The sequence below is a fragment of the Prionailurus bengalensis genome, chromosome A2 (assembly GCF_016509475.1).
Source record: "Prionailurus bengalensis isolate Pbe53 chromosome A2, Fcat_Pben_1.1_paternal_pri, whole genome shotgun sequence".
Lineage (NCBI taxonomy): Eukaryota > Metazoa > Chordata > Mammalia > Carnivora > Felidae > Prionailurus > Prionailurus bengalensis.
The window spans coordinates 4,773,147-4,844,384 of NC_057348.1; the positions used below are offsets into that span (position 1 = coordinate 4,773,147).

Sequence of the window (71,238 nt, forward strand, 5' to 3'; positions counted from 1 at the left end):
GACAAGGATACTTAGGCCGCATAATCGTTACCAATACCCAAGGTATACAGATGGAATTCGACAACAGTGACAGTAATTACAGCTGACATTTATTAATGCTTACTGTTCCCAGGCACTAATTGCTTTGCAAAGACTCCAGCAGGAAGCTACTATTTTATTTTAATTCTCATTTTACAGGCAAAGAAACGAAGGCCGAGGGAGGTTAGCCCAAGATCACACAGCTAATAACAGAGTGGTTGACAGTGTGAGTTGTAGAACCAGGCTTCCTGGAGCCCTAGTCACTTCCAAGTGACCTCATAGAATACAGAAAAGTTGGGGTTGAATAGTGTCCCCCCCCCCCATTCATATGTGGAAGCCCTACCTGCTCAGGACCTCAGAATGTGACTGTATTTGGAGATAGGGTCTTTACAGAGGTAATTGTGTTAAAAGGAGGTCATTAGGCTTGGCCCTAATCTAGAATGACTGGCATCCTTGTGAAAAGGGGAAATTTGGAGATAGACACACACACACAGGGAGAATGCCATGTGATGGTGAGGAGGCATGTCAATAAACCAAGGCCTGGGACAGACCCCTCCCTTGCAGCCTCAGAGAGACCCAGTCCTGACCACACTTCGATTTTGGACTTTTGGTCTCCGGAACCGTGAGAGAATAAATATTTTGTTTAAGACACCCAGTTTGTGCTACTTTGTTGTGATAGCCTTAGCCAACTGATACAGATGGTTACAGGATTCCGTTGCATTTAAGAGACACTTAATGCACAGTGCCAGGCTCTTGATAAGCACTCGATACATTTCACACCAACTCACACATGGAATTCTACAGTGACATATGGGTGTGTGACAAAGAAACAATGGAATGCCTGAGTGGCTCAGTCCATTAAGCGTCCAACTCTTGATTTCGGCTCAGGTCATGAGCTCATGGTTCATGAAATAGACCCCTTCATCGGGCTCTGTGCTGACAGTGTGGAGCCTGCTTGGGATTCTCTCTATCCCTCCTCTGCTAGTGCTCTCTCATCTCTCTCTCTCTTTCAAAAATAAATAAACTTAAAAAGAAAACAACAAAGGAGAGGGGGTACAATGGCACATCTGTGATGTCAAAAAGACACCCTTGCCAAGATAGGGGTTATAAAGTTACAAAGGCAATTCTAGAAAGATGTGGTGTTGCAAAGACAACCACAGAGGGGCGCCTGGGTGGCTCAGTCAGGGCTCCCGTCTTGATGATCTCTTGGTTGGTTGTGCAGTCTAGCCCCATGTTGGTCTCTGCGTTGAGTGTGGAGCCTGCTTAAGATTCTCTCTCTCCCTCTGCTGCTCCCCTACTCTCTCTCTCTCTCTCAAAAAATAAAATAAAAACAAAAATAAAAAAAGCCTAAAAAAAAAAAAAAAAGACCATGCATTCATAGCCCTGCATCCACAACTATAAAATCCCCAAACAGAAAAATCTTCATAAACTCCTTCAGCAGCCCAAATGGACTGAACTCATGTGAATGTGTTTATGATTTTTACTTATTCCTTAGCTCAAATATTCCTATAATAGGGATGTTAGTATGCTTGATTAATGGGTGCTCTTCCAGAAGCCTGTGGTATGTGGTGGTAACATATGTATAATATATACTGTATGAGTCCCCTTTAATATGATGTGATATATATGGTACAAGTCTGCTTTATTACTCACACAGAACCACTGCTGATTCTTCTGGCCACCAAATCTGTGGAGGCTTTTCCTGACACCAATAAGCAATTCTCAGCCACCAGCGAGGAGTCATCAGAGTCCCCTTCCCCCACCCCCCCGGTGTCACCTCATAGAACAAAGATGCTGCTAGTGTTTTATTTTAGGAATTTACTAGAGTTTGCAAGCCCTGTGTTGGGGGTGAGGTCAGATATATAGAGATAGATATCTAGATATCTGTCTATATCTCTTTCTATCTATCTATCTGTCTATTACCAGTGTAAATACTGGATTCCAAAACATATTTGACTTCTAGGGTTTGGGATCAGGGATTGTGGAGTTGTATGAGAGAGTGGGATGTAAATCCAGACCCTTTGCAAGAGGTGGGACGTACAAAGTGGTGATGGCCCACCCACACCATCCCAGGGGCAGGACCCTTTGGAGGAGGGTTTCCTGGCTGAGGGTTCTCAGACTTTTCAAGTGCAGTTTCCAACCTCTCTGAGAAGAGTCAAGGCTCTTCTCACCCCCCTCTTGCTTCCCTCAGTCTCTGACCCTCTGCTACCCAGGATGGGTGTGGGTCTGAAGACACTGAGCAGAGACCCTGCACCCTCCCACCTCCCCACCAGCAGCGTTGTGGGATGAATTTCCAGTGATGGAAGCTGAGTGGAAAGCCTGAAGCCTTGCAGCAGCTTCCCGTGTGTGTGTGTGTGTGTGTGTGCGTGCTGGGAGCAGTATGGTGAGGAAGGAGCAGAGATGTGTCACAGAGCATTTTTGAAAATGATGTTCAGAATACTTAACGTGAGAGCTACCCTGTTAACAATATCAGAAGTGCACAACACCCCCCCTTGTCAGCTACAGGCATAACATTGTACAGGGGAAGTCTAGAACATCTTCATCTTGCATTACAGACCCTCTGCCCCCACTGAATGTGAACAATTACCCGGTTGCCCCTGGGGTCAGATTTCTACGAATCTGACGACTTTAGTTACCACATACCAAGAAAATCTTCGGTATTTGTCTTACAGTCTGTGTCTGTCTTACTTCACTTAGTATAATGTCTTCCAGGTTCATCTGTGTTGCTGCAAGGGGCAGGGTTTCCTTTTCTTTTTAAAAAATTGTTAACTTTTTTTTTTTTTGAGAGATAGAGCGCGAGTATGGGGGGGCAGAGAGAGAGGGAGACACAGAATCCGAAGCAGGCTCCAGGCTCCGAGCTGTCAGTTCAGCGCAGAGCCCGACACGGGACTTGTACCCACAAACGATGAGATCATGACCTGAGCCCAAGTCAGATGCTTAGCCAGTGGAGCCACCCAGGTGCCCCTCCTTCTCTTTTAGGGCTGAGTGGTATCCCATGATATGGCTACACCACATTTTCATTATCTGTCAGAAGTCATTTAGGTTGTTCCCAGATCTTGGCCATTGTGAATGATGCTTCAGAGAACATGAGAGTGTAGATATTTCTTGGGGAATCCTGATTTCAACTCTCTTGGATATATACCAGGAAGTGGAATTGCTGGGTCATACAGAGTGTGCATTTTTAGACTCACACAGAGCTGAGTTCAAGCCCTCATTCTGCCAGTGCTAGCTAAGCTGTGCACCCTTGTGCAAGTGCATTGACCTCTCTGTGCCTAGTGTGTCTTCAACTGTAAAATTGGAAAACATTTTGTGTCTCATGGGCATTTGGGAGCATCCAGTCAGCGAATGGGTTTAATAGCATAGTGCCTTGTACTTCACTCAAAATATGGAAGCTATTATCAGTTGGGTCACAGAGAGACGATATCAAAGGTCCCAGGTGCATCAGGCAAAGAGAAGGTTTGGGGAAGTGAGTTCCAGGTGGGCAGGGCAGCGTATACAAAAGCCAGAGGTAGGAGAGTGACCACAACAGTGTGAAACGAGGGGAAGGGATTAGACCATACCAGCTCGAGGATGCCAGCCAGTTTTATCCTGAGCATAATGGAGTGTTAGGAATACAAGAGGTCAGATTAGCTTTTTGACTAGATCTCTGTGGCAGGGATGTCAAATTACAATGAAAAGCAGAGAGTAGAGGCAAGGAGGCCCATGGGATTACTCGGCCGAGAGAGAGCAGGAGGTTTGGGATGGAGTGTTAGGTCTGAAGATGGAGAGGGAGTGTGTGCATATAAGAGAGAGACAGAAAGGAACAGGAGTTGCCAAAGCTTTGAATATGGGCGAGAGGGAGGAGGAAGAGAAGCCAAGACTTGTGGCTCGTGCAACTAAGAGGTATTTAGGGATTTGGGGACCCTGGAAACTCATAGGTCACTTTGGGATGAGTGGAATTTCCACGTGCCTCTGAGGTGGCCATGTGCGAATATTAAGTTGGTTCTGCGGCTATGCAAGCTCTTTGGCTAGGATGGAGATTTAAGGGTGGTTGGTATATTTATATGAAGGATGTTCGGGGCAAGGATGAGATGTCTTAGAATAACAAGTGAAGCGGTAACAGAAAAGAGGGTCTTAGATCAAGCACTGGGCAACTTCAATATGTAATGGTTCAGTAGGTGGTCAGATGTGCACAAAAGTCTGCGAGAGGAGCAGCCAGACAAGAAAGAGGAAAGTCAAGATCCCAAGGAATGTGCTTCAAAGGAGGAAGTTGTGCTCAATGATATCTGATAGTGCAAAAAGTCCGTTAAGATGAGAACCAAAAATATCCTCCAGAGTTTGAATCATCAAATTCATGAGTGGTTAACTCTTCTCAGGGGCATAAATGAATGAATCAAGTTGCATCAGAGTGGCTTGAGAAATTAGTGACAAGCTAAGACTTTGAGATGGCCTCTACAGGCAACTTCTTTTAAAGAAGTAAGTTTTTGGGGCGCCTGGGTGGCTCAATCGGTTAAGTGCCTGACTTTAGCTCAGGTCATGATCTCACGGTTTGTGGGTTTGAGCCCCGCGTTGGGCTCTGTGCTGACAGCTCAGAGCCTGGAGCCTGCTTTGGATTCTGTGGCTCCTTCTCTCTCTGCCCCTCCCCTGCTCATGCTCTGTCTCTCTCTGTCTCAAAAGTAAATAAACATTAAAAAATTTAAAGGAGTAAGTATTTGGAGCTCACTTTGGCAGCATAGACACTAAAACTGGAAGGATTACAGAGAAGACTGGCATGCAACCTGCGTAAGGGTGATGTGCAAATTCGAGAAGCTTTCCATAATAGAAGAAAGAGTGTTTGGGAATAATTTCAGATTTCAAGAAAAGTTACATGAATAAAAAGGGTAGAAAGAACAACCACATACCCTTCATCCAGATGCATCCGTTGTTAACATTTTGTCCCATTTTCTTCACCATTCGCTCCCCCCCAGCCCCTATACAAGAATATAAACTGGAAGTATTTATTTAAGATGAGTCAGACAAGAACAAGATTATTAAGAAACGAACCCAGAGGAAACCAAAACCCCAAAGGCTGGGGCAGTTCTAGGAAATTCCAAATGTGGTGTGAGTGGATTCAAGAAATAGGAGGAAGTTTTGGGGTATTTATCAAGGTGATTACTTAGAAAGAAACACAAGAGGGTGAGGGGATCGGACAAAATGGAGGAAGAGGAGTGGGAGATAGAGATTTCCAGTTATGGAATGAATAAATTGTGGGGATGAAAAGCACAGCATAAAGAATATTGTCGATGTTGTTGTGATAGCATTGCATGCTGACAGGGGGTGGCTGCACTTGTGCTGAGCAAAGTGTAAGACACAGACTTATTGCATCACTATGTTGTGCATCTGAAACTAGTGTAACATTGGGTGTCAACTATACTCAAGAAAGAGAAAGAGAAAAAGAAAGGAGAAAGAAGGAAGGAAGGAAGGAAGGAAGGAAGGAAGGAGGGAAAGAAGGAAGAAGAAAGAAAGAAGAAGAAAGGAAGGAAGGAAAGAGAAAGAAGGAAAGAAAGAGAGAAAGAAAGAGAAAGAAAGAAGGGAGGAAGAAAGAAGAAGAAAGGAAGGAAAGAGAGAAAGAAGGAAGGAAGAAAGAAAGGAAGAAGAAAGGAGGAAGAAAGGAAGGAAGGAAAGAGAAAGAAAGAAGGAAAGAAAGAAAGAAGAAAGAAAGAAAGACACACATGGAAACTAGCTGGGTTAGCCCTACCTTCTCTTCTGATCCACATACTGAGCAAACCCAATGATATAATTTATCCTTAGGCTACATCAGTGGATGTAACTTATCACTCCTCTCCTGAGTCAAGTTATAGCAAATAGAACAGGCAAGAGAATTGGTTTTTTTTTTTAAAGTTTATTTATTTATTTATTTATTTATTTTTAAGTAGTCTCTATTCCCAACGCAGGACTCAAAACTTATGACACCCTGAGATCAAGAGTTGTAATGCTCCGCTGTCTGAGACCACAGGTGCCCCAGGAGAATTGTAATTTTCAAACTCAAAGCTGAACAGACAACTAAGAATCACGGGGCATGAGACCAAAAAAATCAACGCTATGAGAGACATACCCCGAACTCCACATCAGCAGAAAAGAACCAACACCTAAAGATTCAGAGCTAAGAGAACAAACAAAAGACTCCAGAGTTAGTCTAAATCATTTCCCTAGAAAGGCTTTAACAAATTTTTGGTTTGATATTTAAATACATGACTAATAAAATCTATAAGAACACTCCCTCAGATCGAGTAAAACCCTCCATTATCAATCTTTCAGGGAGATATTAAAGCTTAAAGATTACACATTGTTGCTGATTAAAGTTAGGCTGTTAAGACTTACCAGAGTGAGATGGGACAACACCTTTTCATTCGCTCATTTATTTACTCAACAAATATTTACTGGAGGTTTTTAATCTGTCAGCATGTTTCTAGGTACTGGGGACACAGGGTAAGGAAGAGAGACTGGGGTTCTGCTTATATTCTAGATCAGGGGTTGGCAGCACCTGTTTCTGCAAGTGAAGCCTTATTGGAACATGGCCATGAATGAGCATTTGTTTATGTATCGTGAATAGTTGCTCTCATGGCCCAGCAGTGGAGTTGCACAGTGTGACGGAGGCCATATGGCCCATGAAACCTAAAATATTTATTGTCTGGACCTTTACAGAAAATACTGCTCATCTCCCTTATAAATAACCCCTAAGTATAATAATTCAAGATGGTACAAATGCTGTATTAGTCAGAGTTCTGCAGAGAAACAGAACCCATGGGAGAAGCATGTATGTGTAGAGAGATTTATTTTGAGGAGATGGCTCACACAACTCAGGTGCCGCCCTGAAGGCATTCTTGGGGCAAAATTCCTTCTACCTCTGGGGAACTTCAGTCTTTTTCCCTGAAGGACATCAACTGATTGGATGAAGCCCAACCACATTATGGGGGGCAATATGCTTTGTCCAAAATCTGCTACTAATTTAAATATGAGTCCTCTAAAAGAATACCTTCACAGCAAAATTTAGACTGATGTGTGGCCAAATATCCGGGGACTGTGGCTTAGCCAAGTTGACATACAAAATTAACCATTACAAATGTTGTGAAAGAAATATGTGGGAGATGTTCTAGACAATGGGGGGGGTGTCTATTTTTTAAATTTTTATTTATTTATTTTGAGAGGCAGAGAGTGTGGACAGGAGAGGGGCAGAGAGAAGGAGAGAGAGAATCCCAAGCAGGCTCCGTGCTGTCAGTGCAGAGCCCAACGCCGGCCTTGATCCCATGAGCCGTGAGATTATGACCTGAACTGAAACCAAGTGTCAGACACTTAACCAACTGAGCACCCCAGGCAACCCTGGTGGGGGCGTGTCTATTTTTAAGTGGTGGTCATGGATATCTTCTCTTAGACGGTAGCACATGTGGTGAAATTCGAATGCTGACAAAAATCCAGCCCCAAGGATATCTGGGAGGAAGACATTCCAGACAGAGGACACAGCAGGTGCAAAAGACCCTGAGGTGGGAACAGTCCAGGTGTGTTTGCACCCCAGAGAGGACCAGTGTGGTTGGAGGGGAGTAGTGAGGCAGACAGTGGTAGGGAATGAGGTTAGAGAAATTATGAAGGCTTCCCGTGCACATTTGGGGATTGGACATTTTTCTGTCTTCAGGATAAAGTCAGTGGAAGATTTTAAGCTATGATTGTGGCGTAGAAATTGGAAGGAGGAACGTGGCTGGGAAGCTGGCAGAGGCCTCTAGGGTTGGCTTGGGCGAGGATGGGGATTGTGGAGCTAGATAGAAGTGGAGAAGCGTAGGCTGCACTGACTGGGATTTGGTGCTATTTCAGTGACCTCAAGTGGCTTTCTATTAATCACTAACCAAAACCCCCAGCTATTCACACTGACTCATCAGATCCTGCCCAATGTGCTCCTGTTACCTCCCGCATCTCACCGTCCACCTGCCCCTTCTGTTCCCGCCACAGTGGGCTTCCTAGCTGTTCCTGCGCACGCCAGGCACAGTCCTGCCTCAGGGCCTTTGCTCTGGCTGTTCCTTCTGCCTGGAAGTCTCCTCTCCCAGGTCTTCCCGTGTAGATTCTTGGTCACCATTCAGTGCTCAGATCCAAAGCCATCTCCTTACCTGACATTCCATTAAAAAGAGCACCTCTGGCCAATTCACTGTTTATCATCGACCCTGTTTTATTTTGCTATCCAACACGGCATAATAAATCCCCCAAAGTTAGTGGCACAAAACAACAACCATTTTATTATATTCCTGGCTTCAGTGAGTCAACAGTCATGGCAGGGTATAGTGGAAATGACTTATTTTCCTGTCTACAGTGCCTATGGCTCAACTGGGAAGATTCAATTGGTTGGAGATGACTTAAATAACCGTGAGTTGGTTATTAAGAATCCTCTGGATGCTTGTCAAAGTTCACTCGGGACTCTCAAACCATGCACATACCCTCGTCTTTCCTTAAACATTTTTTAATGTTTATTTCTGAGAGAGAGAGAGAGAGAGAGAGAGATCGGGGGAGAGGCAGAGAGAGAGGGAGACACAGAATCCAAAGCAGGCTCTAGGCTCTGAGCTCTCGGCACAGTCTGACACAGGACCCTGAATCCACCAACCGTGAGATCATGACCTGAGCTGAAGTTGTTTGATTAACCACTTGAGCCACCAAGGCACTCCTACACTTGTCCTTTCTATGTGGCTTGGGCTTCTCGCAGCATGGCAGGCTCACATGGTGGCTGGATTCCAAGAGGCAGGGAGTGCAGAAATGGAGGCTGCCAGGACAATTCAACACTATACCTGAGAGTCACTTGTGTCATCTGCCATTCTTTCCTTAGAGCCCACCCAAATTTAAGGAGGTAGAAAAAATGACTTTGGAGGTGCCAGTTCCAACTTCATAAAGGCCCATTGGAATGGGAGATGTTAGGACACTCATCTTTGGAACACACCATCTGCCACACCACTTTGATGGCTTATTAGGAGGATTTAATAAAGTGATGCAACTTTAGCAACCAGAGAGAAGGCTTCCTGTTTCGGGAAATGGTAGAGTCCGGTATGTAGGATGAGGTGCAGATGACAGAGACCCAGCTTTGATTTGCCAAAGTGTGAGCTCCATGATAGCAAAAGTTTGAAATTTACTGATGAATCCCAGGTATTGAGAACAGTGCCCGACACATTAGGCAATCAGCAAACATGGGCGGGTAAGGAGGAAACGTACAAAGTTGAGCATTTCAGGGCACCGCCATGGGGGAAAAGCAAAAAGGAGGCTCTCAGCACTTGGTCAGGCTTCATAGGATCCATAGAAGTCTTACAATCTTAAGAATGCCTCCCAAGAGGGAAAAGGAATTGTGCAGTGGGTACATCCTAGGGAAGGTCTGAGAGCCTCAGAATCCCTAGTAGTGCTGACTGGTGAAGCCATCTCCCTCCTGCAGCCAATCAATAAAGACTGAAAGACACGAGCCATTCTTCAAATCTGAAGACAGCAATGCAAGACTTCAAGGAACATGAAAAATCAAGAAAATGAGACACTGCCAACGAAACACAATGTTTCAATAATTAACCCAAAGAAACTTAACTATGATGAGGGGGATGTAAGAGGGTAGAGTTATTTTATGTGGTTGAAATTAAGTTGTAATCAGCTTTAAAAAGACTGTTTTAACTATGGGGTGTTTTACGTAAGCCTCGTGTCCACAGAACAAAAACTGACAGTAGATACAAAAAAGATAAAGAGAAAAGAATCAAAGCATATCACTATGGAAAATCGTCAAATCAAAAAGGAGGGCAGCAAGAAAGAACGAAAGGAACAAAGGAGTTACAAACATCCAGAAAACAATTGATAAGATGGCAATAGGATGTCCTTACCTACCAGTAGTTACTTCAACTGTGAATGGATTAAATTCTCCAATCAAAAGACATAGAGTGGAGGGGCACTGAGGTGGCTCAGTCGGTCAAGCATCTGAATCTTGACTTTGGCTCATGTCAGGGTACATTGAACCCTGTGTTAGGGTCTGCACTGAGCATGGAGTCTACTTGAAATTCTCTCTCTCTTTCTCTGCTCCCTCCCCTGCTTGCACGGTTTCTCTCTCTCCATCTCAAAAAAACAAAACAAAACAAAACAAAAAACAAAAAAAAAAAAAACATTGAGTGGATGAATGGATTTAAAAAAAAGCCCAAGACACAACTATATGTTGCCTACAGGAGGCACACATCAGCCTTAAGAACACGAAAAGGCTCAAAGTGAAGGGATAGAGGAAGACATTCCATACCAATGGAAGCCAAAAGACAGCAGGGGCAACTACGCTTTTATCAGACAAAATAGACTTTAAATAAAAACTGTAACAAGAGACAAGTTCATTATATAATGATAAAGGAGTCACTTCATCAAGAGGATATAACATATATGTACCTCCAGCACTGGAGCACAAGGATATGTTATGCAAACATCAGAAAATCTGAAGAGAGACATAAACAGTCATGTAATAATAATAGAGGACTTTAATACCCCACTTCAATGGTGGGTAGATTAGCCAGGCAAAAAACCCAATAAGGAAACATTGGACTTGAACTGTACTTTAGGCTGAACAGACCTAACAGGATAGAGGACATTTCATCCAACACCAGCTGAATACACATCTTTTGGTACACATGGGACACTGCTTGGGATAGATCATATGTTAGGCTACAAAACAAATTTAAGAAGATTGGAACCAAATCAACTATCTTCTCTAAGCACAGTGATATGAAACCAGAAATCAGTAACAGGAAAGAAAGGGAAACATTCGTGAATATGTGGAAATTAATCAATACACTCCTGAACAATCAATGGGGCAAAGAAGAAATCGAAAGGGAAATTAAAACACATCACAGAGCCAATGAAGATGGGAATATTATATACCCAAACTTATGGAATGTAGCAAAGCAGTTGGGTAAGTTAGAAGAAATAGAAGAAATGGATAAGTTAGAAGAAATTCCTAGAAATCTACAACCTGCTGAGATTAAATCATGAAGAAATAGAAAATCTGAACAGACAAATGACTAGTAAGGAAATTTAACCAATAATCAAAAGTCCCCCAACAAACGAAAGTCCAGGACCAGATGGCTTAACTGGTTAATTCTTCCATACACTTAAACAAAAATTAGTATCAGCCTCCCTCAAACTCTTCCAAATAACAAAAGAGGGGAGAACTCTCCCAAATTCATTTTATGAGGCCAGTATTTCCTGGATACTAAAGCTGGACAAGGACATAACCAGTGATCAAAACAGTACGGTACTGGCATTAAAGCAGACACAAATCAGTGGAACACAATAGAGAGCCCATAAATAGACCTGCGCATATGGGCAATTAATTTATGGCAAATGAAGCAAGAGTATATGATGGGAAAATAACCATCTTTTCAACAACTGATTTTGGGACAACTGGGTGGCCATGTGAGAAGGAACGAAACTAGACCCCTATCTTACACCACACACAAAAATTAACTCAAAATGGATTAAAGACTTGAATGTAAGACCTGAAACCATAAAACCTCTAGAAGAAAACAGTAAGCTCCTTGACGTAGATCTTGGTGATGATTTTTTGGAACCAACTTCAAAAGCAAAGACAACAAAAACAAACATGAACAAACACGACCAAGCCAAACCAAAAAACTTCTCTGCACAGCAAAGGAAACCATCAACCAAGTGAAAAGACAACCCACTGAATGGAAGAAAATATTTGCAAGCCATTTATCTGATAAAGAGTTAGTCTTCAAAATATATAAGGGACTCACACAACCCTATAGCAAACAAACAAACAAACAAACAAACAAACAACAACCACAGCAACAACAAAAACAAATAATCCAAAGAAAAAATGGGCAAAGGACCTAAGTAAACTTTTCCAAAGAAGAGATACAAATGGCCAACAGGTACGTGAAAAGGTGCTCAACATCACTCAGCATCAGGGAAATGGAAATCAAAACCATAATAGATGTTACTTCATACCTGGTAGAAAGGCTTTTATAAAAAAAACTCCCAAAATAACAATTGTTGGCAAGGAAGCGGAGAAAAGGGAACCCATAGGCACTGTTGGTGGGAATGTAAATTGGTGCAGCCATTGTGGTAAATGATATAGGGTTTCTCAAAAAAATAAAAAACAGAACTACTTTATGATCCAGCAATCTCACTTCTGGGTATGTATCTGAAGAAAACAAAATCAGTGCCTTGAAGAGATATTGGCACTCTCGTGTTAATTGTAGCATTACTCACAATAGGCAAGATGTGGAAATCACCTAAGTGTTCACTGTTAGATGTGTGGATAAAGAAAATGTGTTACATTAACAACTCAGGCAACAACAGATGTTGGCAAGGATGCGGAGAAAGAGGATCTCTTTTGCACTGTTGGTGGAAATGCAACCTGGTGCAGCCACTCTAGGAAATAGTCTGGAGGTTCCTCAAAATATTAAAAATAGAACTACCCTACAACCCAGCAATTGCACTACTAGGTATTTATCCAAGGGATACATGTATGCTTTTTCGAAGGGACACATGCACCCCAATGTTTATAGCAGCACTGTCAACAATAGCCAAAGTATGGAGAGAACCCAAATATCCATCGACGGATGAATGGATAAAGAAGATGTGGTGTATATATACAATGGAGCATTACTTGGCAATCAAAAAGAATGAAAGCTTGCCATTTGCAACTACGTGGATGGAACTAGAGGGTATTATGCTAAGTAAAATTAGTCAGAGAAAGACAAATATCATAGGACTTCACTCACGAGGACTTTAAGATACAAAACAGATGAACATAGGGAAAGGGAAGCAAAAATAATATAAAAACAGGGAGGAGGACAAAACATAAGAGACCCTTAAATCTGGAGAACAAACAGAGGGTTACTGGAGGGGTTGTGGAAGGGGGGATGGGCTAAATGGGTCAGGGGCATTAAGGAATCTACTCCTGAAATCATTGTTGCACTAGATGCTAATTAATTGGATGTAAATTAAAAAAAATAAATAAATAAAAATAAAAAATAAATAAAATAGAAACTATTAAAAAAAGAAAATGTGTTATATATATACTTCTTTTATTATAAATAGAATGCTATTATATATGGAATTATATATTATGATATTTATGTTGTATATATTATTTATATATTATATATAAATGGATATATTTATAAATATATAAATATAATATCATTTAATGAAATATGTGATTAATATGTTAATATGTATGAATGATACAATTATAGATTAATTAGTATTCATAAATGGATATTAATATGTTATGTTGATAATATATTGATATTATATACATACATATTTTTCTTTTTAAAAATATAATTTATTGTCAAGTTAGCTATCATACACTATATACAGTGCGCTCTTGGTTTTGGGGGTAGATTCCTGTGATTCATCACTTACATACAACACCCAGTGCTCATCCCAACAAGTGCCCTCCTCAATGCCCATCACCCATTCCCTCTCCCCCACCTCCCCATCAACCCTCAGTTTGTTCTCTGTATTTAAGAGTGCCTTACGGGTTTGCTTCCCTCTCTGTTTGAAACTATTTTTTTCCCCTTCCCTTCCCCCATGGTCTTCTGTTAAGTTTCTCAAATCCCACATATGGGTGAAAACATATGATATCTGTCTTTCTCTGACCGACTTATTTCACTTAGCATTAATACCCTCCAGTTCCATCCATGTTGTTGTAAATGGCAGGATTTCATTCTTTCTTATTGCCAAGTAGTATTCCATTGTATATATAAACCACATCTTCTTTATCTGTTCGTCAGTGGATGGACATTTGGGCTCTTTCCATAATTTGGCTATTGTTGAAAGAGCTGCTATAAACATTGAGGTACAAGTGCCCCTATGAATCAGCACTCCTGTGTCCTTTGGATAAATTCCTAGTAGTACAATTGCTGGGTCGTAGGGTATTTCTATTTTTAATTTTTTGAGGAACCTCCATACTGTTTTTTCCAGAGTGGCTGCACCAGTTTGTATTCCCACCAACAGTGCAAGAGGGTTCCCCTTTCTCCTCATCCTCAATAACATCTGTTACTTCCTGAGTTGTTAATTTTAGCCACTCTGGCCAGTGTGAGGTGGTATCTCAATGTGGTTTTGATTTGTATTTCCCTGATGAGGAGTGACGTTGAGCATCTTTTCATGTGTCTGTTGGCCACCTGGATGTCTTCTTTGGAGAAGTGTCTATTCATGTCTTCTGCCCATTTCTTCACTGGATTATTTGATTTTCAGGTGTTGAGTTTGGTAAGTTCTTTATAGATTTTGGATACTAACCCTTTACCCAATATGTCATTTACAAATATCTTCTTCTGTTCTGTCGGTTGCCTTTTAGTTTTGTTGATCGTTTCCTTTGCTGTGCAGAAGCTTTTTATCTTCATGAGGTCCCAATAGTTCATTTTTGCTTTTATTTCTCTTGCCTTTGGAGACGTGTCAAGTAAGAAGTTGCTGTGGCTGAGGTCGAAGAGGTTGTTCCTGTCTTCTCCTGCAGGATTTTGATGGTTTTCTGTTAATGTTTATTTATTTTTGAGGTGGTGGGAGGGACAGAGAGAGAGAGAGGGAGACAGAATCTGAAGCAGGCGCTAGGCTCTGAGCTGTCAGCACAGAGCCAGATGTGGGGCTCAAGCGCATGAACCGTGAGATCATGATCTGAGTCGGATTCAGATGCTTAACCAACTGAGCCACTCAGGCGCTCCTATAGTTTTATATATTAGTATTGTTGAGCCATAAAACAGTAGAAATCCTGCCATTTACTACAATGTGCATGAACCTGAAGTAAAATAAACCAGACAGAGAAAGACAAATACTGTATGATATTACTTATAAGTAGAATCAGGAAAAGAAAGGTCAAATTTATAGTAACAGAGTAGGACCATGGTTACCAGGGTCTGGAGGGTGGAGAAAATGGGGAGATATTGGCCAAAGGGTACAAACTTTCCCTTAAAGATGAACAAGTTCGGACACCTGGGTGGCTCAGTGGGTTAAGCGTATGATTCTTGGTTTTAGCTCAGGTCGTGATCTCATGGCTTGTGAGTTTGAGCCCTGCATCAGGCTCTGCACCGATGGTACAGAACCTGCTTGGGGTTTTGTCTCTCTCTTTGTCCCTCACCCCCTCAAAATAAATAAACTTAAAAAGAAGGATGAACAAGTTCTGTGGATCTGATGTACAGCACGGTAACTATACTTTATTGTATAATTGAAATTTGTTGAGAGTAAATTTTAAGCCTTCTAACCACACATCACAAAAAGGTAACTACGTATAATGACTTTATTGTTAACTGACTTTATTGTGGTAATTCTTTCACAATGTATAGTTATGTCAACTCATCACGTTTTACACTTTATTTTATTATATTTTTATATTTTTTTTATTTTTGAGAGAGAGAGAGAGAGCGAGCGCCAGTGGGGAAGGGGCAGAGGGAGAGGGAGACACAGAACCCGAAGCAGGCTCCAGGTTCTGAGCTGTCAGTACAGAGCCGGATGCGGGGCTCAAACTCACGCAAACCGTGAGAACATGACCTGAGTGGAAGTCAGATGCTCAACTGACTGAGCCACCCAGGTGCCCCATGTTGTACACTTTAAATATATGCAATTGTATTTATCAGTTATACCTCAATAAAGCTGGGGGTGGTGGTGGTGAGTCCCTTTAAACAAAGTTACTCATTTGGACATTAGGCATTTCATGCTGCCTGCCTCCATTTCTGCTTCCCTCCCTGAAAAGGTGATTAGGAATGTGGGGGATGGAGTGAGGTTTGAATATCCTCGTGGCAGTGGGGCACAGGTGGCCCTTAGTTAATACATTTGGTATGCTTTCATCTAGAATATTTCCTGCAACCATTCTCTCTTGTATGATGTTTGCTTCTTGGTTCTTCGTGTTATCTATGGCACGATGCACTTGACTTGTTTTTGCCATGGAAAATATCAGAATTATAAATATTTTTAGTTGTATAGGTAAAAAGCCATATTTTGGTGCTTAAAAATTTCTGGTCAGAAGTATTTGCATGCTGCATACTGTTTATTGTATCTTATGAAATGGAAACAATGTTAATTCCTGATCTCAGAATCATGTACTTGGATGTGACCACAGGCACTGATTCTACAGAAACTATCACTTAAACTGTTATTTGGGATTATCTAAACTTGTTTAAAAGGGAGGAAAGGAGTCAGCTGCTATTTTGGAGATCACCCTGATGATGAATTTTACTTTTTGAATTTTTTCTTATTTGGGGGGGAAAAAGAGTTTCAGAATATGCTGCTATTGATAACTACTCACAAACCCATTTATGATCAAAGATGTAGCAGAAAACAATTTTTTTTTTTGTTCTGGTCAGCATTGTCTGTCTAGGTAAATATATTGATTTCCAATATAATGGCATTCTAAAAATGTAAATCATTGTAAATATAAATGTAAATAATTGGTGAAATGTAAATAAATGTAAAATAATTTATTCTTTTAAGATACATGCTCCCCTTAATGAGATTCAAAAGAAGTCAGATGTGAGGGATGTGTACCGATGCAGAGACAAGGTATGAAGTTCCTGTAATCCACATCATGTCTGTTTCAATGGGGCTTTGAGAACCAACTGAAACCATATCATTTTCCGTCATAAGGGCAAGCAAAACTATAAAAAAGGCAACTAAATCTTGGTCCAGAAACAGATAACTACCAGGGCGCTTGGGTGGTTCTTCAGCTCATGGTTTCGGTTCAGGTCATGATCTAAGGGTTCATGAGGGCGAGCCCCACGTCGGGCTCTGTGCTGACATTGGGGAGTCTGCTTGGGATTCTCTCTCTCTCTCTCTCTCTCTCTCTGTGCCCCTCCCCCGATCATGCACGGGCATTCTCCCTGTCTGTCTTAAAATCAATAAATAAACATTAAAAAGGTAAAGAAAAGGATAACTACCCAGTGACAGCCCCCTCCATCCCAAACCTCAGGACTCTTCTTTCCTTGGGACCACATAAAGGGCGATTGTGGTACTCTCCTAAAAAATATATATATATATATATATATATGTGTGTGTGTGTGTGTGTGTGTGTGTTGAGTAAATAAATGTGCTGAATCTTGGCTGTGCCTTGTGGGGAGGGAGAGGCTGGAAAGGAGCAAGGGGGCTGAGGAGAGAGAGTGGACCGGGGCACAGACCTGTGAGTGACGGGGTCACTTCGGAATTGGATTCTCTAGACCCAGCTGCCCCAGCAGGTACCACTTGGATCACAGAGCAACCATCCCAACAAACCCTTTTTTAATTCCTGACTCTTACAATTTTAAGCAAAATAAAGCCAGTACTTTTTTGGGGCAGCTTGCTGCCCCATTCCAGCCAAAACGGTGGTGATGGGGTATCATTCTGATTCTAGCAACAAAGCAGCTGAGGCTAGCGCTTGAAATAATTTACCTAAGGAGGGGGGCTTAGGGCTTGTACCCAGACAGTTGAATTTCCAGGCTTATTATTGTGCTTACCCCAAATCTAGACTAATGGTTCTCAACTAGGGATGACTCTGCCCGCCCCCTCCCAGCCCCCTGCCAGGGATACCAGGCAATGTCTACAGATATGTATGGTTATCACATGGTGGGGGGGAAACTCCTGGCATCAGGTGGGTGTGGGCAGGGATGCTGCTCAACACCTCGAAGTGCCCAGGATGCCCCCACCATGGAGAACCACCCAGCTCCAAGTGTCAATAGCACTGAGTCTGGGAAAGCCTTCTCTAGACCTCAGAGTCTGGTTATTCTGTTTATGAGATGCTCTGTATCATGCACTGGCTGCGTGCAGGTCTGGAGTAAAGATCCCTTCCTGAAGTGTAGCACTCAGCTCCAGGAAGTCTGTCCTAGTCAGCTTGAGCTGACGTAATAAAATACTACAGACTCGGGGAGGGGGCGGTGTAGACAACAGACCTTTATTTTCTCACAGTTCTGGAGGCTGGGAAGTTCAAGAGTAAGGCCCAGCAGGGTCAGGTTCTGGCAACTACTCTCCTCCTGGCTGGCAAACAGCTGCGTCCTGCTTGCTGCGTCCTTACATGGTAGTGGGCGGGGGGCTGGGGAGAGAGAGAGAAAGAGAGAGACAGAGAGGTGAGGAGGGGAGGGGCAGGAAGAGGGAGAGAGAGAGAATCCCAAGCAGATTCTGCACTCTCTGCATGGAGCCCTATGTGGGGCTCTAACCCCCCAGCCGTGAGATCATAACCAGAGCCAAAACCACGATTCTGACGTTCAACAGACTGAGCCACCCAGGTGCCCTCATCGATCACTTTTGACACCGTATGTGTGGGTTTTTCCCCCCACACTGGCCAATTCTCTGACCCCAGCTGGGCATCCTATGATTCAATCCCCCCACCATCTATCTGGAGTTAGTGGGAGATCCCACCAGTTAAGGGCTCGGTCCCACCAGACTGCCCGCCCCCCCCGCCCCCTTCAGGTGCCAACCATGTCTGGGTCTCTGACCAACCGGCTGTGAGTAGCAGGTTTCCACAACTCCTCGGGTTGATAATTTGCAATCCCAAACTCACAGAACTCAGGAAAACAGTCTACTAACTAGATTGATTACCTGTTTGATATAAGAGGATACAAGTCAGCAACGGCCAGATGGAAGAGACACATGGGGCCAAGTTTGGAGAGGGGTCGGGCCTCTGCGCCCTGTCTAGACAGACACCCTGCCCTCCGAAAACGCCTTCGGGTCAGAGCTTTCGTTATGTAGGCACGGTTGATTAAATCATCGGCCATTAGTGCTGAGCTCAATTTCCAGTCCCTCTTCCCACGTAGGCCATGAGGGGGTGGGGCTGAAAGTTCGAACCCTCTAAATTACTTTCGTTCCGTGGCAACCAGCTCCCCCATCCTTTGGGGCTTTCCAAAAGTCACTTCGTTAACACAAACTCAGGCACGGTTGAGTTTAAAAAGGGGCTTGTTATGAATAATGAAAGGAGATTACAGGATTTTAGGAGCTAGGAGCTCTGTGTCAGGGACTGGAGACAAGACCAAATATATATTTATTATATTTATAATATTATAAATATATATAACTATATAAATATATATTTTTAGTATATATAGTATATATAATATATACTATATATAGTATATATAATATATAATATATAATATATACTATAAATAAATAAAAATATATATTATATGCAATATCACCTTCCAATGGCCCCATCTCCGAATACCATTACATTGGGGTATAAGACCTCAACTTGAGAAATTTGGGGGACACATTCCATCTATAACATGGGTACCCCACCCCTCCAGTTGGTGCTTCAGCTAAGTTCTTACCTGGCTGTTCTACTAGCCTATGACTCCCCGTGGTTTTTACTTCTGGTGTTTATGATTTCCCTGTCAGTGGAGTCTCCATTTTATTTCTTGTGCAGGAGGATAGTTTGGGGACTACTTGGCTTCCAATTCGTTAGAAGAAAAAGACTTTTTTAAGTTTATTTATTTATTTTGAGAGACAGGGGAGGGGCAGAGAGAGAGGGAAAGAGAGACAGAATCCCAAGCAGGCTCTGCTCTGTCAGCCTGGAGCCCAATGGGGGCTTGATCCCATGAACTGTGAGATCATGACCTGAGCCAAAGTTAGACACTTAACTGACAGCCACCCAGGCACCCAAGAAGAAAAAGATTTTAAACGCAAGCAATTTCAGAAAATTGGTGAGCGCCTGTGAGAGGAGTTATGTTAATTATGAAACCCAAATCCCAGGGCTTTAATTTATTTTTATTTCTTTATTTATTTTTAAGTAGGCTTCACATCCAATGTGGGGCTTGAGCTCACAACCTGAGCTGAGATCAAGAGTTGGACGCTTAACAACAACAAACAACAACAACAGCAAAGAGTTGGACTCTTAACTGACTGAGCCACCCAGGCACCCCCAAATCACAGGGTTTTTAATGGACATAGAATTTACATAATTACAAGCATAGCATTGCAATGATATTGACCGATGCTTTTATTTCGGTAACCCACATTCCTTCCAAGATTCGGACCATTTCCATCACTCCAGAAATGTCCTATGTGTCCTTCCCAAGTCAACACAACAGGGTTGTAACCATTATTGTGTTGTTGTAACCATTGTTCTGACACTCATTACGATGCATAAAATTGTTCCTGAACGTCTGATATGTAGAAGTATATAGAGTGTGTTTGTTGGTGTCTGGCATCTTTCACTCAAAATAAGGTTTCTGAAGTTCAGCCATGTTCTGTGTATCAGCAGTTCATTCCTTCTTCGTTGTTGAGTAACATTTCATTGTACAAATGGGGCTCAGTTTGTTTATCCTGTTGGAAAAGAAACAACGACCCTGAATGGAGTCATTTGCTCCCACGATGGCAAGCCAAGACATGATGGCAGCCTCAACCTCCCCAAAACGTGATTTTTGAACAGTCAACCTGAAAGGTCCTGATCAGTGCTAATGAGGTAATGCATGAACTAAGATCCCTTCTATTTCCTCTTCCTCTTCTGTAGAATGAATGGGGCTTAGCCTGAAACTTTTTTTTTTTTTTTTTTTTTTTTTTTTCAGAGAAAGAGACCACAAAGAAGAAGGGTAGAGGGAGAGAGAGAGTCTCAAGCAGGGCTGGATCCCACGACTGTGAGATCATGACCTGAACAGAAACCAAGAGACCAAGAGTTAGACACTTAACGGACTGAGTCACCAAGGTGCCCCTGAAACAATCTTTTCTTTTGTTTTGTAATAACTTCTTTGCTCCACTCTCTCGCTCAGAAAAACTTTGTTTTATACCGTTCCATAGAGTGCCATTTTCTGGAAGGGATGCTCCCGAACTGATGGATTGTTAAATTTATTCCATTGAATTTTTGTTCTTTAGAAATCTGTTCCCTAGTTGACGGACATTTGGGTTGTTTCCCGGTTTTGCTTATTATGAATAATGTGGCTACAAACAGCACTGGGCACCTGCCGGTTAACACATGTTCATCGTTATCAGGGAAACACCTAGAAGTGAACTGATTAGTTACAGTGTTGGTACACATTTAATTTTACAAGGCTCTTACCATATATATATTTTTAAATAGCAATATAAAAATCAAAATAGAAACAGAAACTTGAAAACACATATGTGTGTTTGCACATCAGTTACAAAACGTGGTACCCATATGTTACCATTTTTATGCAACCACATGATAATTCAATACATCTCGCTAAAAAAATTTTTTTTAATCTTGTAAAATATACCTAATTTTAACATCTTAATCGTGTTAAAGTGTGCAGTGCAAAGGCATTAGGTACATTCACATTGTTGTGTGACCATTCTCCGTTACTCATCTGCAAGACTGTTTTTTTTTTATTTTTTAAAATTTACATCCAAATTAGTTAACATATAGTGCAACAATGATTTTAGGAGTAGATTCCTTAATGCCCCTGACCCATTTAGTCCATCCCCCCTCCCACAACCCCTCCAGTAACCCTCAGTTTGTTCTCCATATTTATGAGTCTCTTCTGTTTTGCCCCCCTCCCTGTTTTTATATTATTTTTGCTCCCCTTCCCTTGTGTTCATCTGTTCTGTGTCTTTTTTTAAAAAAATTTTTAACGTTTATTTATTTTTGAGACAGAGAGAGATAGAGCATGAACGGGAGAGAGAGGGAGACACAGAATCTGAAACAGGCTCCAGGCTCTGAGCTGTCAGCACAGAGCCTGACGCGGGGCTCGAACCCACGAACTACGAGATTGTGACCTGAGCTGAAGTCGGACGCTTAGCCGACTGAGCCACCCAGGCACCCCTGTTCTGTGTCTTAAAGTCCTCATATGAGTGAGGTCGTATGATAATTGTCTTTCTCTGACTGACTAATTTCGCTTAGCATAATCCCCTCCAGTTCCATCCGTGTAGTTGCAAATGGCAAGAGTTCATTCTTTTTGATTGCCGAGTAATACTCCATTGTATATACAGACCACATTTTCTTTATCCATTCAACCGTCGATGGACATTTGGGCTCCTTCCATACTTTGGCTATTGCCGATAGGGCTGCTATAAACATTGGGGTGCATGTGTCCCTTCAAAACAGCACACTCGTATCCCTTGGATAAATGCCTAGTAATGCAATTGGTGGGTCATAGGGTAGTTCTATTTTTAGTTTTTTGAGGAACCTCCATACTGTTTTCCAGAGTGGCTGCACCAGTTTGCATTCCCACCACAGGACTGTTTTAATTCTGTCCCCCTTCGCATTTATATTTCTTTTTCTGGTAGCATGAACTTTCTGGGAATGACCTAGAAACTGTGAAAGCCTGAAAGTGATTTTGAACAGCTTTTCTTCTTTTTGAGTGTTTTTTTGGAACTCTCTCTTTTTTCCTTTTCAGCATTTCTCTGTAAGTTTATCTCCCTCTTTCTCTTTTTTTAAGTAGGCTTCACGCCCAGTGCAGAGTCCAACGTGGGGCATGAACTCAAGACCTTGGGGTCAAGACCCGACCAGAGATCAAGAGTTAGATGCTTAACCGACTGAGCCACCCAGGCACCCCCAGAGCTCTAACATATTCTGTCCATTTGTTGCTTTTTCTCTTTCACCTGTCCTATCTCTGATTCAGATGTTCTGGAGAAAATTGAACACGTGTTATAACTATTCCAGGTTTGTGAGACATACCTGCAAGGGGGCTGTTTCTCAGCATCATCTCAAAAGCTTTAAATAACACTGAGCCTTGGGACCATCTGAGACTGACTGCATTGGAATTTCTAGATGTGAGGCCCAATAATATGTATTTTAACAACATTGGTATATGGTAGGCAGAATTGAAGACTAACCCCAATGACCCCTGCCCTTATATAACTTCTTTCCCCGTGAAAAGGACAAGATATCACTTCCATGATTATGTTATACAGCAAAAGGGATTTTGCAGGTTTTGCTTGGTTGACTTTGAGTTAATCAAAAGAGATTATTTGGGTGGGCCTGGGCTTTTTATACAAACTCTTCTTTTTTTAAAATGTTTTAAATGTTTATTTATTTTTGAGAGAAAGAAAGAGTGTGAGCGGGGGAGGGGCAGAGAGAGAAGGAGACACAGAATCCGAAGCAGGCTCCAGGATTCAAGCTGTCAGCACAGAGCCCAATGTGGGGCTTGAACCCACAAACTGTGAGATCATGACCTGAGCCACAGTTGGATGCTTAACTGACTGAGCCACCCCAGGCGCCCCTACACAAACTCTAACTCTGGATCTAGAAGTCAGAGGTGGAGAACGTTAGAGGCCAGAGATTCACAACTGGAGAAGGAGTCAGCCTGTCCTTGCTGGCTTTGAAGATGGAGGGAATCCTGTGGCAAGAGCCTGCGCACATCTTCGAGCTGAGAGTGACTCCTGGCCAATAATAAGTGAGAAAGTGGAGACCTCAATCCTCCAACTGCAAGGAACTAAATTGTGCCAACAACACAAATGAACTTGGACATGATTCTTCTCTAGTCCAGCCTCCAGGTGAGAACACAGCTTGTAAACACCTCCATTGTGAAACGCTGAGCACAGAATCCCACGGAGCCTTCTCTGGACTCCCCCTCTACGGACACCATGAGTTAATAAATGAGTGTTGTTTTAAACCACTAAGTTTGTGGCAATTCATTACATAGCTCTAGGTGACTAATAAACCTACTTATTTCTATGTGGTGAACCTGCTGCTGATTGGGGTCACTTGTCCTGAGAATTTTACACTGTGTGGATGTAGCACATTTTGTCTGTCCATTCATCAATTGATGGGCGTTGGATTATTTCCACTTTTTGGTTATTATGAACAATCTGCTACAGACATCTGTATGAAAGCATTAATCAGTTTCGTGTACATTAGCAAATTCACTTCAGATGTTCTTTGACTGACTATATAAGTTATGTTTCCTGAATTTGAACCTGCCCTACTATCTTACCAATTCCTTCCTTAATGAATGAACTGAATAAACTCTTTGGCGCATGCTCATTTTATTTGCATAAAGACTGTGGTTTATATTTTTTGAACTTCACTAAGAGCCAGAGGTTTTCTGTAGCCTTTGGCTAACAACTAGGGCTATCCTTCTGGGTTCCTGTAGTTGCTTCCTCCTCTGGCCTGTGAGAGCTGTGGCTAGCCCTGGGGATCCACATCTTTCCTGGTGGGTTCCCCTGACCCTCTCTACATTGTTGAACATGGTCCCTTTACCGATCACAGTGAGTGTGCTATTTGTTTTCAGGCTGGACCTGACTGATACTGTAGAGGCAGGGAGCATAGTTCCCTGCCCATACCCATATACAGGATATAGTTCCTTGTATCCCCGGCAGATACATAGTAGTACATAGCAGGTCCTCATTAGACCTTTGTGGAATGAAGAAACCAAAGGGCACATTCAGGCACTCAAGTTGCAGGTTCTTAAAGATTTCTTATGTATCTGCTGCTATGAATTGGCAATGTTGATTAACTGTAGGTTAAGAAATCCCTATACCTTTCTGTTTCAGAAAATTGCTTACTGCAAGGAGCAACCCCTCACCATATGACATAGATAAGACTCACAGATGTCCCCCTCATTTATCTGTAGTAAGGCCAGACACAGACCCTCCAAACCCTCGTTCTTTGCCTCAGAAGCGCTCAGCTGAACTGCTTGTCCCTGCTGATCCATTGAAGCACAATGCTTGTTAACCAAACTTTGGTTAAGCTCCTCTAGAGTAAAACTTCCTCTGATCCAATATCCCCTTTCACTGCCTTTCCATCCCACCTTCCCAGTGCTAGAAAGCTCAGTTCTTTCTAGCATTGTTTATTCCTTTCTACAAAAGAAAAAAAAATTTCCCCCTTAAATCTTGAGATGCTTGAAGACTTTATACTCATGGTGTTCTCTTCTTGCAACAGTCCCCCTGACCAATTTCAATTATCTTTCCCTGCCCCCTTGTAAGACTCCTTTTGAATAAAATCTCTCCTTACTGAGTCTGGATTTGCTTTTTATTGGACAGAGTAATGGCCGGACATACATGGTGCAGGGGAGGAAACAATTGCTCTACCCTGTTTGGGGAATTATTACTAGTAGTTTTAATTATATACATTAGTTGGAATTCTTATCTCTTAGAAATCTTGCTTTCTTAGTGAAAACTAAAAAGCAAGCAGTTATGAACTGTTATATACCAACATCTTATAGATTGGCAAATTCATGAATATACTATTTCATTATTTCTAGAAGCATCTATTTTCCACAATTTTCAACATGGCACAAGACATGTTTACTAACAGACTCCAAAATTCTTTCATTTAAATAGGAAGCCAAAAGCAGGTACTGATTTGTAAATAATCTAGATATTCAATTAATACCCATCATTTCACTTAAAAATTTAAATGTTTACTTATTTTTGAAGGAGAGAGAAACAGAGCATGAGCAGGGGAGGAGCAGAGAGAGAGGGAGACACAGAATCCAGAGCAGGCTCCAGGCTCCAAGCTGCCAGCACAGAGCCTGACGCGGGGCTTGAACTCACAAGCCATGAGATCATGACCTGAGCCAAAGTCGGATGCTTAGCCATGCTTAGCCGACTGAGCCACCCAGGCACCCCAATCATTCCACTTTTAACTTGGTAGAACTGTAAGTTATAAAGGTACCAAAAATATTTTGGAAACTATTTTAAAGTGGACACACTTTAGGGGTGCTTGAGTGGCTCAGTTGGTTGAGCGTCTGACTTTGGCTCAGGTCATGATCTCACTATTTGTGTGTTTGAGCCCCCCCCCCTTCTCCCCCATCGGGCTCTGCTGACAGCTTCCAGGGCCTGGAGTCTGCTTCAGATTCTGTGTCTCCCTCTCTCTCTCTCTCTCTGCCCCTCCCCCAATCATGCTTTCTCTCTCTCTCTCTCTCAAAAATTAATAAACTTAAAAAAAATTTCAAGTACACACACTTATTAAACATAATCATTGTTGAAAAGTTCATTTATAAACTTTCATCCCACATTTCTTTAATTCAGTTGTTCTTAACAATTATGTTTAGATGACTTACCGAAACTTCATTAAACATTGAACAAAGCTGGGGCTTCAGGCTGGCTCAGTTGGTGGAGCATGTGACTCTTGATCTCTGCGTCCTGAATTTGGGCCCCACGTTGAGTGTGGAGATGACTTAAATAAATAAAAACTTAAAACAAAATTAAACAAAGTTAACCATCATCTCAAGTTATTTTTCTTGCTGACAATTTTTGTTACATATCTATATTAGGCAAGCATCAAACCTTATAGGGTTGGAGCCCTCCCAGGGCCTTATGAAAGGCTATCTGCATATGAGGAGGAGGGTGTGGATGTTATGTGTGTTTTCAGTTTGTGTTTGAGCCTGGGAGTCCAGATGGCAGTTCAAGCTAAAGAAAGCCCAGACATGTCTGGGCTTGTCTCCAGAGTCACGGAGCACCATCTATCTAGGCCTATTTGCATAACAATAATGAAGAGTCCTTCCAGTATAGAGGTGATTTTAAGGGAGAAAAGAACCATACAACTGGCATGTGATCTTGGGGTAGGAGAAAAGAGGTGTCTGCCCCAGATCTGCCAGCCTGGATTTTTGCCTTCTCTGGGGTCTTGTGTGATCCCAATGGGGAACAGGTGGAGAGTGAAAAAAGAAATTAACGGATCAGTTTTTGCTAAGGCTGAACAAGCCTGCCACCTTCTCCTAGAACCCAGTGTTGTGGGGGAGGTCTCACAGTCTGATAGCTTTAAGCCTCAGGGGCTTTAGTTAAAGGTCTTAATGCCTCTGGACCTTGATGTGCTCACCAAGAAACTGATAGTGTCACAGGTGCATTTCGGTCCCCGAACACATGCCAAACCCCCAGATGCAAAGAAATGCAGAATGTGGGACTCTGGTGTCTTGCATCATACCGAAGGATGTGGTTGCCCCAAGGGGGGAAATCTGAGCTATCTTTGTTCAAATAGTTTCATTTAGGTCCTAGGGCTGATGAGATCTGGGGGAAATTCAGGTTAGACGCCCAAACTGGCATGGTCTTTGAGTCAGTATTTGGTGAATTTGAAAAAGATACAGTTTTTCCTTCTCAGATTGACAGACTCTCTGGCTTTTGTCATCCTCCGTCCAAAGGGGCACACAGAGAATGTTGAAATCCGGGACTCCTGGCTGGCTCGGCTGGTGCAGCACATGACTGGATCTCGGGATTGGGAGTTCGAGGCCCACGTTGGGTGTAGAGATTTTACTTAGAAACAAAATGTTGACAACCACCATCACCACCACCACCACAGAGAATGCTGGAGTCATGACTTCCTAATGTGGATGGGCCTCAGCCAATCAGTTAAAACCTGAGTGGAACAGAAAGATGGAGGAAAAAGAAGTTCCTCCTGCATGACTGCCTTTGAGCCTGGATGTTTTTGTTCATGCCTTCATACTCAAACAAGAAGCCTGGTTCTTTGGATGGGTGTGAGCCTGTGGGACTTTGGACTATTTTATACCATTGATACTCCGTGGTCTCCAGCTTGCCCACTGCAGCTCTTAAGACTTGTGCCACGCCACGATTACGTAAGCTAATTCCTCATAATAAATCTCTCCCTCTATTTTTGTGCATCCCATTGATTCTGTTTCTCTGAAGAATGGTTACTAATGCAACCACTAATCTATTTTCTGTCTCTACGTGTTTTTCTATCATGGATATTTCATAGAAACAGAATCCCATAAAATGGAATCACAAAGTAGAATCATTTTGCGTCTGACTTCTCTCACTTAGTGTGGTCTTTCTAAGGTTCATTCATGGTGTAACATGTATCAGTGCTTCATTCCTTAACTGCCAAATAATATTCCATCATGTCAATACCACATTTGTTTATCCATTCGTCTGTTGATGGACATTTGGGTTGTTTCAACTTGGGGCTATTTTGAATAATGTTGTAGTGAACATCTGTGTACAAGCTTTGTGAGGATGTAGGTTTTTATTTCTGTTGGGTACGTACCTAGGAGTGAAACTGTAGGTCATGTGGCAGCTCTATGTTACTTTTTGAGGAACGGCTGGGCAGTTTTCCCCGGATGCTAACCCGTTTTAGAATCCCACCAGCGATGTATGAGCGTTCCTTTGTTAGTCAAGGTCAGGGTTCTCCAGAGAAACAGCCAACAGGAGATACACATCTGTAAAGAGGTAGAGTATGAGGAATTGGCTCACAAGTGTATGCCCCCCGATCTGCCACTTGTGCCCATGCTCGAGGCCGAAGAGAGCTTGGTGAGTTGGTGTAATTCGAGTCCAAGTCAAAGGCCTGAGAACCAGGGGAGCTGATGGACCTCACAGTCCAAGGGCAGGAGAAGACCAATGTCCCAGCTCAATGTCCTAGCTCCCCTTCCCTGCTTTCAGTCTATTCAGACCCTTGGTGGGTTGGATGAGGCCCACCCTCATCAGGGAAGGTAGTGCTTTCTTCTCGGTTTACAAATTCAAATATTAAGCTCTTCCAGAAACACCCTCACAGACACACCCTGACCTCATGCCTAACCAGGTGTGTGGATCATGTGGACACCTGAAGTTAAACATCCTGGTTCCAATTGCCCTCCATCCTTGCCAGCATTTTTTATTGTCTGCCTTTTTGATTACAGCCATCCTGGGGGTGTGTAGTGCTATCTCATTGTGGTCACGATTCATACTTCCCTCACAACTAATGATGTTGAGTCTTCCTTTTATTTTTTCTTTCACCAATATTTATCCTTTTTTTTTTAAATTTTTTTAACGTTTTTATTTATTTTTGAGACAGAGAGAGACAGAGCATGAATGGGGGAGGGGCAGAGAGAGAGGGAGACACAGAATCGGAAGCAGGCTCCAGGCTCTGAGCCATCAGCCCAGAGCCCGACGCGGGGCTCAAACTCACGGACCGTGAGATCGTGACCTGAGCCGAAGTCGGATGCTTAACCGACTGAGCCACCCAGGCGCCCCACCAATATTTATCCTTTTTTCCCCTATCATTATTATCCTTATTTACCTGCCAAACCACAGATACTCTAATGCCTGAAGTAAACAAGGCTACCCTGGTCCTGATGGACAGTCAGCCAATCTCCCCATGGATAGCTGTTATTTGTAGACAGCACGGTGAAGGAAAGTACCAGGGGTGCAGAAGGAGAGAATGTGATCTCGTCTTGGGGTGGGGAGGATTGTGTAGAAGGTTCCTGGAACGATCTCTTAAAACTGCAAGTTCAATCAGGTGCCTCTTCAATTGTTCCCTCTTGCTGAGGCAATAAATCCTTCTTCTTAGCCTGGGATTCAAAGATCTGCCTAACCTGCTTCTAGCCTCATTTTCCAGTTCACAATACACCAAGAGCCCTTTCTATATCTGCCATCATGGGGCTCATGTCCTGACATGAGCTTTCAAGTTAGAGTGATACCATTCCTTTCCGAAAGTGGATGACAATGTCTTTGTTTATGAAAACCTCTTGACGAGTCCTGTTATATAGTCTTTGGTGATTGTTGAGCAATATAAAGTTCCCTGGATATCAATAAGGGCAGAATTCAGGTACTCTGCATGATAGAACCAGCAGAATTTTTTTTTTTTTTAAGGGTGGAAAGTGCAAGAGATGAATGTTGCAACTTTAAATGTTTATTCATTTATTTTGAGAGAGAGCATGAGCAGGGTAGTGGTAGAGAGAGAGGAGAGAATCCCAAGCAGGCTCTGTGCTGCCAGCCCAGAGCCTGACAGAGAACTTGATCTCATGAACTTCAAGATCATGAGGTGAGCTGAAACCAAGAGTTGGATGCCCAACAGACTGAACCACCCAGGCTTCCCATGGAGTCAGCAGAATTTTGAGACAAGGGAGTCAGATCAGAGAAGGAAGCCAAGGAGGGAGGGGAGCAGGAGCTAGTGAGAAAGTGGAATCCCAACCATTATGGCAAAGGGGAGGACATGTATGGTTTTCTAGGGTTGCTGTAATGAATAATCACCAACCTTGTGGCATAAAACAACGTAAGTTTGCATTCTTATGGTTCTGAAGGTCAGCGTCTGAGATGGGTCTTGCTGGGCCAAAAGAATGAAACTGGGTCCGTAACCTGCAACCATACACAAAAATCAACTCAAAATAGATTAAAGCCTTGAACAGTTGCCACCAAAGGCAAAGGCAACAAAAGCAAAAGGAAGCCAATGGGACTATCTCAAGGTAAAAAGCTTCTGCACAGAAAAGGAAACCATCAGCAAAAATGAAATGGCAACCTAGCAAATGGGAGAAAAATACTTGTAAACTATATATCTGAAAGGATTAATATACAAAATATATAAAGAACTCATACAACTCAACAGTGAAAACAAGGAGTAATCCAATTAAAATATGGGCAGAGGACCTGACTAGACATTTTGCCAAAGAAAACATACAGGTAGTCGATAGGTATGTAAAAGATGCTCAACATCACTCATCGTCAGGGAAATCAAAATCAAAACCACCCGAGATACCCCTCACACCTGGCAGAATGGCTATCCTTCCCATACTCAGCTGTGCTGTCCTCTTGAAACTCAGATATACTAGCAAGCAATCTGGAAGGATATATTGCCAAAAGGCCAACAGTGGTCCTTTTAAATTTTTTTTTTTTTTCAACGTTTATTTATTTTTGGGACAGAGAGAGACAGAGCATGAACGGGGGAGGGGCAGAGAGAGAGGGAGACACAGAATTGGAAACAGGCTCCAGGCTCTGAGCCATCAGCCCAGAGCCCGACGCGGGGCTCGAACTCACAGGACCGCGAGATCGTGACCTGGCTGAAGTCGGACGCTTAACCGACTGCGCCACCCAGGCGCCCCAGTGGTCCTTTTAAAAGGTAGTTCAAGGGAGGGAAAATATCAGGCTTTTATTGTTGTTGTTGTTTTATTTTACTTTATATTCTTCTGCCCTGTTGGGATTTTTTTCCACTGGGCATGTTTTACTTTCGGAAAAATTTTAAAAGCTGCAAATCCAAAAATTCCTGCTAAGACCAGTGTCAAGTAGTTTATTCCCTATGTTTTCTTTTAGGAGTTTTATGGTTTCAGGTCTTTAACAGTCTTTAACCCATTTGGAGTTGATTTTGTGTATGGTATAAGACAGGGGTCCAGTTTTATTCTTTTGCACATGGCTGTCCAGTTTTCTCAAAACCAATTGTCTTTTCTGCATTGCATATTTTTGACTCATTTATCATGGATTAATTCATGTTAATCCATATGCATGGATGTTTTTCTGGACACTATTCTGTTCCATTGATTGATGTGTCTGTTTTCATGCCAATACCTTACTGTTTTGTTGGCTATAGCTTTGTAATATAGTTTGAAATCAGGAAGTATGATGCCTGCAGCATTGTTCTTTTTCTTTTCTTGAGATTTCTTTGGTTATGTGGGGTCTTTTGTGGTTCCATACAAATTTTAGAATTATTTTTTATATTTCTTTGAAAAATACCATTGTAATTTTGATAGGGAGTGCACTGAGTCTATAAATGGCTTTGGGTAATGTGGACGTTTTAATAATATTAATTTTTCCAATCCATCAGCATGGGGTAAGTTGTTTTTGAGCCCTTTTATGATCCTTTGTATTTCTGTGGAACCTGTTGTAATGGCTCCTCTTACATTTCTGATGTTATTTATTTTAGTCTTCTCTCTCTCTCTCTCTCTCTCTTTTTCCTGGTGAATCTAGCTGCAAATATTTTGTTTACTTTTCAAAGAGCTAGCTCTTAATTTCAATGATATTTCTCTTGTTTAATGAGTCATTGTTAACCCTTCCATTTGTAGGATACATTGAGTAGGGCTGCTGTGAGCATGGGTGTACTAAATTTAAACATTTACATCTAATTGACATCATCTTGTATGCCCTGGTGAGATCACCTTGGAAGCTAGGATTTTACAAGTCCACTGCTTGAACTTTTGACACTTAGAATCCCTTCCTTGGCTACAGCATCCTTCCACTGAAGCAATTTTTATTGCTTTATTTTTTACTAATAAACTTTATTTTAAAGAACAGTTTTTGGTTTACAAGACAACTGAAAAGAGAATATAGGTTTTTTTTTAAATATACTTCCATGCACACCATTTTTCTATTTTTAACATCTTACATTAGTGTAGTAATACAACTCATGAACCAATACTGATATATTATTTTAACTAAATCCCACAGTTGATTCAGATTTCTTTGCTTTTCCTCTCATATGTCTTTTTTTCTGCCCAGGATCCCATCCACAATTCCCAAGTACACTTGGTCATCACATCTCCTAAGGTTCCTCTGGGCTGCAACAGTTTCCCAGACTTTCTTTGTCTTTGATGACTTTTAACATTCTGAAGAGGTCTGGTCAGGCATTTTATAGGATGCCTCCCTCTTGGAATTTATCTGATGTTTTTCTCACGGTTAGACTGGGGTGATGGATTTGGGGAGGAAGACCCCTGAGGTGAAATGTTCTTTTCATCCTGTGGTACTCATACTGGGGGCGTGTGCTGTCCCCATGGCTTATCACTCCTGATGTTGGCCTTGGTAACCTGGCTGAGGTGGTGGTCAGATTTTTCCACTGTAAAGCTACTGCTCATCCCTGCACTTTCCATATTGTCTTCTTTGGAAGGAAGTCATTATGTGCAGCCCACACCCATGGAGGGGGAGTTGTGGTCCCCTCTTTAGGATGGAGTAGTTACATTGTGAAAATTGATAAAGGGAAACCTCACTAAAACGGAGTTGGGAATGTGTGGCACAAGGGCTCTCATGCCCTACCACTCCTCACTAATTGCAAATCCAACAGGAAGAGAGGCACCTTGTGCATGGATACAACTTTATTACCCCAGCAGGAAGAAGAAAATTTTCCTCCTCCCCTGGCAACAACACAGCCATTAAGAGACAAACTAGCTCAGCCAATGGGAAGCAACTTCCTTCAAACTCCCAGGTTGGGGCGCTCCAGTGGTTCAGTCTGTTAAGCCTGGGATTCTTGATTTCTGCGTAGGTCATGGTCTTGCGATTGGTGGGATGGAGCTTGGCATGAGGCTCTGCTCTGTCAGTGGAGCCTGCTTGGGATTCTCTCTCCCTCTCTCTGCCCCTCCCATGCTCACATGCCCTCTCTCTCAGAATAAATAAACTTAAAAAAAAAAAAACAACAACCTTCCAGGTAACTCTAGTAGACTTTTTGTTTATGACAGTCTTCCCAATTTCCTGCTTTACCTTGTTAAAGAGCAGTCCTCTCCTTGGTTTGGCAGACTTGCCTGTGGTTTTGCCGTTAGCGTGCTTGTTCTGGATTGTAGTTTTCTGTTATTCCTGAATAAACCCATTTTTGCTGGTAAAATAACTGGCAAATTTATTTATTTATTATCTATTTATTATTTATTTATTTAAATTTTTTTTTAATATTTATTTATTTTTGAGAGCCAAAGAGAGAGCATGAGCAGGGGAGGGGGAGAGAGAGAGAGAGAGAGAGAGAGATACAGAATCTGAAGCAGGCTCCAGGCTCTGTGCTGACAGCATAGAGCCCACTGTAGGGCTGGAACCCACAAACCATGAGATCACGACCTGAGCTGAAGTCAGATGTTTAACCGACTGAGCCACCCAGGCACCCCTATTTTTTTTTATTATTATTATTTTTGAGAGAGAGAATGAGAGAACAAGCATGTGAGAGCAGGGAAGAGGGGCAGAGGGAGAAAGAGAGAGAGAGAGAGAGAGAGAGAGAGAGAATCCCAAGCAGGCTCTGTGCTCAGCTAGGACACGGATGAGGGGCTCGATCCCATGACCCTGGCATCATGACTTGAGCTGAAATCGAGTCCAACGCTCAACCGACTGAACCACCCAGGTGCCCTTGGCAGTTTTATTTTAAAGGTAAACAACATAAATTATTCGAAATTCTGCACAAAGGTTTTGGCCCTTCCCCACTTACAAATATATTGAATCACCTATTTATATCAATATAGACTCATGGATATTTATTTTATACTCTGAATTATAATCTGATACTATTCTATTTATTTTATTGCTCAAATTGTTCTAATTTTAGCCACTGGGGGCTTTGTCAGTTGGCTTCTGTGCTCCTGCGACATACACAGATCAATATGGTTTTTCTTTCTTTTTTATATAATTTTTTAAAGCTGGACGCTTAACCAACTCCTAACTGGTCTGGCCACCCAGGTCTCTCTCTTTCTCTTTCTTTCTCATCCTTATTTCTGCCACTTACCCAATGCACCATTCTCATCATACATATTTTTTTTGTCCTATTCCTATAATCAGCCATTTCTCTAAGGAGCCCCAATTCCTTTTTTTTTTTTTTTTTTTTGAGAGATGGAGAGAGAGAGAGAGAAATTGCAAGCAGGGGAGGGTCAGAGGGAGAGAGAATCTTAAGCAGGCTCTATGCCCAGCACAAAGCTTGACCAGGGACTCTATCTCACTACCGTGAGATCCGGACCTGAGCCAAAATTGAGTTAGATACTTAATCCACTGAGCCACTCAGGCACCCTCCCCCCCCCCACCCCCCCACCCCCGCTCCCCTCCTCCCTCCAATTCCTTTTTCATGGAATGGTATTAGAAATCATGATGTGGGTGCTAAGTGTGCACATTGCTATGTGGGCTCGTGATGGTGGTTTTCTAGTTGACAGAATCCATTCCTCCGTTCAAAATTATGTGCCAAGCACTCCCTCGGCGTGGGGCTCTGGCTGTGACTGGCACAGAATGCAGTCCCTGGCTGGCCTCATGGCGTCTCCATTCCAGTGGGATGTGGGGGGAAGACAGCCAACAAGCAAAATAAGTAAGTGGATTCTTCTAATATGTTCAAAGGTGACAAGTACTATAGAGATCTGTTAAAAGATAAACTGAGGCATATCAACATTTTGAGACTTTATTTGAACAAAAACCAGTATGAGTCAGGCAGCGCCTAACCAGAAGTGGTGAGTGATGTTCCATCAACCTCACTCAGTGTTTTCTCCACGGGTGAGCACCCTCTCAGGACTTTCACTCGCTCACCAGTCTAGAAGCTTCTAACCCCATCCTTGTGTATTTTTGAGCATGACACGGATGCCATTGGTTAAATCACTTGCCCTTGCTGGCTGAGCTGTCTGCAGCCTCTCTCCCTTCCCTGGAGGTCAGGCCAGTGGGAAGGGACAGTTCCAACTCCCACCTCTCCAGGTGACCTCAGGGCTTTCCCCAAAGTCACCTCATTAACACAACAAAAGGCACCCAGACCGCTCGCCACACCGGAAATTCCAAAAGCTTAAGCTAGCAGCAAGGATTAAGACCGATCAGATGTTATACATCACTATATTACAGAGACACATCAAGAAAAAAGCTTCTACAAGAGACAGGAAAAAAAAAAAAAAAAAGAGAGAGAGAGAGAGAGAAAACACACTCTCCCGACAAATCTGGGCCAGGGGGCGCAACAGTCAGGGGTGCACCAGCTGAACCCCGAAAAAGGTCTCATCAGCATTTGCGGAGGGCAGCAGAGGCAGCGTGAGGTTGGTGCACAGCGTGTCCCCGCGAGCCAACGGCGTCAGGCGCTGGGAGGCGGCCACGCAGCCTCCGTGGAAGCTGAGCCTCAGCAGGCTGATGCTGTGGGCGGCCGGGGAGCAGATGCCCACCGTCAGCGTGGCCCTGGGAGGCCGGGCGGCCCGCGTGGAGGAGGAGCAGTTGGCCAGCGTCACTTGGATGTGCAGCCTGTAGACTCCGCCGCGCCGGACACGCAGTTGCCCGCCGTCGTCCAGCTCCAGTCCCTCCACGAAGGAGCGGCCCAAGGCCGGACTTCCCTGCCAGCGCAGCCTGTGGTCCAGCCGCTGTCCTGGCGGCACAGTGTCAGGGACGTGGGAGGACAGACGTTTAGGGAAAGGGCCGCTTAGAGACCAAATGTCTAAGCTTGCTCTGTGGCAACCTAACCTCCCTCCCCCTCCTCCCTCCCCCTCCCCCTCCTCCCTCCCCCTCCCCCTTTCTCTCTCCCCCTCCCCCTTTCTCTCTCCCCCTCTCTCTCCCGCCTCTCCCTCCCCCTTTCTCTCTCCCCCTCCCCCTTTCTCCCCCTCCCCCTTTCTCTCTCCCTCTTTCCCCCTCCCTCCCTCTCCCCTCCCCCTTTCTCTCTTCCCCCCTCCCTCCCTCTCTCCCCCTCCCCCCCTTTCTCTCTCCCTTTCTCTGTTCTCTCTTTCCGTGTCTATCTCAATTTCTCCTTCTCTCTCCCTCTCTTTCCCCCCTCCCTCCCTCTCTCTCTCCCCCCTCCCCCTCCCCTTTCTCTCTCCCTCTTTCCCCCTGCCTCCCTCGCCCCTCCCCCTTTCTCTCTTCCCCTCTCTTCCCCCTCCCTCCCTCTCTCTCTCTCCCCCCCTTTCTCTCTCCCTTTCTCTGTTCTCTCTTTCCGTGTCTATCTCAATTTCTCCTTCTCTCTCCCTCTCTCTCCCCCCTCCCCCTCCCCCTTTCTCTCTCCCTCTCTCCCCCTCCCCCCCTTTCTCTCTCCCTCTCTCTGTTCTCTCTTTCCGTGTCTATCTCAATTTCTCCTTCTCTCTCCCTCTCTCTCCCCCCTCCCTCCCTCTCTCCCCCCTCCCCCTTTCTCTCTTCCCCCCTCCCTCCCTCTCTCCCCCTCCCCCCCCTTCTCTCTCCCTTTCTCTGTTCTCTCTTTCCGTCTCTCTATCTCAATTTCTCCTTCTCTCTCCCTCTCTCTCTCCCCCCTCCCCCTCCCCCTTTCTCTCTCCCTCTTTCCCCCTCCCTCCCTCGCCCCTCCCCCCCTTTCTCTCTCCCTTTCTCTGTTCTCTCTTTCCGTCTCTCTATCTCAATTTCTCCTTCTCTCTCCCTCTCTTTCCCCCCTCCCTCCCTCTCTCTCCCCCCTCCCCCTTTCTCTCTCCCTCTCTCCCCCTCCCCCCCTTTCTCTCTCCCTCTCTCTGTTCTCTCTTTCCGTGTCTATCTCAATTTCTCCTTCTCTCTCCGTCTCTCTTTCTCCCTTCTACACATGCACTCGCCGTTACCTGTGTGATTTAGCTGCAGCTCAGCCATGTCCCGCTGATAGAACAGGAGAGAACACGTGTCAGGTGAGCACAGAAGCACCGAGGTTTCAAGCCCCCGCCCCCGCCCCCCACCACCCCGCGCCGTCCCCGACCGAGATCAAGACGTCTCTTTTCTCTGCTCATCTTCCTACCCGCTTCTCAAACAGCTGGACTGAGTTGTGACTTTTTAAAAAAGAGCTTTTAAAGAGGAAGTACTTTGAACTAACAGCCTACACCTGCTCTCTCGGCTGCAGAGCCCCCCCCCCCCCCCCGCCCCGGCCTGCGTCGCCTCCAAAGGGGGTCCCCGTGGTGGGTGTCGGGGCTCCCAGGTGAGCGGCGCGGGTCGCCCTGCCCTTGCAGGCCCCGAACCCACCCCCTCCCGGCTTCGTGAAGCCCCCAGCAGCCTCTGAGTCAGCTCGCTGGGGAACACCGAAGACGAGTCACTTTCCATGCCCGCATCGGATGCTCCTTTCCTAGCTGCGACCTCCCCACTCCGGGATCCCCACCCGGGACTTACCTCCAGGGCGCGACTGACATCCCCGCGCCCCCACCCCGCTCCCCCCCACCCCCCACCCCAGCCCGGACCTCCAGGCAGCTGTGCCCCAACAGCCGGCTCGGTCTCCATCTCTCTTCGCACCCAGACCTTCCGGGACGATTTTTATCCATCTCATTTGGATTTTTTTTTTTTAATTTTATGTATTCTTGGTCGTTCGCCCGTCTGCGCCCAAACGCACGGTCCCTCTACCTCGAGTCCATTCTCTTCCTGGTGGTTCGCCTCCCTCCTCTGCGCCCCCGCGGAGCCGGCCCCACCCAGAGGTCCCCAGGCTCCGCCGAGCAGGTGGGAGGTTTGCATCTTCCTCCTCCCTCCTCTCTACGCACCTTAGGCGGCTCGAGCTGCCCTTGCTGGACGCGCAGGAAGCAGTATGCCATTATGCCGGTAAGAGACAGGATCGCGGCAGAGCGCAGCACCGACATCCAGGACAGGCGGGGCACCGGGCAGCCGGAGCTCCCCTCCTCCGGCACCATGATTCTCAGACAGCGCTGCATGGGGCCCGTGCTGGCGGCGCGCGGGGCGAGCCAGGGAGCCGGGAGCACGGAAACCTCGGCGCTCTCACGGCTCGGGGGCCTCGGCCTGCCCGAACCTGCCAGAGACCCGCCCCACCCCACTCTGGGGATGTCCGGCAAAGGGGAGGGATTTGAGCTGTTCGCCGAGCAGGGAAATCCCCTCCAGCGTTTGCCCACCCCCAGCTCGCAGAGGGGTATGCCAGGAATCCGACCGCCCCACGGAGCCCCTCGGTCTTCTGATGTGGCCCCTTGTCCTCACCTTCCTCACAGTCATTCATTCATTCATTCATTCATTCAACAAACCTTCATTGAGCATCCCCTGTGGACCAGATGCTGTGCGGGAGCGGGTGTGTGTGTGTGTGTGTGTGCGCGCGTGTGCGCGTGTGTAGGGGGAAACCAGGGGTACAGCCAGCACCCAGAGAGGTCAGGGAGGCTCCCCACATATCCAGGGGCTTCTTTGCATTTTCCCAGTCTCCCTGCACGCGATGGGGCCACGTGACTGACCTGCCCACCAGGAAGAGAGTAGACACAGATGAATTTAGGAGAGCTTGGGTGGCCTGCTCGGCTAAACACCCCGCATCACCCTTCAGCCTTCTCGTCCTCTCAGACGTGGCCTCTGCTTGGTCTGCAGTGGGCTGAATAGTGTCCCCCTCCCTCCCCCAAGAAATTCATGTCCACCTAGAACCTCAGGTGGTATGTGAGCTCACTTGGGAACAGGATCCTCGCGGTTACGATTAGATGAGGTCATAGTGGATTAGAGCGGGCCCTAAATCCAAAGAACGGCAAGCTTGCAAAGAAAGGAGACGGCACGCACAGGGACACAGAAGGGTGATGGCCATGTGACGGTGGAGGTGGACGTCAGAGGGACCGGTTCATCTACAAGCCAGGGAACCCCAAGGATTGCCCCGAAACAGCAGACACCGGGAAGAGGCAAGGAAGGATTCTTTCCTGAAGCCTTCAGAGGGAGTGAGGTCTGCGGACGCCTTCATTTCAGACATCTGGCCTCTCAAACTGTGACAGGATAAATACCTTTCGTTTTAAGCTGCCCCCTTTGTGGCACTTTGTTGTGGCAGCCACAAGAATGCAGTAACCTTGGGGGCCCCTGGGTGGCTCAGTTGGTCGAGCATCCGACTTCAGCTCAGGTGGTGAGCTCACGGTTGGGGAGTGGGAGCTCCGCATGGGGCTCGCTGCTGTCAGCGCTGAGCCCGCTTCGAATCCTCTGCCCCTCCCCTGCTTGCGCGCTCTCTCTCAAAAACAAACAACAACAACAAAATAAAAGCATTGAAAAGAAAGAATCCAATGATAATGGCACCCTGCAAGATGTTGAGAGATCACCTGGGCTCATAGGATTGTGCCAATAGCAGTTGGTATCAGTGAGTCTAACCCCTCGCCGGCCACCGGGGCAGGAAAGCTGCTTCAGTGGCAGTTGACAAGCGCCTGGGGCTGTGTTCTCAGAAGCTTTACCTGTAGACCCCAGAACTGGAAAATTTCATCCCAAAGTGAGGAGTCATGGAGGCCTGGTCTGGAGGATGGATACAGGACAGAAGTCAGAGCTTGAGGCAACCACATCGGCTGATGGGGGCAGGGGGTGCGGGGAGGCAGGTGAGAGAGAGAGAAAGGAGTCAAACATGTCCAGAATCCCCGGGATGCAGGTGACTGGGGACCCCAACTACTAAAACAATGTCCTTCTCTAGGATTATGTCTGGGGATTCAGCTGGCAGCCTCCCCATGGGGGCCCCTAACTCAAGCTTTCCTGAGTATAGGGGCATGATCCTAAGAAGTTTTTCCAACCTTCTTTCTTACTCTATGACACCCCTGCTGGGTTCTAAAGTCTAGCTTTACCCACTAACCCCATCTCCAGAACCTTCCAGTTCCCATTACATCATGTTCCCCACAACGGACTTTTGATGGTTTCCTGCGGTCCCACTAGTGTCCCTTCCCCGCCTCCATCTAGCCACGGCAAACAAAAATAATGCCGCGGAGGGTGTAGTCAAGTGCGAGGAGTCTGCAGTCCCCCAACACACCTGCATTCCAGTCTTCAGAATGTCACATTTTAGCTTTGAAGTTTGGGAAACTCGTGCCCTCATCGTCTTTTAAGGGCCAACGTCCCCGACCGTAAGTGGACCATGATGCGGTTCAGAAGAAAGATGTGTGCAAGGCCGTAGCGTCGTATAAGCACATGGCAAGCGCTCAGTAAAGGCCCGCTCCGACTCGGTTATTTTCTCCCTCGAAACACGCCTCAGAAGAACGGTTGAGGACGCAAACGAATGATTCGCAAAGAAAGGAATTCAAGTGACGCATAAACCCAGAGAAAGGGCGTCAACTTCTCTCAACAATGAAGTGCAAATTACAGCCATCGCTGATTGACAGAAACGCTTAAAAGATGGGTAACCTGAAGTAAGTTCCAGCTGGATCAAAGATTTGAGCATAAAAAGGCAAAAAAGAAACATGGAAATGCCGAATGCGGTAAATTCATAAAAATTCATCCCGGGGCAGTGATTTGTTAAGCATGTTAAAAAAGCAACTAAGAAGGCATAAAAAAGAATGATGCTCTGTTTCACGTATAAGTGAATAAATTCCTCCATTAAAAACACCAAGTTGAAAGGCATACACACACGTAAATTAAGGAGCAAGAGAAAAAACAAGGAAAGGTTGGTAAGACATTGATGGCGATTGATTTCCTTTAAGGTATAAATATCTTACAAGCGATGTCTTCAAGAAATGACTAATATTCTCTAGAAACATGAAACAGAAGGAGCAGCCAGCTCGTAAAAGAAATGCCTGTACGCATGAAACAACATCGAATGATACGCTCGCTTTTCATAACAAAAGAATTTGGAAGTTAAAAGCCCGTGGGGTACACTTTTTCGTTTTCATCTGTGATTTGGTAAAAGATCAAAGCACTGGATGATTTGCCGCTTTGCCAGACTGTGTGTGTGGCTGGGAGGCATCCTCACACCTGGGACCTGAAATGGATCCAACCTTTTGCAAGGACGGGGTTTAGCAAAATCAGTCAAGATACCAGAATGCACCTTCCCTTTCTGCTATCGGTTTTACTTCAAGGATTTTCTTCCCTTAATATTATTATTATTATTTTAATGTTTTTTTTTTTTTTTTTGAAAGAGAGACAGAGAGACAGAGAGTGAGCAGGGGAGGGCAGAGAGAGAGAGAGAGAGGGAGACACAAAATCCGAAGCAGGCTCCAGGCTCTGAGCTGTCAGCACAGAGCCTGACGCGGGGCTCGAACTCACAGACTGTGAGATCATGTCACAGACCGTGAGATCGTGACCTGAGCCGAAGTCAGACACTTAACCGACTGAGCCACCCAGGTGCCCCTCAAGGATTTTCTTTCATAAGCACACTCTCACACATCACAAACTCAGATGATCACGCATAAATTCGATGGTGGTGCGATTTGTAGTAACAAAAAGGAAAACACCAGCAACCCTACGATGCATTCGTTATCGAGGGCTTATGCCTGTGAGAAGCAGGGGTTGCCTTTCTGAACGTTCACGTGTGTCTAGCCTTGACTTCCATCTTCCAGCCGCAGGGCTAGAGAGGGACGCGGGCAGCCGTTCGCCAAGCAAAGAGGTTGGGGGAGGGTGTGCCCGAGTTCGATCACACATTTGCATTCACAAGCCCCGGGGTTTTTCCCCCCTGCTGCTCTGAATTACTGGCTGGGACATGAGGGAGGCTCCATCGATCGAATGCTCTCCGGACAGTGTAGTTCTGCTGGGTGGTGTGGGATGTTTGAGGAAGTTCTGAAACCAGAGCTTCTCTCCCTTCAAGCAAGTGGCTGGCTCCCTCCCCTTGCCAGTTAGCTCTCCACCTCCCCTCACTACTTCTCTTCTGACTAAGCTGGGGAGGGAAAGGGCCAGAGGCCCCTGGGAAGGGGGCGGGGGAACAATTTGGATGTTGGGACTTAAGATCACTTTCCTCCCGAGCCTTGCCTTTTCCGGAATGTCACAGAATTGGAATCATACAGTGTGTAGCCTTTTCAGACTGGCTTCTTTCACTCAGTAACACGCATTTACATTTCCTCCGTGTCTTTTCGTGGTTGAGAGCTCATTTGATTTTAGCACTGAATAATGTGACATTGGATGTCCCACAGTTTCTTTTTCCATTCACTTCCTATACACCTGCTTCCAAGTTTTGGCAATTATGAATAAAACTGTGTGCAGGTTTCCGGGTGGATGTAAGCTTTTCAACTCCTCAGGGGAAATACTAAGGAAAGTCATCCCAAGCTCCTTTCCACCGTGGCTGGATTCTAGAAGCTGCTGTACAGGACCTCAACCAGGAAGTGGCACTGTGTCCCTTCCACTGTATTCTTTTGGTGAAAGTAAATCAAATCAACGCAGACTCAAGGAAATAGGAAGTAGTAGACTGTATGACTCTATGGGAGAAATGACACATATATACAGAGATACAGAGATGGGGGGCGGGGCGGGGGGAATGGCTGGGGCACGTTTCTGCAGGCAGTTCCACCAGAAAGCCAAAACTCAAACCTCAACAACAAACGAATGTGGCTTTTAAACATTCCCCCCCCCAGATTTATTGAGATATGATTGACAACTATATATTGTATGTGTTTAGATTGTACGATGTGATTTTTTTTAAAAAAGGTGCACAACACAATGAGTTAATACATGTTTCTACTGTGAAATGATCACCACCCTCAAGTTAATGAACACATCTATCACCTCACAGTTACTATCTGCTTTGTTTTTTTGTGTGTGGTGAGAACACTTAATACCTACTCCCTTAGAAAATTTTAAGCATGCAACACAGTGCTAGTCGTTATATTAATCATACTGCACATTAGATTCCCCAGAACTTACTTACCTCGTTATTGAAAGCTTGTACCATTTGACCAACTTTGCCCCCCTTACCCCCAGCACCTGGCAGCCACTGGTCCATTCCCTAGTTATAGAAATGAGACTTTTTAGGTTCTACATCTAAGTGAGATCATATGTGATTGTCTTTCTGCATCTGGCTTATTTCACTTAACATAACGTTCTCCAGGTTCATCACCTTGCCACTAACAACTTGACCTAGTCTCACATTCAGTGTTCTGGATCTGTGAAGAGCTGGACTGCCTAGCCCCAGGTTTCTCGAAGAATCTGAACAGGTGATTACACCATCTGTGTGATCAAGATGTCATCAGCAGGAGAGCTGTGGCCTGGGGGGGGGGGGTCACCCTCTTGTTTTGAAGATCATTGTTTCAGTGACAAGGAAATTGAAATTTGACCAACAGTGATGACCTTTGTTGTGAAAAGTACTCTTCTTGGAGAATAAGACGTTGGAAATGTGTGTTTGCTGATCTGGTTTAGGCACTCAGTGAGGCTGTCAGGATCAGTTCCAGACTCTGTCTTTTTGTCATTGCCACCATCAGTGTGAAGGTTTATTTTTAATGGAGGCATAATTTATATACAATCGAATTCACCCGTTCTAAGCGTACAGTGTGATGAGTTTTATCAAATACATAAAGTCATAGAACAATACCACAATCAAGATCTAGAACACTTCTGTTGCCCTAGAAAGTTACCCCATGACCCTTCTGTATTTGCTTTTCCCAATCCATCCCTAGACAACCACCCATCTACTTCCTGCCACTCTGACTTTGCCTTTTCTAAAGTTTCATATAAATGGAATCCTGCAGCCTGTACTCTTTTGTGCCTGATGTAGTTCTCTTAGCATAGTGTTTTTGAATCATCCATAATATTATGTGTATCAATATGCTGTGCCTTTTTATGGCTGAGTAGTATTCCATTTACTTGTGCGATCGTCAGCTGATGGGCACTTGTGTTGTTTTCAGTGTGGGGCGGGGCTATTATGGATAACGATGCTGTGAGCATTGTGTGTGGGTCTTTATGTGGGCATGAAATCATTTCTCTTGGGTGCATTCCTAGGAGTGGGACTGCAGGTGATATGGTAGGAGCATGTTCAACTTTGTATGGAATTGCCAAGTGTTTTCCTAAGTGACCATCTCATGTTGAGTTCCAGTTGTACCGTATTCTCAACAATACTTGGTCTGGTTGGTCATGTTTTAGCCATTCTAATGGCAATTTGTATCATTTAAGTTTGCACTTCCTTGATGTCTGGTGATATTGAGCATCTTTGCATATGTCCATTTGCCACCTGTAGTATATCTTCTTTAAGACACAGCTGTCCAAATTAAAAAAAAAACTTTTTTAATATTTATTTATTTTTGAGACAGAGAGAGACAGAGCGTGAGTGGGGGAAGGGCAGAGAGAGAGGGAGACACAGAATCGGAAGCAGGCTCCAGGCTCTGAGCCATCAGCACAGAGCCTTTTGTGGGGCTCGAACCCACAAGCTGTGAGATCATGACCTCAGCTGAAGTCAGACGCTCAACCAACTGAGCCACCCAGGTGCCTCCAGCTGTCCAAATTTTTAACAATTTTTTGGGGGGGGGTGCTGAGGTTTTGTCTTCTAATTATTGAGTTGTAACAATTCTTGATATATGGTGGGTACACATTCCTTTCCAGATGCATGGCATAAAAATGTAAATATTTTCTTCCTCTCTGTGGTGGTTCCCCCCATCCCCCATTTTCTGAATTGTGTACTTAAAGGGCAAATGTTTTTAATTTTTGTAAGTTCTACTGGGTCTCTCTTTCATGGTTCATGCTTTTAGTGTCACTAAGCATTTTTTATTTAATCGTTAATTTGTTTACCTCTTCTTGGAGCCAAGTAATAGAAAGCAAGGAAGAGTCCCTCTGAGTCAGGGCATGCCTCATGGATCTTGTCTTAGGAAACATTCAGTCAATAACTATTTAATAAGTACCTACTCTGTGCCAGGCACTGTTACAGGCACAGGGGATACAATGGTGAAGAAAACAAAGTTTCTGCTGTATAGAATTTATGTTCCAGTGGGTTTTAGATAAAAAGCATCAAGTGCTGTGGGTGCCCTACCCACATGCCCTTTGCTAGGCCATGGCACCCCATCTCCAGCTGCTCTGCGTATTGGCTGCTAATGACACCATTGTTGTTTTTTTTTTTTTTTTCTCCAACAGACTGATCTTGTCTGACAGATGTTGCTTTGCTTAAGGATGCTATGAAAGTTGTTTTCACCCCTGCAGGTAGACCTTGGCCAAAGACCGAATGATTTAGGGATATAAGAGCCCACACCTCCTGTGTCTCTGGGTGGGAAAGTCTTTGTGGTGCTTGCCATGCTTCAGAGCTCCCTATGAGGTCGGGCTGAGGCAGATTCTCTTCTCTTGCAATCACATCTCTACAGCCAGCTTCTCCTCCTGTCCTGTTCTGGTTCCTTCACTCTTCTACAGGTTTTTCCTGAGAGACCTCCCTCGGTAAACCATATGCACAGAAACTCTCATCTCAGGATATGGTTTTAGGGAGCCCAAGCAAAAACATTGGATGTCAAAAGTTATCCTGGAGAACTCTAAAAACGATTTTGGAACAGGGTACCCAACTCCATCACTGGCCATAGGGGGACTGCTGAGCTCCTCCCGACTCCCAGCCTCAGGCAGTGTGTTGACACTTTCACTAGTGACAAACTGAGATGTAATACAGGAGGAAGGAGATGTTCGTGCCACATCTCTGGTGTTTGAGAGTTAGGGGGAAAACTAACTAAAAAGACTGGAATTAGATGGCTACTGCTAACTGGCACTGATGCTTTGAAGAGAGACAAGAGGAGACTCAGATATAGTTGTGACCAATTCATGGTGCAGGGCGAGAGTCTGGGGGCCTCCTTGGCAGCATTTGGAAAGGTCCTCACCTGCAGCCAAGGGCAGGCAGAGTTGGGCAGGAAACTCACAACATAATGGTAAGGGTTGCAGAATTTCAGCAAAGGTTGTTGTTGGTATTGAAGCAAGTTTCCGGTATCAAAGTCAGGGTCCTGATGGGGAATGAGTAGGATACTGAGACTTTCAAGTCCCTGGGCAGGTGCAGTTGCAAATCAAACTCCACATTCCCCTGAGCCTCTGGACCCACAAGAGTGGCTCCATCCCTGTTGTTGGAAGATTATGCAAAAGTCTTAAATAGGCTGGTGTCTTGCAGGACACTCTCTTTAATATGCCCCCCATCCCCCCCACCCCCTGCAAAAACCCACCTTCTCTCCTGGCCACTGAGTCAACACTAGGGTCAAATCTTAGCATAGTTTGAATGTGCCAGTGTGCTCCTGCTAAGGATGGAGATGGAAATTTTTGCCACTAAAAAGTTTTTATGGCAGCAATATTCATGATAGCCAAGACATGGAATCAATCCAAGTTTCATCTGCAGATGAGTGGATAAAGAAGGTGTATTATATAAATATTATGGAATTATTATTCAGTCATTAAAAAGAAGTTGTTCTGCCATTTGTGACCACATGGATAATCCACGAAGTCATTATGATAAGTGAAATACGTCAGACAGAGAAACAGAAATACTTCATGATTCCACTTATATGAGGTACCTAAAATAGTCAAACTTGTAGAAACAGAGATTAGAATGGGGGTTGCCAGAGGTGGGGTGGGGGATACGGTAAGACATTGTTAAAGGGCACACATTTCCAGTAATAAGATGAGTAGTACCATCTTCTTGTGTGTTTTTTAAAATTAAAAAAAGAATTTTAAAAAATGTTTTTTATTTATTTTTGAGGGAGAGCGAGAGACAGAGCATGACCAGGGGAGGAGCAGAGAGAGAGGGAGACACGGAATCCGAAGCAGGCTCCAGGCTCCGAGCTGTCAGCACAGAGCCTGATGCGGGGCTTGAAGTCACAGACTGAGAGATCATGACCTGCGCCGGGCCACCCAGGCACCCCTAATTTTGGTTTTAAGTTGTATTTTCCTGATGCTCAGTGAAACTGGACGCCCCCTTTCCAGGTGTTTACAGGACATTTAGATATCATTTTCAGTGAAATGTCTTTTCCGGTCTTTTGCTCGTTTTCCAATGGATTGTCTAAGGACTAGGGAGTGTGGTGCCCTCAGATAGGTCATAGGAGCTCCACCCCCCTTCCGCCCACTTTGTCCTGGGCATGTCTTCCATCTGTGGCTGTTCCTGAGTTAATTCTTTTATAATAAAGCAGTAGCCTAATAAGTAGAATATTTCTCTGAGTTGTGTGTGAGCTGCTCTAGCAAATTTTAATGGAACCCAAAGTGTGGGGGGGTCACTGGAACCTCTGATCTGTAGCCAGTAGGTCAGATTGGCATCTGAAGTTGGGGAGAATCTTTCAGGATGCTATCTTCAGGTAGATAGTGTCAGAATTTACTGGAATTGCAGGAGACCCAGCTGGTATCTGAGAATTGCTTCAGAAGTGCCATGAGTGGGGTAGCAGAGTGAGAATAAAGGAGAAACATAGGAGGAAAACTGAGTTTTCCCAAAACATAGACATACACGCATATGAAGAAAGCCAGAGATTGAAGTGAGGCATCTATAAGTCAAAGAAAACCAAGGATGGCCACAAGAAGCTGGAAGAAACTAGGAAAGATCTTCCCCTACAGTCTTCACAGGGATCATGGCCCTGCTGAGACTTAGGTATTGGATTTCTGGACTCTACAACTGTGAGAGAATATATCTCTGTTGTTTTAAGCCAATGAGTTTGTGGTCCCTTTTTATGGTGGCCCTAGGAAACAATACAATGAACAATGGTGGAAAAGACATATTTATAGCACAATTGGTAGCAGCTATAAACATGTGAATTTCCTAAAAAAACAAAAAACAAAAAAAAAACACCCCCCCCCCCAAAAAAACAAGTGAATTTCCATCTCCAGGGGGCAGGATTCAATAACATAATTAGTTTCTCCATAACCAGCAAAATTTCATGTTACATGTCTCAAACTTAAAGGTTTCAGCTAATGAAGGGATCATTAATATTTTTTCTCCTTTGATATAACTTCACGACCTGTTTTTGGGTCTTTGGTATTACAAACCCCTTTGTTTTTCTGAATGAATGCTGAAACTCTCCCTCTCCCAAAACATGTATGTTTCCATCTTTGTCAAATGTATTAGGCTTTGAGGTTGACTTGTGAGTATAAGGCTCACCTATCCCTGTGGGTCCCACAGTAAATCTGAAAAAAAATGTTGAGGGGGAATATTGAGTCCCTGGGAATAAACAGCCTCTAGTTTTGGTTAAAAAATTCATGTGTGAGGTTCTCGGATTCCTGGTGGGAGGGTAGCCTTCTCTTTTCTTCCTGCAATGCACTGTGGCTCTTACAGATGACACATTCCGGTTTCAGAGTTTGGAGTCTGCGGTCTTTTGTTTTTTCTTGCCTAATTGCTCTGGCTAGAACTTCCAGTACCTTGTTGAGTAGAATTGGCAAAAGTAGACATCCTTGTGTTATTCTTGATCTTTCATTATTGAGGATGGTATTCGCTGTGGGTTTTTCTTTTTTTTTTTTAAATTTTTTTTTTCAACGTTTATTTATTTTTGGGACAGAGACAGAGCATGAACGGGGGAGGGGCAGAGAGAGAGGGAGACACAGAATCGGAAACAGGCTCCAGGCTCTGAGCCATCAGCCCAGAGCCTGACGCAGGGCTCGAACTCACAGACCGCGAGATCGTGACCTGGCTGAAGTCGGACACTTAACCGACTGCGCCACCCAGGCGCCCCTCGCTGTGGGTTTTTCATAGATAACCTTTATTACGTTAAGGAAGTTCCCTTGTATTCCTTGTTTATTGAGTGTTTTGGTCATAAAAGGGTGCTGGATTTTGTCAAAAGCTTTTTTTTTTTTTTGGCATGACTTGAGATGACAATATGTTTTTCCCTCCTCATTTTATCAATTTGGTATCTTACACAGATTGATGTTTCTGTGTTGAACCGTTCTTGCATTCTGGAAATAAATCCCACATGTTCGTGGGTGTATAATCCCTTTAATATGCTGCTGGCTTTGGTTTGCTAGTGTTTTGTGGTGGGTTTTTATATCTATATTCATAAGGGTTACTGGTTTATAGTTTTTCCTTCTTGTGATGCCATTGTTTGGTTTTGGATGCAAGGTAAAGCTGTTCTCAGAATTAGGAAGTGTTCTCTCCTTTTCAATTTTTATTTTGGAAGAATTTGAGAGACATTGGTGTTTATTCTTCATTAAATGTTTGGTAATATTCCTTTTATTTTTGTGAAATCAGTAGTAATGACCCCACATTCATTTCTGATTTTGGTAATTTGAGTCTTTCTCCTCTCTCTCCCCCATGAATCTAGCTAAATGTTTGTCAATTTTGCTGACCTTTTAAAGGAATCAAGTTTTGATTTTGTTGATTCTCTCTGTTGTTTTTCTATTCTCTATTTTACTTATGTCTGCTCTAACCTTTATTTTTTCCTTTCTTCTGATAGCTCTGGTTGAAATTTGCCTTTCTTTTTCTAATTTCTTAAGGTATGCATTGAAGTTATTGACTTGAGATCTTTTCTTTTAATGTACACATTTACATCTATAAATTTTCTTCTTAATACTGTTTTTGCTAAGTCCTATATATTTTGGTATGTTGTATTTTAATTTTCATTTATTTTAAGATATTTTCTAACTTCTCTTATTATTTATTCCTTGACACGTTGGCTGTTTAAAATTGTGTTGCTTAATTTCTACATATTTATGAAATTTCCAGTTTTTCTTCTGCTATTCAATTCTAGTTTCATTCTATTGTGATGCAAAAAAATATTCTACATGGTTTCAGCGCTTTAAAGTTTATTAAGACTTGTTTTGTGGTATAACTTATGGTCTATCCTGAATAATGTTCCATGTGCACTTGAGAAGGATGTGTATTCTGTTAGTGTATTAGGCCTAGTGCTCTGTATATGTGTGAGGTCTAACTGGTTTATAGCATTAAGTCTTCTATTTCCTTATTGATTTTCTATCTATGTGTTTTAGTAATATTGAGAGTGGTGTGTTGAAGTCTCCAACTATCATTGTCCTACTGTCTAGTCTTGCTTCAATTCTTTCAAAATTTGCTTCATATATTTTGGATCTCCTTTTTAAATTATTATTATTATATTGTTTTGCTGTTTTGAACCTTCACCAATATAAAATGTCCTTCTTTGTGTGTTGTGATCTCTTTGATTTAAAGTCTATTTTGTTTGACAATAATATAAGCTTCCCCAGCTCTCCTTCAGAACAATTTGGATGAAATATCTTTTCCCATCCTTTTACTTTAAACCTTTGTGTGTCTTTGCATCGAAAGTGAGTCTCTTGTTGACAGATGGACTGTGGTTGTTGTTGTTTTCTTCTTTTTGCGAAGGTGCCAATCTCTGCCTTTTAATAGGAAAGTGTAACCCATTTACATTTAAAGCATTTACTGATAAGGAAGGATTTCCTTCTGCAGCTTGTCTATTTTCTGTATGTCTTATATATATTTTTCCTAGTTTCCTCCATTACTGGCTTTTTTGAGTTTTAGTTAATTTTTTGTAGTGTACCAATTCAATTTCCCTTATTTTTCCTATCTTTCTTTCTTTTTGTTTCTTGTCTTAAAAATTTTATTCTCTTAGTGATTATCTTGGGGATTACAATGAACATTTTAACCTCATAGCAACCTAGTTTTAATAATACCGACTTATTTTCAATAGTATACAAATAACTTTCAGCTACACATCTCTGTCTCTCCCTCTTTATATTGTTATTGTCACAGATTGCATTTTTATTTGTTGTGTTCTCTTTAACATATGATTATTGTTTTGTGCATTTGCCTTTTATTATTTTTTTTTTATTATTTTTTTTTAACGTTTATTTATTTTTGGGACAGAGAGAGACAGAACATGAACGGGGGAGGGGCAGAGAGAGAGGGAGACACAGAATCGGAAACAGGCTCCAGGCTCCGAGCCATCAGCCCAGAGCCTGACGCGGGGCTCGAACTCACGGACCGCGAGATCGTGACCTGGCTGAAGTCGGACGCTTAACCGACTGCGCCACCCAGGCGCCCCGTGCATTTGCCTTTTAAATGAGAATTTGGTTTAACATTAAAAATAAATTATAATTCATTACATGAACATAATAAAGGGAAAAAATCTCAAAAGATACAGAGGAAGCATTTAATAAATTCAACATTTTTTAATGATAAAAACTTGAAGTGATCTAGAAATAGAGTATTCTTTTTCTAAAGTTTATTTATTTATTTTGAGAGAGAAAGCACGAGTGGGGGAGGGGCAGAGAAAGAGTGGAAGAGAGAGAACCCCAAGCAGGCTTGGATCTGATGTGGGGTTCAAACTCACGAACTGTGAGATCATGCCCTGAGGTGAAGTCAGATGCTTAACCAACTGAGCCACCCAGGCACCCCTAGAAATAGAGTGTTCTTAATATGCTAAAGAATATCAACAAAATATCTAAAACAACATACTTGAAGGTGGGCAAATGAAATCGGGATTGCCGTCACCACTTCTTACTAATATTGCACTGAGGTCCTAGACAGTACAATAAAATAAAAGAAAGAAACAAAAGGATTGGAAAAGAAGAAATAAAAGTCATTACTTAGATTACATTATTATGCAGGTAGAAAACTAAAAGAGCCTATATATAGACTTAATAAAGGAATTTAACAAGATCACTGGATATAAAAAAAAAATACAAAATCAGTGGCATTTCCGTGTACCGACGTCTCTAAAAACAGACATTTGAAAATTATGCCATTTACAAGAACATCAAAAAACATCAAATACTTGTGACTAAATCTAAGGAAAGTAGTGCAAGAATTCTACACACAAAACTGTAAGACGTTATTGAGGAAATTAAGTAAAATCTAAATAAAAAGAAGGATATACTATGATCATGGGTTGGAAGATTTAATATTGTGAAAACATTAATTCCTCACCAATATCTATTGATCTATACATTCAGTGCAATCTCATCAGGGAATGAATGTGTTTGTGTTATGTGTGAGTGCGTGGGTGGGTGGGTGATACCGATTCAAACGATTCAAACGATACAAAGAAATGCAAATGACCCAAGATAGCCTGGATGGGGTTCCTAGGTGGCTTAGCTGGTTAAGCAGCGTCTGACTTGGGCTCAGGTCATGATCTCACGGGTTCTTGAGTTTGGGCTCTGTGCTGACAGCTCCGAGCCTGCTTTGGATTCTGTGTCTCCCTCTCTGTCTGCCCTTCCCCTGCTCACGCTCTGTCTCTTTCTGTCTCTCAAAAATAAATAAACATTAAAAAAAATAAGCTGGATGATCTTCAAGAAAAGAAACAAAATGGAGAGTTACCCTTCCAGATAGTAAGACCTATCATAAGGCTGCAGTAATTTAGACAATTTAGGTATTAGTACTAGGATGAACTATAATCCAGGTAGATTATAAATATAAAAGTGAGGGTAAAACAATAACACTTATAGAAAGAGAATATTTATATTCTTATAGGACAATATTTATGTTAAGGTAAGCAAAGATTTTTAAAAACAGAGCACAAAAACACTATAAATGTCAAGGAAGATATTAAATTTATTATTAAATTAAGTTATTCTTAGAGTATATTAAATTAAATTAATTAAATTAAATTATTCTTAGAGTATATTAAAAGTAAGATCTTCTGTTTTTCAAAAGATACCGGTTCAGAGAATGAAAAGGTGATCCACAGAGCAAGAGAGAGAATATTTGCAAAAATATAATTGACAAAGGGCTTGTTTCCAGATTATATAAAGAATTCCTATGAATCAAAAAGAAAAAGGCAGCCCAATTAAAAAAGGGCCAAAAGATGTGACCCAATACTTCACATAAAACAATATGTAAATGGACAATGACCAGGAAGCAGTGCTGAACCATATTAACCATCAGGAAAATGCAATTTAAAACTACAAGGGGTTGGGGGCACCCAGCTGGCTCCAACAGTGGAGCATGTGACTCTTGATCTTGAGGTTGTGAGTTCAAGCCCCATGTTGGATGTAGAGATTCCCTAAAAATAAAATCCCCCTCTAAAAAACAAAACAAAACAAAACAACAACAACAAAAAAAGGTGTATCCCATTACAGAACAGTGAAAACTGAAGGCCAGCAACTCTGGGTTGGTGTGTTATAAAGCAATGGGAACTCTCACACTTGGTGGGTGGAGATGATGTAGTGACACCTTCTTTGCAAAACTGGTATTATTTAATAAAGTGGAGCAAAGGAAAACCCACTCCTAGATACCCACTCAGCATGAATGTACGCATATGGCCACTAAAATGCACAAGAATGCACTAATTTCATTTATAAACTTATATGCAAAAGTTCTAATAAAAATACTAGTAAGCACCCAGTAGGGATCAAAAAGAAAAAACCAAGGGACACAAGGAAAAGGTGTTCAGTGTCACTAATCATCAGTGAAATGCAGATCAAAGCCACAGTGAGATATCATCCCCTAGTGTCAGGATGGCTACAATCCATCGAACACAAAATCCCAGACAAATGGGAACAGGCACTGTTGAGGATGTGGAGAAGTTGAGACCCTTGTGCACTGTTGGTGGTGGGAATGCAAAATGGTGCTGCTGCCATGGAAACTGGTGTGGAGGTTTCTCAAACATTGAACATAGAACTACCTTACCCCCCAGTAATCCTACTTCTGGGTATAAACCCCCAATAATTGAAATTGGGATCTCCAAGAGAGCCTACACTTCCATGTTCATTGAAGCATTATTTACAGAAGAAAAGCCGTGGAAACAACCCAAGCCATGGAATGGATAAAAGACAATATTTTTCAGGCTTAAGAAAGAAGTTAGTTCTGCCACTTACTGCATGAAATTAGGCAGACACAAAAGGACAAAGATAATTCCACTTAGATGAGGGATCTGGTAGCCAAATGTGTACAGATAGAAAGTAGAATCAATGATGTCACCAGGCACTGGAGAGAGGAATGGGGAGCTGGTGTTTAACGGGTATGAAGTTCTAGTTATAGAGGATGAGTAAGTCCTAGGAACCTACTATAAAGCATAATGCATATAGTTAACAATACTGTACTGTCTACTTAAAAATTTTTGAAAGAGGACAGATCTTATAGTAAATGTTCTTATCACACACACGCACACAAAGAAGGAAAGAGGAAACTTTTAGAAGTGATGGTTAAGCTTGTAGCTTTGTGGTGATAGTTTCATGGGTGTTTACTTATCTTTAAACTCATCAATATGTACATACTAAATATACATAGCATTTTTAATATGTATGAAAACCATACCTCAGCGGAAAAAATAAACGTAGGGTTTTTTTTTAAGCCACTAAAAAAGAAAGTGAACTCGCAATCTTTTGTGTTTTTTTTTTTTTTTGCTTCTTATGATACTTGGGTTGGTTTTTGTTCTTTTGGTGAGTAATTCCATTTCTGAAAGAATAGTAAAAAGATATTTTTATCCTAAAAATGTTTGTGGTCACATAGATGCCTTTACATGAGATTATCTGTGATTTTAAGTAAACATTACACATAAAAAAAAAAAAAGTTTACCCCAAAATCTCACTTGACTGCCATGCAGAAAATGGCCTGTAGGAGGCGAGAGTGGATACAGGCAGCCCGTAGGAGGCCTCCGGAGATGAAACCCGGAAAAGCCTTAGAGTCTGACACATTAAATCTGTACTTAAAGATGTCTAAGGAAATGGCCAAAAGAATAAGAACAGAATACATTGTTTCTGAACTAAGTAGAAGAAAAAACTGTAGTGAGAAAAAAAAAAATCCAAAATAACGCAAGGAGGAAGAGTAAAAGAAATATAGAAAAGGAGGGATGGTCAGAAATCACAAAATAAATCCAAACCCATCAGTAATTGGAATGAACACAGATACTCTGTATCTCTGCCACCTGAGACAGTGGGCGCAAGCCGGCCAGTGCTGTGGAACACCTGAAAGGTGGGCGGTGTGGGCTGAGATCCAGTGGGAAATCACTGCAGCAGTATTTGGAGACCTGGAATCAAATAAGAGTGTAAAGTATCTTATGAATCACTTTATGCTGATTACACTTTGGCATGATTAACATTCTGGATGCGTGGGTAAGTGAAATATATTATTAAAATTCACCATTCTTAAACTCTTAATTGTGGCTGCTAGAGAAAAATTATAGAGCTGGCTCACATTATGTTTGCATTGGACAGCACTGGTCTAAGTACTCAAATTAAAAGACAAATACTGTCAGGCTGGATAAGAAAACTTAAAATCTAGCAACATGTTGTTTATATTTAAACATAAAAGATATAACAAGTTTCTAGTTAAAGGATGTAAATAGCTAGAGAGAAAATTGGTTTAGCCCTATTAGTAACAGCACAGAGTTTAATGTAAAAAGTGTTACTAGATATAACTAAATCTCTGCCATGGAAATATAACAGTTTTAATGTGCATGCACTTTAAAACGGTCTTGAAGTAAGTGAAGCAAAAACTGACAGAACTACTCAAACGTGGACGGTATGAATTGAGATGTGCTGTTAGTGTAAAATGCTCTGCAAACATTGAAGACCCGGAATGAAAAAAAAAAAAAAAGGAAGAATAAAATAGCTTGTGTTAGATAATTACACCACTGAAGCGGGAGATTTTAAAAACACCCCGCTTGTCCATTGATAGCTCAAGCGGGCAAAAAATAAGAATATAGATTTGGATAATGCAATGAACAAACTTGATCTCATGGTCACATATATGGAACATGTACCCAGCCACTGCAAAATACACGGTAAAAAATGCTTAGGGACCTGGTAGGAATGTAAAATGGTGCAGTCACACAATGGAATATTTTTAAGCGTTAAAAAGGAAGGACATTCTAACACCTGATACAACGTGGATGCACCTTGAGGACATTATGCTCGGTGACATAAGCCAGTCACAGAAAGGTCAAATACTCTATGGTCCCACTCAAATGAAATATTTAGAGTGGCCAGATTCATAGAGACAGAAAACAGAATGGAGTTGCCAGGGTGGGGTTGGGTGGGGAGTTACTGTTTCACAGGGACAGATTCTCAAGTTTGGGAGGGTGAGAAAGTTCTGGAGGGGGATGATTGCATGACAACATGAATGTCCTAATGCTGGTGAACTATACGCTTAAAAATGGTTTAAATAGTAAGTTTTATGTTGTGTATGTTTTACCACAATTAACAATAAAACTAATTTTAAAACACTTAGAGAATCTCTCTCTCTTTCTCCTTCCCTCCCTTCTTTCCACCTCCTTTTTTTTTTTTTAAACCAATCATTAAGAAGCCTTGTAGTTTTCAAGGATGAGTGTGGGCGTTTTGTTCATTGTTACCAACAGGTGATAAACAGGCGTGAGAAGCCCCCAAATTATGCAGGAGGCAAAAGGCAGAAAATGTTCGTTAACAAAACAGAACACACGGAATGCAATGTTTTCATATCTAGGTGAAAATAGTTAAGTATCAAACTTACGACATGTAACAAAAAGAAAATTTTAGGGGCGCCTGGGTGGCGCAGTCGGTTAAGCGTCCGACTTCAGCCAGGTCACGATCTCGTGGTCCGGGAGTTCGAGCCCCGCGTCGGGCTCTGGGCTGATGGCTCGGAGCCTGGAGCCTGTGTTTACATTCCGATTCTGTGTCTTCCTCTCTCTCTGCCCCTCCCCCGTTCATGCTCTGTCTCTCTCTGTCCCAAAAATAAATAAACGTTGAAAAAAAAAAAAAAAGAAAATTTTAGGTGAAAATCTGCAGCCTTAAATGAAAACCAGTGAGCTTGATATTGAATTGAGAGTCAGAAAAGAACAGAATAAATCCATAGAAAGCATAAGGAAGGAAATAGCCAAAATAAGGGTAGAAACTTTAAAAAACAAACATAATAAAAAGACCAAGATTTAGTTTTTTGAAAACAAGAAGAGATGAACTTCTGGTGACACTGGTCAAGCAAAAACCAAGAAAAGAAAAGGTGCAAATCAGAATTATTTATGATGGAAAAGGGAACATAATGACAGAGGCTACAGAGGTTGAAAAGGCAATGATTTTATTCACCAATATGACACCTATTCACCCATAATTGTGAAAATGTAAATAAAATATACAAATTTCTAGAAAAATGTGGCTTAGAAAACCAAGTCAAGAAGAAATACAAAATCTAAAACAGTTAAAAGTCATTAGAGAAACTGGATAACAAACTAAAAACCTCCCTCCACACACACACATACACACACACACACACACACACACAAAACCTTTCCACAAATAAGATGCCAGATCCAGATATTTTTACAAGTGAGTTTTACTGAATATCTGTGTGACTCACAATGCTAACCATGTGCAATTCAATTCCAGCATATAGAACAAAAGCACACCCGTTTTTTTTTAAATGAGGTCAGCATTGCCTTAATACCAAAACCTGACAAGAATAGTATGAGTCAGAAAAATCACACACCATGGTCCTCCTAAGCACAGATGCAAAAATCCTATCTAAAATATATTAAATCTAGTAATGTATTAAAAAATATATCCTGATCAAGTTGGATTTATTCCATGAACAAAAAGTTGGATTAATGGGGCACCTGGGAGGCTCAGTCAGTTAAGAATCTGACTCAAGTTTCGTTCTCAGGGTCATGAGCTCAAGCCCCATTTTGGGCTTCGTACTGGGCACGGAGCGTACTTAAGAAAAAAAGTTAGATTAAGTTTAGAATACTGATGAACGTAATTCACCACACTGTCAGTTTAAAGGAGAAGAATTATGTGATACAGAGAAAACATTTAATAAAATTCAACATTTATGTATGATTTTTGAAAAACCTCTTAGAAAATTAAGAATAGAAGGGGATTTACTTAATTTGATAGGGGCTACCTGAAAAACCTAACAGCAGATTCATCCTTAAAGGCGAAACATGAAAAACATTCACTTAAAGATCAGAAATAAGACAAGGATGTCCAGTTTTTCAATGTTGTTGTGACAGCTACTGACACCTATCTCACTGTATATACCAGCAACAGATGTTGGAAAATATAATTTCCAAATGGCATGCCACTTACAATAGCACCAAGAAATGTAACACGCTTAGAAAGAAATCTAAAAATGATGTAAATTCTTTATGGAGAAAATTATGAAACATTCTTGAGAAACACTAAAAAGACCATTTTGGAAAAAGAGTTATACCATGTTCATGGATGGAAAGACTCAGTGTTATGAAGATATCCATTCTTTGCAGTTTGATCTACAGATTCAATGCAGTTCCAATAAAAATCTCAACAGGGTTTTTCATGGAACTTGACAAGCTGAATAAAAGGCCTACATAACCGAGATAATCCTGAAGATGAAGAATAAAAAGGTCCTTGCCCTCCCAAGGAGACAAGGACCTCCCAAATAGCAGCACTTACTATGTTCATTATATTCATTATATTAATGAAAGCAGTGTGGTACTGGTATACGTATAGTTGGATAGGGTTTATCTGTCTGGCTTCCTCTTGGAAAACGAAGAATGCTCCTAGATGACTTTCTTGTCACCAGGATGATGACTATATGACAACCTATTGCTTCTTCTAAGTTGGATAGAAGTTTGGAATACAGACTAGCCCCCTTTTTTTTTTCTTCTTAGTTTCACAGATTGTAACTTAAAATTTGGGTACATCCTACCATACACGCCTACATTATATGACTTAGTATTTCTTTACTTTATGCCAAAATAGGTTGTTACTCTGCATAAGTTTGATTTAGAATATGTGTGTATATCCATCCACTCATCATTCATCCATATACTGTTCTATCTGTACACCCATCCATCTATCCAATTGATCATCCACTTATCAACTGCCCATCCACATATTTATCCAACCATTGACCCATACATCTTCTCACCCACCCATCCATACTTTAACCCGTCTACTCATTCATTCATCCCTCCCCTACCCATCTATCCACCTCTCTGTCTGTCTGCCTGCCTATGTGTACAATAATAGAAACAAGCTTGCAGGGTGCCTGGGTGGCTCAGTTATTAAGCATCTGACTTCGGCTAATCATGATACCATGATTTGTGAGTTCAAGTCCCAAAACGGGAACGGGTGACCTTGGGCCCCGCTGAGCTCATGCCCCGCTTCGGTGAGTCCTGCTTCTCCTTCTCTCTTTCTCTACCCCTAGTGGGATTCTCTCTCTCTCTCTCTCTCTCTTGCCCCTTGCTCACTTGTACACTCTCTCTCAAAAAAAAAAAAAAAAAAAAGCTTGCAACTTCTGTCAGTTACCTACTGATGCATAACAAACCAGTCTAAAACTTAGTGGTTTAAACCAACAACTGTTGTATTTGCTTACAATTCAATGAGATGGCCCTGCAGGGCTTGCGGGGGGATAGTTAGCTTCAGCTCCAAAAGCTGGGGCAGCTCATCTGGGGCTGGTAAAACTATTACGGCTTCACACCCATGTCTGTCACCCTCCAGAACGTCTCTGTCCACCCGTCCTCACTCACAGGACAGCCATATTTCTTTGCACTTAGGACTCTGAGAAGGCAAAAGTGGAAGCTGCAGTCTTCTAAGGCCTACATTCTAGAACTCAGGTAATTCACTTCTGTCACATTTATTCATCAAGGTAAGTCACAGTTAACTTATTTAGCCATTATTGTTTGAGAATTTACTGTGTATTAAGCACTGTTCTGGGTCCCGGCCATAAGAGGGAGAATAAAACACAAAACACAAGAGACAAAAGTTTCTGTCCCCACAGACTTTCTGTTAAGTAGAAACTCTGTACTCACTCACCTGTTGAGCAGGTCTGAGGTCTTGATTTCTTGTGGGTGACTTTTCTTCCCATCCATAATAGGTAGGGTTTTTCTAGACTCCCTTTATTAGAGAGGACTATTCTTCCAGGTTCCAGGTTCCAGCTTCTTTCCTTGGCTTGTAGATGGCTGCCTTCTCCCTGTGTCCTCACGTGGTCATCCCTCTGTGTGTGTCTGTGCCCTAATCTCTTCTTATAAGGACCCAGGTCATATGGGATTAGTGCCTACTCTAATAACCTTATTTTACAGGAGGGGTGCCTGACTGGCTCAGTCAGTAGAGCATGCAACTCTTGATCTCAGGGTCGGGACTTCAAGCCCCATGAGCCCCATGTTGGGTGTATAGTATACTTAAAAAAAATACCCCTTATTTAACCTTAGTTTTCTCTTTAAAGGCCTGATTTCCAAAAGCAGTCACATTCTGAAGTACTCGGCGTTAGAGGTCACCATATGAATTTGGGGGGACACAATTCAGCACCCAGAACAGGGGGACGCTCCTGTGTTCAGCTTTTTGGAACAAAGAAAAGAGGCGGAGAAAGCTCCCCAGAGAAATTCTAGGGGCACCTCAAACTAGAAGAGCCTCGAGTCCTTCATTGCAGAGCCCAGAGAAGTCGCAGGTCCCCAAAAAGGAAATGACTCGACGGTGTCTCTGGGCAGTTGAAGCCACAGACAGCCTCAAAGAGTTTCCGGTGCCTCAGCCTGGCTGAAAATCAGCCTTGTGAGCAAGGCTCAGGAGCAGCAGAGAGTGCTCCAGTCTTGATAGGTCACAAGCATGAAAATGGAGGGCTGATGGGTAAAAAGCAGGCTGACAGTTGGCACTTGTGTGGACAGGTGAGAATCATCTGGATCCCTCCATCACTCTTAATGCTGAGGCATTGGCTAAGCTCCCTGAAATTTTTGCAGTCTTGGGAAAGGAGCATGTGGGAAGGGTGGTTCCCAATTGACTGGTAATAGTTTTCAGCATCCTGGTGCAAAGGGCTCTCTGCACAAATCGAGTGGCATTAGGAGTAAAAAGGAAGTTATGTTATCTGCACTCCTTGCAAATTGCAACTTATGTATGCTTATGTATTGCTTGTATTATGCATATATATTGCGACTTATGTATGTGTTGCAGTTTGGGAGGACCCCGATAAAAAGATTTGGAGCCACACTTCCCCTCCAGAAGGCATGAAGCCATGCCGGCACATTGGTTTCAGTGCCGTAAGACTCATTTCTGACTTCTGACTTCTAGAACTAAAAGATCATCAATCGTACCACGTTAAGCAGCAGCAGGAAATGAATAATAACACTATGAACCCTCGCTCCTCTTGAAACTTGTGGTCATCTCAGGCTGTCATTTATTTTTCCACCTTCATCTCTCTGTGCTTAGATTTCCCCCTAAGGTGGGTATTACAACACTACCCACCCCACGGTCATTGCGAGGATTGAGTGAGTTACTGTGAATTAATGTGCTGAGCACAGTGTCTGGCAAGCGGTGAGGACATTAGAAGTATGATTGAGGATCCTTATTACTTTAAGAGCAAAACCACATAAACACATTGCTGAAAGGCAACTGACATTCAGCCTCTGTATGGGAGACAATGAGGAGTGGTGGAGACTGGTGAGACCCCATGACCTATCCAACAGGGACAGCTACTGCCCAGCCTGGGTTGTTGTTCACAGCTTCCAAATTTCCAAGAAAATCCAGAAATTTAGATTTGTCCACATGCAAAGTTTTGTCATGTTTAAATATTGGCTACTAATTTCCATTTTAAAAACACACCCCGTGACTAGATGTGGCCTGTGGATGTGAGGTCACCTTTCATATAATCACTGAAAAGAATTCAAACTTTAAATGTACACATGATTACAGCTATGCTTATACAAAAAAAAAAATCTACTGTGGATTAAAGAGCTCACTGTGGGCCAAGCTCTGGGAAACTACTTAAACACTCAAGCCATTTCATCTCACAATAACCACGGTAGGGTAGAGGCCACTATTTGTGTTCTTTTACAGATGAGGAAACTGAGGCCCAGAGAGGCCAAGGATGGATCCCGAGATCACCCAGCTGGGAAATGGCAGAGTGGAGGCCTGGCTTCCCTCAAAGACCCATTCTGTTTCTCTGAGACAATGCATCCCAGTATTTGAACACAGTGCTATTTAGCAGGAGGGACACAGCATGATAATATGAGGTTAATAAATGATTTATCATCATTATTTTTACTTCTACTGCCTCTGGGTCTTGGCAAGAGGTGAAGGAGACCTTTCCAGGGGCTGGGGGAGGGTAGGAATGCACACTTCAGGTCTGGAGGAAAAGTTGATTGTGGGGGAAGGTGATATCTGAACAGATGCCAGAGCATGGGAGGTGAAAGCGGAAATCAAACAGATAAACTTCTCAGAAGTTGTAAAGTAGGTCAATGGCCTGGACTGGGGGCTCACTACCCCATGCGCTATCTGAAAGTCTAGGTCTCCTGGTGCACCAGCCTCGACACCTGCCTTCAGGGCTCTCGGCTCCTCCTCCCTCCTGCCTCCCTCCATCTTTCCCTCCCCTCCCCTCCCTCTCTTTCCATCTCCCTCCTACCCTACCCATCCTCTTACCCACCCTCTTTTCTTCCGCTCACTCGCTGTACCACCTCAGGGCCGGAGGCCCCTCCCAGGAATGATCTTTGGAGGCTAAACTTAGTGACAGGTTCCATCCCCAGGCGGAAGTTGGTGGCTGCTGGTGGCTTTGTAATACATTGTCCCCACACCTTGGTCTCATCAAAGCCACGGAAACAGAAAAAAACGGTGATAAGAGTAAAGGAAACTCCAGTGGGGGCTGGGGCTGGGCATTAGGGGCTGCCCCACCTCCCACCAGCCCTCAAGGGCAGAGAGGCATGAAGCTGTGTGCCCTTGGTGGGAATGGAGGGGGAGTCCAACATTCCTGCCTCTATGTCTGGAACATGGGGACAGCAATAGCTCCCGCCCAGGTATGTATATAAGGCATCTAAGGATGTGACTCACACAAGATGCCTGAAATAGGGAAAGTGCCTAACAAATGCTATAGTGGGCTTTTCTGTGTCTGATCTGGTGCAATCTTTACAACAGCCCCACGGGCAAAAGCCGGTGTTACCTCCCACTTTGCAGATGAGGAAACTTAGGCACTGAGAGGTGGTGGGACTTGCTTGAGGTCACACAGGAGCAGGTGGCAGAGTGGAATTGGAACCCAGGACCATCTGACTGCAAAGCCTGTTTCCCTCCCTCCCTGTTCAGGCCAACGATGACAGCACTATCAACAATAATAAATAAACACTAACAACAATAATTGTCTGCCTCTGGGGTCTGAGCCCTCAGCTTTGGGTCCTGGGCACCAACACCTCCCTCCAGCCACACCAGGGTACATGCTCATCTCTACAGACCGCCTGATTTGTATGCATATTGTTGTCTGCCCCTCTCTCTCCTCACTCTTCCCGTGTTCCCACTTCGTTCGAGCTTCCAGCTGGCTGCGTAGACCGCCACTCTGTCCCGATGTCCGCAATCAGGGTGCTTGGCAGGGTGTAGCCTTCACTTTGTCATCAGGAATGGGAGATTCGAGGGGGAGGCAGATCTGGGCATGAGGCTTCTGATTTCTCCCACCCTTGCCCCCGAGCTTCCTACAGGGAGTTGGGCCAGCTGGGTTCAGTTTACTTATCTATAAAGTGACCTCCACAGGTGACCCCATCTACCGCCCCTCTGGCTACAAGCCACCATTCCCCTGAGAAGAGACAGACCCAGTTGCAACATTTACCATTTATTTCCAAGACCCATGGTCAGGGAGCCCAGGGCTGCCGACAGTGGTCCTCATCCCAGGATGTATTGGTCTTAGCTGGGAGGAACCTCAGGCTGTGTGTGATGTGGTGTGTGTGTGACGGGTTGGGACCGTGATGCAGCATCTGATGTGATGTGCGTGGCATCCCATGTGTGACACTTGGTGTGACCGTATGGCCCCTTTGGGTCACTGTGGCTGTGATGATGACTTGTGTAGGATATATGTGTCATACGTTACATAATCTGACTGTGTGTTTGTGGTCCTATGACTTGTGTGTGACTGCGAGTATCTGATGCTTTGTGTGTATGAGTGCAGATCTGAAGGGCACCTTGTGATTTTCTGTGATGCCGTAGGCATGTCCACATTCTCTCTCCATCTTCCTTTCCTCCCCTCTTTCCCTTCTTCCTTCCCCTCCTCCCTTCTTCTTTTCCCTCCTCCCTCCCTCCCTTCCTTCCTACCCTCCTCCCTTCCTCCCTTTCTTCTCTCTGCAAACATTTTCCAGGTGCCTGCTACATGCCAGACCCTGACCTGGGTGCTGAAACACAGCCGTGTGTCCTGATGGGATGTGAACACCCAGCAGTGCTGAGATCCAGCCAGCCAGCCGGTGATACGTTGATAGCCAGAAACCAGCCGTGACGGGAGCCTTCACACCAAGGAAATCACAAACACTACAGAGCCTCTCCCTCCCGGGAGAGCTGGTGGTCACCGGGACATCCCTGCGCCCGTGTCTCTGAGGGTGAACTTACACAGCCAGGAGGAGGTACAGCCACAGACCTGTGAGCAGATCTTGAGTGTGTGGCTATGGCCGTGGGGGGGACTGGCTGGGCTGTCCACATGGGTCAGTCTTGATGATGACTCCCTTCCTCCAACCACCCACACTCATGAGAGTGGGGAAGGCTGGGGTTGCCCGTCCTGGGCCAAAGTCTCTGGACCCCCACGTCCCACTCTTCTCTGAAGCGAAAACATAAATACCCACCCCTCACCCCTTCTTCCTGAATATCAGGCAGATCAGCTTTCCCCCGGTTGGGGGGCCTACAGACCCTCAAGTCTCTGGGTCTTTGTCTTCAGTATTGCCCATAGTGGCTCTGCAGTTTCCTTTGGGGCTCCAGGGGTGCCAGCTGGGTCTCCAACCTTCAGGGGTGGCTGGGTTGTCGGCCCCTGGAGGTGCCCGCTGAGCTCTTCGCTCGCCGGGTTCTCGGTCCCCCAAGGCACCCTCTGAGGGAGGCATCACTGTCACTCCTTTCTTACACCATGAAGGCCCCAAAGTAGGAGCGGGTCCCGTCACGGAGCCGGACCAGGCGCTCATCCGGCACACGGACGACCACCTCCTCGCCAGCGTCCAGGTGCACCACGCCTCCCAGGAAGCTGCTGTCCCACCAGACGCGGGGGCCGGTGGCTCGCCCACAGGGTGACCGCCGACTGACCAGCAGCTCGAGCTCCTCGGGGTAGCGCGGTGTGCGTTTGTAGAGGCCATGCGTGATGGGCAGGCCGCTGGTCAGCCCCTGCGGGCAGCCCACGCCCCCCAGCTGCACCTTGGAGTAGATGTAATAGTAGCCGGCCCGGGCAATCACCAGGGAGCCGTCACGGTAGCTGAGGCCCCTCAAGAAGGCCAAGCCCAGCTTTGTCTCCCAGAGCAGCGGGCCCCCGCTGCCCGTCAGGCTGGAGTTGGCACCTGGGGGCAGAGACAGAGGGGTCTGGTCAGCATGTGTCCCTCTGCGGATGGGCGGGGGCGACGACTCCCCTCCATTTTAGGTTGGGGACTTTATATGTGTTAATTCACTTTATTCCCACTTTGAGGGGAGGGAACTGAGGCACCGAAAGGCCAAGTCACTTGCTTCTTACGCCCTCCCCTTGCAGGTGGGGAAACTGAGGCATGGAGCCATTAAGTGACCAGCCAAAAGCATCAAAACTTGTGAGTGGCATAACCAAGGAACAGAGACAGAGTGCACCCCGGGCCAGAAGACTTGTAATCTCCATGCTCTTCGGTTTTTCTCCATTAAAATGGATATATGAATAGCGCCTCCTTGAGATTTAATGAATTAATATGTATAGAGCGTATTACAGCCCGTGACACACGGTGAGCGCCTTGTAAGGGTTTATTCAATGATATGAGAAATGCATGGACATAGGCAGTGGGGCAGGTCTGTGAATCAATAGTGAATGGGTGACTGAATGAATACTCAGACATGCTGGGTGTCTGTCTGGTCTCCCCAGGACACCCTGCCCCTCTCCCATGTCACGACCCGGGGTCCCCCTCACCTGTGAGGTGTGCTGCTGGGTTGGCCTGGAGGGACCTTCGTCCTGGAGAGAGATGGTGAGCGGTTAGGGGCAGAGGCGGTGAGGGGTGAGGGCCAGCCTCCAGCCAGGGTCATCAGGTCCACCTCCTGGTGTCAACCCCACCCTTTCCGGAGTGCCCCAGACTTCTGCTTCTCAGGCCCGGGGGAGGGGCACCTGTGGAGCTCAGGCCAGTTGTGTAAATCACATTGGGCAACCGGCTGAGGGGGCGGGGGCAGCGTGGGAACCATCCTACCCCCGCCCTCCCCAGGACCCAGGACTCTGACTCACCTTGGGTCAGCTGCTTCCAGGATTCTGCTTCTCCATCCTGAAAATGCAGAGAAACCCACGGTGAGGACCTGCGTGGCCCACACATTGGCATCCTCAGACTCATGGCTGTGAGACACACACAGATGCGGCACACGGACACTGTCCTCACCCCAGTGCCCAGGGCCATGTGCACGCTCCTGCCCCACCCAGCAGCCTTGTAACCACCCGGGCTCTCATATTCCCCCTCTGCAAATAGACATACGAATGCTGCCTATTTAAGATTCAGTGAATTCACAGGGACAAAAGCATGTTCCAGTGCCTGGCGCATAGTAAGCACAATATGAGAGTTAATTAAATAAATAATATTATAGACATGTACACATCGAGATGGCAGGACACGTGGACATCTGTGGCAACAAGTGGATATGGGCATGTGACATAGGGCACAGACCTGGACACTTACATGACACGTGGACACAGATACATGGGTGTGTGGTTTATGGATCCGGGTGGGTCTTCAGCACATGGGCTGTAGACAGGCCAGTACGTGGACATATGGGTGCACGCACACAGGACAGCAGTACGGGTTCACACGGGCGACATGCCCATGCGGCCGTCAGATCCAGTCACAAGGACAAATGCCTTGGAAACACACGACGCAAAGGGCCAAGACCACACAGTCATGGCGTGGGATGCAGAGACTCACAGGTGTGGCAAACAGATACATCCACAACCAACCGTAAACAGAGGCAGAGAGAGATTCTCGCAGACCTGGACAAGGTGAATTAGTGACAGTCCCGAATAATGGTGATCAGGGTATGGCTGACAATACTTCGCAACGTCTGAACATCAGTTCCGCGGGTTGCAGACAACAAGACTGTGTTATAAACATGAAATGTGCTATGATCTAGGTTTTATTTGTTACCACTACTAGAAGAAATGGTAGTTATGTGACCCCACAGCATGGTTAGCTAATGCTACAATAGCAATCATATTGCAGTATAAATGTACCAAATCCCTATGTTGTACACCTGAAACTGACAGAATGTTAACATGTCATTTATAACTCAGTTTAAAAAAAAAATCGGTTCTGGTTGGTTGAATTCTTGCCCTGGGCAGCCACTGCCGGGCACCACACACGCAATATCGTATCTCGTTCCCTGTGAGGTGGGCACTCTTAATTTCCCACCCATTTCACAGATGAGGAAACTGAGGTTCAGAGAAGTGAATTGACTTGCACTGAGCTGCTGTTAGCCTATGGTCTTGCACACGCGTGCACAGAGACGCGCACAGTGACACAGGAGACCCACCTCCACGAGCCCCGAAGCCCCACTCACCAGCAGGGGTGTGACCATCTCCCCCAGACGCCAGTGCAGCTGCAGCAGGAACCAGCCCTGGACGGCCAGCCCAGCCGCCAGCAGCAGCAGCAGGAGGCCCAGGCCCAGCTGGGATGCACTGCAGGGCTGTCTTTGGCGGCGGCTGGGCCCCAGCCGTGTGAATGGGATGTCTGTCTGTCCGTCCACCACAAACACTGAGGGCCGCACAACCGTCTCTTCCATGTCCTGAGACACCTCGGGGCTGGGCTCGCACGGCTGGGTCCCTGAGGGCAGGGAGGAAACCACGATTGCCCAATGCTTCTGGGCTTCGCACGCTGCAGACAGGCACCCGTGGGTCCCGGGGTTCAGCCTTTAGAGCAGGGGCTCAGCCCCTCCCCTTTCCCCACTGGCCCTCCTCTTCTTCCTGTCCTCCCACCCCCAGGCTGGCCCCATCTCACTCTCACTCATACAGCCTCTCACTCTTTCCAGGGGCATCTAAAGATGTGACTCAGGTAGGGATGGAGGGGGGAGGCCCCAGTTTTTCCCTGTGGCCACTTCATTCACTCCGTGACCAAATATTTATAGATCATCTCTGTGTGCCAGGTACTGTTCTAGGCTTGAGGGCACAGCCGTGAACAAGAGAGACAAAAGTCCCTGGTCTTACGGAGCTCCCATTCTTGGGGTGAGAGACAATGAGCCTCGTAAAGAAGAAAATACTATAGAGTGTTTGAGATGGTGGTTAGGGAAGTGCAAAATACAAGAGTAGTTTGTGTGTGTGTGTGCGCACGTGTGTGTGTGTGTGTGTGTATGCTGTGTGTATGTGTGCATGGAAATGAGTGCAGGGGCAGGCATGCATGTTGGTGAATCTATGCACACATGCGGGTGTGTGCAGGTGTGTGTATGCAGGTGTGTGTGTATGTGTGGGGTGTATGATTGTGCATGCATGTGGGTGCATGTAGGTGCGTGTGCATGTGAGGTGTGCATGAGTGTACGCGCATGCAAGTGTGTGCAGGTGCAGACACACATACGCCTGCATGTGTGGATGTGTGTACATGTGCATGAGTGTGCCTGTGAGTGTGTGTGTGTGCATGCGTGCATGCATGGATGCAAGTTCAAATTGGAACTCACGGACAGGTGGTGTAACCACCAGCCGCTAGGTTAACTAGGCTGAATCCAAGGCCTGGAAGTCGTCCCGGGGGCACCTCGAACTGGCCTGAGTAGCCCTCTTTCTCTTCTCCCCCACATCCCACCTTTTCGCAAGCCCTGGCCAGTCTCAACGTCTGATCTGAACCCAGCCGCCCGTTTCCAGACCCACTGCTACTGCCTTTGCTAAGTGCTGTGGGCTGAGTGTCTGTGCCCCTCCCCCGTTCATTTGGTGATGTCCTGATCACCTACCTGATGGCCTCTGTAGGTGGGGCCCTGGGGAGGCGGTTAGGTCAGGAGGGTGGAGTCTTCCTGAATGGGATGAGTGCCCCTGACGGGAGACTCTCTCCCTCCCTCTCTCCCTCTTCCTCTCCGTCTCTGCCATTTGAAGACATTTGAGGACCCAGTGAGAGGGCCACCGTCTACAAGCCAGGAACAGAGCCCTCACCAGAGCCCGACCAAGCTGGCACCTGTGTCTCAGACTTCCAGCCTCCGGAACCCTGAGAGATGCATGTCTGCCGTTTGAGGCGCCCGGTGTAGGGCATCTTGTTACAGCCGCCAGACTGCACTAACACACTAGGGCATCTGTCATTTCTGGCCTGATTCTTGCAGTGGTTTCCAGCTGGACGTTCTCTCTGCCTCTTGCCACCTCATAATTCATTCTCTGCCCTCTACAAGTGTGAACTTGTGTATTTGTTTCCTTTAATTTATATAATTTAATTTCATTTAATTTACTATTTTCTTTTATTTTAGAGGTGAAATTCACATAACGTAAAAGCAACCATTTTAAAGCGAGCAGTTCAGCGGTATTTAGGGCATTTCCACAGTCGGACAACTCTGTCTGGTCCCCAGACGTTTTCAGCGCCTCGAAAAGTAAGCCCATACCCATAAAGCAGTCCCCATCCCCCAGGCCTCCCAGCCCCTGCCAACCACTAGTCAGCTTTCCTGCTCTATGGAGTTACCTGTCCTGAATAGTTCAGGTATTTCATAAAAGTGGAAATACACAACCTGTGGTCTTTTGTGTCTGGCTTCCTTCACTGAGTATAATGTTTTCAAGTCTCAGCCAGGTCCTTCCTTGTTAGGGCTGAGGAATGTTCTAGTGTATGGACACATCCCAGTTTGCTTGCCCATTCACGCGCTGAGGGATGCTTCAGTCATTTCCACCTTTGGGCTACTGGGCAAAGTGCTGCTATGAGCATGCTCGCACGTGTATTTGTCTGGGTACCAGCTTCCAAGTCTTTGGGCAGATAGCTAGGATTGGAATTGCTACCATCAGCTTTCCAAACAGCCTTCGTGTCTTCCCTGCTTAAAATCTTGCAGCAGCTGGGGCGCCTGAGTGGCTCAGTCAGTTAAGCATCCGACTTCAGCTCAGGTCATGATCTCATGGTTCGTGAGTTCGAGCCCCGCGTTGGGCTCTGGGCTGACGGCTCAGAGCCTGGAGCCCACTTTTGATTCTGGGTCTCCCTCTGTCTGTCCCTCTGCTGCTTGCACTCTGTCTCTCACATTGTCTCAAACATAAATAAACATTAAAAAAAAAATTAAAAAATCTTGCAGTGGCTTCCCACGGAGTGGTCAGGGGCTAGCACATTACGCCTCGTGGCTCAAATCCTCCAAGGCTTTCTCCTCTTTGTCATCTGTGTGTTGGCTTAAGAATCCCCTCCTCATGATAGGTTTCTTTGTATTCCCTGACCATCTGCATTAGTCATGACTCTCCAGAGAAAGAGAACCAGTAATATATCTCCATCCATCCATCCATCCATCTACCACCTATTATTATCTATCATCTATCTGTCTGCACTCACACACAGACACACACACACATGCACACATACACAATTTATTTTAAGGAATTGGCTCATGTGACTGGGGTTTAGCAAGTCTAAAATCCACAGACAAGCCAGCAGGCTGGAGATTCATTTAAGAGTTGATGTTATAGTTTTGAGTCTAAAGTCTAGAAACTCGGGCAGAATTTCTATGCTGATATCCTGAATTCCATCTTCCTTAGGAAACCGATTCTTTTCCTCTTCTGCCCTTCAACTGATTGGATGAGGCCCACTCACATCATCAAGTGTAACCTGAAAGTCAACTGACTGTAGGTGTGAATCACATCTAAGATTTACCTATGCAGCAGCATGGAGATCAGTGTTTGAGTAAACCATAGCCTAGCTAGGTTGACACATAAAATGACCATTATTTGATCTAAACAACCATAGTGGTGGCCCCAACGTAGGCAGGTTTTCTCACAATGCCCTGTTCTTCATTCCTTTTTGGACACCTTAACTGTCTGAAATCAACTCTACACTGTCTTTAGAATGTGAGTCTCATGATCAGGTCTGTGCTGTTTGCAGTCTGGAACCACAGGTGCCCAAACAGAACAATACCCAATGTCTTTTTTTTTTTTTCTGAAAAAAAAGGAAGAAAATGAATCCCAGGGCAGAAGAAAGGGGGAATTGGCATGAAAAACCATGACAAGAAGGACATAAAGGTGGCCGGAGGGGCAACCTGACAGAGGTCGGCTGGGACACCTAATGAGTGATGAGGACTTTTGAGTCTCCCCTTGACAGGGGTGCTGACAACCAGGGACTGGAAGTAGCAGGAGGGATGGTGAATATATTTCCCTCATATTCCTGGAATTGGGAGGTGGGGTTCACAGGACCCGGTGGGGTTCACAGGACACAGCCAATTTCACACAGGAAATGGGCTGAGAAGGGGTGAGTGCCAGGCTCAGGGCTTTTCCCATGATGACCTCATCTAGAGTCAGGGACTGGATCCCAACATCTACAGACCTAGACGTACTGGTGGTGTTATTAAACACAAGAGACATCCAGGGACTCCGTTCCGTCTACAGAGAGTGAAACTATTCACCTGTGACTGCTGCCCCCGATGCAGTGCAGGTGGTGCTGTGACCCCAATACCCCCACGACAACCCCCCTTCAGCCCTTGAATGCTGACTCATTCCTTCCCCTCCCTGGTTCACGCATACCTCCAGTGGAAATGAGCCCAGCCTGCCCCTTAACGCCCCCTTCTGGGCACAGCTGCTTGGAATGCAGGCAAAGTGAATGGAGTTGTAAGTGAGCTGCAGATGAGGGGCAA

At 44.4% G+C, this 71,238-nt stretch overlaps 2 protein-coding genes, 2 long non-coding RNA genes and 1 other non-coding gene across 6 annotated transcripts; 2 read left to right on the forward strand and 3 right to left on the reverse strand.

Moving 5' to 3' along the window:
- The first annotated feature begins 4,712 nt into the window (after positions 1-4,712).
- Positions 4,713-4,820, forward strand: LOC122488826. The gene has a single exon (XR_006298745.1). It is a non-coding gene; the product is annotated as a U6 spliceosomal RNA (small nuclear RNA).
- A 13,059-nt stretch (positions 4,821-17,879) lies between these two features.
- Positions 17,880-26,227, reverse strand: LOC122486351. Its single transcript, XR_006298137.1, has 3 exons — positions 26,131-26,227; positions 25,905-26,036; positions 17,880-18,037 (listed from the first exon to the last, which is right to left on the reverse strand). It is a non-coding gene; the product is annotated as an uncharacterized LOC122486351 (long non-coding RNA).
- Positions 26,228-34,646: 8,419 nt separating this feature from the next.
- On the reverse strand, positions 34,647-39,067 carry CD70 (CD70 molecule). Its single transcript, XM_043586369.1, has 3 exons — positions 37,653-39,067; positions 36,756-36,789; positions 34,647-35,593 (listed from the first exon to the last, which is right to left on the reverse strand). The coding sequence occupies exons 1-3, from the start codon at positions 37,818-37,820 to the stop codon at positions 35,202-35,204; spliced, it is 594 nt and encodes a 197-aa protein (XP_043442304.1). The 5' UTR covers positions 37,821-39,067; the 3' UTR covers positions 34,647-35,201.
- Positions 39,068-63,108: 24,041 nt separating this feature from the next.
- TNFSF14 (TNF superfamily member 14) lies at positions 63,109-67,332 on the reverse strand. Its single transcript, XM_043586371.1, has 4 exons — positions 67,024-67,332; positions 65,708-65,744; positions 65,402-65,443; positions 63,109-64,814 (listed from the first exon to the last, which is right to left on the reverse strand). The coding sequence occupies exons 1-4, from the start codon at positions 67,243-67,245 to the stop codon at positions 64,387-64,389; spliced, it is 729 nt and encodes a 242-aa protein (XP_043442306.1). The 5' UTR covers positions 67,246-67,332; the 3' UTR covers positions 63,109-64,386.
- Positions 63,792-65,161, forward strand: LOC122486796. 2 transcript variants are annotated; one of them, XR_006298227.1, is made up of 2 exons: positions 63,792-63,902; positions 65,000-65,161. It is a non-coding gene; the product is annotated as an uncharacterized LOC122486796 (long non-coding RNA). The 2 variants fall into 2 exon arrangements; XR_006298228.1 differs by lacking the exon at positions 63,792-63,902 and adding an exon at positions 64,392-64,485.
- Positions 67,333-71,238: the final 3,906 nt, after the last annotated feature.

Coding starts and splice junctions, on each gene's coding strand:
- CD70 (XM_043586369.1), bottom strand. CDS start 37,820: ATGCAGCGCTGTCTGAGAATCATGGTGCCGGAGGAGGGGAGCTCCGGC. Junction 36,790..37,652: donor GGCAGCTCGAGCCGCCTAAG/GTGCGTAGAGAG, acceptor CTGTTCTATCAG/CGGGACATGGCTGAGCTGCA. Junction 35,594..36,755: donor GCTGCAGCTAAATCACACAG/GTAACGGCGAGT, acceptor CTGTGCCGCCAG/GACAGCGGCTGGACCACAGG.
- TNFSF14 (XM_043586371.1), bottom strand. CDS start 67,245: ATGGAAGAGACGGTTGTGCGGCCCTCAGTGTTTGTGGTGGACGGACAG. Junction 65,444..65,707: donor CTGGAAGCAGCTGACCCAAG/GTGAGTCAGAGT, acceptor ATCTCTCTCCAG/GACGAAGGTCCCTCCAGGCC. Junction 64,815..65,401: donor CCCAGCAGCACACCTCACAG/GTGAGGGGGACC, acceptor CTCTGCCCCCAG/GTGCCAACTCCAGCCTGACG.